Source organism: Cyprinus carpio, chromosome A10 (genome assembly GCF_018340385.1).
Source record: "Cyprinus carpio isolate SPL01 chromosome A10, ASM1834038v1, whole genome shotgun sequence".
Lineage (NCBI taxonomy): Eukaryota > Metazoa > Chordata > Actinopteri > Cypriniformes > Cyprinidae > Cyprinus > Cyprinus carpio.
In genome coordinates this window covers 15,591,349-15,651,718 of record NC_056581.1, presented here as the reverse complement: position 1 = coordinate 15,651,718, position 60,370 = coordinate 15,591,349, and the positions used below count along the sequence as shown (strand labels likewise).

Sequence of the window (60,370 nt, the reverse complement as noted above, 5' to 3'; positions counted from 1 at the left end):
TAACACACTTATCAGTGCACCAGCACATGCAGGAAGTCAAGCTGCTGAGAGACACATTGGAACAATGAAACATCCAGTGCTGATTCATCTGATGCTGCCTTCACTTCCCGTCAGGGCACAGTTGTTGTTGAGGGTCTTTGAGGGTGAAACAGATGAGTTTGTCAAGAACTTTGCTTATTAAAGTCTTTTTTATCTTACCCAACACTTTCTACAAATAGGGTACAAAATAGGGCATGAAAGTCATTTTTCCCTTCATGCAGTGAATGGTCAATAAATAGAGGCATTTAAGCAGACTTTTTAATAATAATAAAAAAAATAGCTGATTTTCATGTTAGGGTAATATTTTGTAGATAATAGCTTAACATCTCAAACCAGGCAACACCCTGTTGCAACTTCCCTCCTCTGACCAGAACTGCAATGCAACTTCTGAATGACATCACAGCAGAAGCTGCTTGTTTGCATCAGTGCATTTCTATGGGTTTGAGGTGTTGTCCGAACATGTCATGTCAAATGAGCACCTACCGTATGTGCAGAGCCATTTCTCTCGTCATTGTGTAATTAGCATTAAAAAAATGTGGTTTAACAGCTTTTAGTGTTGAAGGGCATAATTGTGATCGCTTATGGTTCAATCCTTCCAGGATTTGATTCAGGGAACTTTCTGGTTACCAGCCCTTTAACCACTTCTGTTTTACAGCCTGATTGCAGTTATTCAGACTAATAGATAGTAAAGTCTAAAAACTCTACCATGTCGAACTGTAGATTGTTTGAATGGGGTAAAGCAACACATTCAAAGCATGGTGATAAAATATTTACAGAATAATCAATATTATTCTTTTGGCTACTATATATATAGTTGTGATCAAAGTTTTACATGCACTTTGCAGTAACTGCAAAACATTTAATTATTTTACCAAAATAAGAGGTATCGTACAAAATGCATGTTATTTTTTATTTAATAAGCTGAATAAGATATTTCACATACTGTAAAAGACGTTCCACATATAGTTTTTTTTTTTTTTTGTGATAGTTGTTCATGATTCCCTTGTTATTTAGATCAAATAATTAAGTTTTTATATGTTTACATATGCATTTTGCAGATTTTGTAAAGTATTTTTGGTGTTTATAGTTTATATATTTTATGTTGGTGCATAAAAACCATTAGGTTCTTTGTGTTCATTTAGTGCAGAACAAGATTTGATTGATGTACTGTAGGTCTTTTTTTGCTTCTTGTTTCACTTCTGCTTAGCATCATTAACGGTCTATGTTATGATCTCTCTCTGAAATAAAAAAAAGTTTTTTAAGCCATTTCAGAGAAAATAAATATGACAAACAAAATTTAGTTTCTTTTTGCTGTATTGTTTATCTCAACTAATTTGTTATTCTCTGACGTAGATATGTGCTTTGTAATGGTGCTAAATGTTATTGAGATGTAGGCGGGCAGCAGGAATCATGCGCTAATTGTCTCAGGGTGTGTTGCTATATTTAGCTTTAGACTCATTGCTGTATTATTTAGCAGTTAGCCACAAAGTCATTTAAACACACGCCCATCATGTCATTTTCTCTGTAGCATTAGCACTGCATTACTCACTGTGTCTAGTGTCCAAACACTAAAGTAGCAGCTGCTGTTGAAGGGACTGGTTGAGAAACAAGACAGTTAATAGTTACTGTTTTGAGATTTTATACGTTCTGAGATGTAAAGCTTCAGAAGGAATCAAGACAATTATATCTCAGCCTTTATGATACTCAAATATATCTCTCTAATATTTTTTTGCTATGCCTCACATTTTATAAAGCTTTTTCCCTATTTTTGAGTTTCAGGATTTTAATTTCTCCTGGTACTCATTCAAGACTTTTGTGCTTCTACACAGTAGATGTTTGTTTTAGACCCTGAAGTTGTTGTTCTTCTGTAGTGTCCTTGAGACGAGACTGTCTCTTGGTCATTGAATTGCAGGGTGTTCTGGTTTGTAGCCTTTGAGTAATGTCTACAATCACATGAAACTGTTTACACAGACTAAGAATTTAGTTTTAATTTTTTTTTTTTTTTTTTTTTTTTTTTTTTATCTCCAAGCCATAATGTCAGGCACTGTCATATTTTATTAGTTTTTTTCCCCCTGCAATTCTTAAAGCTGATTTGGAAACAAGTTTGACTTTTATTAGGTTTTAGTGAATTTCCATTTTTTACTCTCAAACCTGACCCTAATCTGCCAATGTGTGTTTTCTGCCCCGAGTGTCAGTATTGTGGCATTCTCAAAATTGCCTTTCTAAGCCACCCACTCCATTCTCACTGCCAAACGCTACTGCAAACATAAGTTTCCATGAAATGAGTCCTGCATGCAGTTACCGCACCCTTGTGTCCTCATCTTATTCCTCTTCCGTTTTTCATGGATCTAAGTTTGTTGTTCCTTAAAGGCATGTTAGCCCGCCAGCTCAGACATTCATTTCCTACAACATTTAGCTGGAAAACAACACGATACATCTCTCTCTGTAGCTAAGAAACAGCTTGCTGAAGGCTGCAAGTTGTATTTGGCCCTTTAAGATTTCAAGACCTATTTTATCGATTTCTAAAGGGGAAATGTGGGTTTTTCGCTCAGTCATTAAAGACTTTTTTTTTTCCCCAGACAGTGGATGTTTGTTTTAGAACATGAAGTCGTTGTTCTACACTAGTGTCCCTGAGTTATGATAAGACCGTGTCTCAGTCATTGAACCATAATGTGCTGTTCTGGTTTATAGCCGTTGAGGAATGTCAACAATCCCGTGAAACTATTTACTTGGACTTTGGGATCCCTTAGCTTTGAGTGCACAACAACCTTGTCATTTTTGCAGTTCTGACAAATTTTGCAAAGTGTAACTACATGTCACAACATAATCTCAAATCTTTTATCTCGGTTTTGCCTCTAGCTTTCTTTTCTTTGATGAGGGAGGTGCTTAAGGGAAACGCAAAATGCTTGAAACTAAACATCCTGTGCTATTTGCTTTCATACAGATGGTTCAAATTGATGGACAAGACGGGGAAGGCTGATAAAGACAGGGGTGAGGTGTTACTAGACATTCAGTTTATGAAGAACAACATGACGGCCAGCATGTACGACCTCTCCGGGCAGGACAAGTCACGTTCACGGCTTGGGAAGCTTAAAGATAAGCTGAAAGGGAAAAAGAAAGATGGGATGTCGGATTCTGCTTCTGCCATTGTGCCTTCAGTCAGCCAGGTACTGACTGACAGCGAGGGAGAAGAAGAACCTGACTCCACACCTGGAGTCAAAAAGAAGAATAAACTCAAATCTCTTTTCAAACCCAAGCCGGGTTTGCACCGTAACATTTCCCAATCCATGTCCACGCTCACCACCCTGCCTGAAAAAGACTCAGCCATCAGTCTGAGCAGATCGTCTGGCCTAAATGTAGAGTCTCCTGAAGGTATCACAACACTATTTATTGCTGTAATATTTTCAGTATTAGGGATAGCTGATATGCTGGCTACCATATTGTTCCTGTAGGTCAATCAATACACTATGATGCTAGCGATGCCAAAGTCCTGGGTTTGATCACCAGAGAAATCATGAGATAATAAATATATGCAAATCCCTTGCATCTGCTAAATGCAATGTAAATATTGAAATCTTCTGATATTAATTATACTGGTTTAGTATGATTTGGCTGAAGTTGGAATCATTTATTTAAAATTTAAAACACAAACATTTTGCCCACGACATTTGAGATGCACCAGAATTAAAAAATAAAAGGCCGGTCCTAGTAAGCTGAGAATTTATTTTCATGTTATGGCTGATAACTGATAAATATTTAATTTTTAATAATTAAAAATGAAGCACTAATACTTAAAATTAATATTTAAAGTGAATTTTAGCATCACAACATTATAAAGTATAATATGAGAAATGGATATTTATTTTGAGCTAAATTGTAATATTATATATAACAATGTTATTAAATTATTTGTGTTTTCAAAGATTCATTTTAAACAGGGTTATTATAGTAAACTTAAACCATTAAAAAAAAATCATTGTTTAAAATAAAACAAACTTTACCTGAAATAAAATATAAATTATTTTTATATATAGAAAATATAAAAGGCCAGTTGCCAAGGCAATATTTCTAATTTTTGGATAGTTTAACTTGATGGCTGAAATAACTGAACTGAAATAAAAAAAATAAATAAATAAAAACTATGTAGACATAAAAAAATATATAAATGACAAAAACTCAATTACTAAATTACAAAATTGCTAAAACTTTAAAATAAAATAAAATAAACTAATTTAAAACCTAATAGTATCTCAGTGATACTAAAATAACACTGATTTTAAGTTAGCATTAGATGATGATGAAGGTATTCTATACTGTAAGTAAAAACATGGAAAATGAACTTAATTAAATATCCTATACCGACTTACAAATTGCTAAAAAACGACACAAATCTCCAGTATAATGTATACAGATAATCACTATAGTACCGATATATTGTGCATCCCTACATAATTAAAAACACAATTAGCAGAAGGTAGGATCTGCCAAAACTGATAAAGTGGTGCAAAATTTCAATAGTGTAGTATTATTGTAATTTCCTCTCTTTTTTTATCTTCAAAGGTAAAAAGAAATTTAAATTTCTGAAACACAAGCGGACCGAAAGCTCTGATAGCAAGGTTTCCCAGGGCACCGGCTCTCCTGGACTGGGCATGGTGCAGAGCAACGTGTGCATCAACGGCGGTCACGTCTACACAGAAGAACCAGAGAGCAGAGGATCCAGGGCTGGTTCCACCTTCAGCCTGAACAGCTCAGGCCACGGATCCATGGAGGACCTGCGCAGAGGTCATGACAGGAAAACCTCCAGCACCTCAGTGGACTCTCTTAAAACCTCTGACCTACAAACTCAAGAGAATGCTGTGGAAGAGATGCGAAGAAGACAAGAGGAACAGAGGAAACAGGAAGAGGAAGTCAGGAAAAGACTAGAGGAGGAACGGAGACGGGAAGAGGAAAGGAAACAGATTGAGGAAAAAATGAGACTGGAGAGGGAAGAGGAAAGGAAACGGTTAGAAAGAGCAGAAGAGGAGAGGAAAAGGATTGAGAGAGAGGAAGAAAGAAAGAGGATAGAGAAGGAAGAGGAACGGAAACTGATTGAAAAAGAGGAGGAAAGAAAGAGGATAGAAAGGGAAGAGGAGAGGAAACAGATTGAGGAAAAAAAGAGATTGGAGAAGGAAGAGGAGAGGAAACGGTTGGAAAGAGAGGAAGAGGAGAAGAAAAGGATTGAGAGAGAAGAAGAAAGAAAGAGGATAGCGAGGGAAGAGGAGAGGAAACAGATGGAGAGAGAGGAGGAAAGAAAGAGGATAGAAAGGGAAGAGGAGAGGAAATGGATTGAGGAAAAAAGGAAATTGGAGAAGGAAGAGGAGAGAAAACGATTGGAAAGAGAGGAAGAGGAGAGGAAAAGGATTGAGAGAGAAGAAGAAAGAAAGAGGATAGAAAAGGAAGAGGAACGGAAACTGATTGAAAGAGAGGAGGAAAGAAAGAGGATAGCGAGGGAAGAGGAGAGGAAACGGTTGGAAACAGAGGAAGAGGAGAGGAAAAGGATTGAGAGAGAGGAGGAAAGAAAGAGGATAGCGAGGGAAGAGGAGAGGAAGCAGATGGAGAGAGAAGAAGAGAAGAGGAAGCTAGAGAAACAGGAAGAGGAAAGGAGAAGAATTGAGGCAGAGGATAGAGAAAGAAAAAGGATTCAGCAGGAGGAAATGATCAGAATAAAGAACAAACAGGAAGAGGAAAGAAGGAAAGCTGAGGAGGAGAGGATCAAAGAGGAGAAAAGGAATAGAATGGAGGAAGAGGAAAAGGCTAGGAAGGAAGAAAATAAACGGAGGAGAATGGAGGAAGAGGAGAGAACGAGACTTGAGAATGAAAAGTTGCGAAAAGAAGAGACAAGAATGATCGAGATGGAAAGACAACGCGCTGAAGAAGAGGAAAGACTACAAAAGGAAAAAGAAAAGGTGGAAGCAGAGGAAAAGAGGAAAAGGATAGAGGAAGAAGAGAGAAGACTGTCTGAGCAGAAAGAAAGAAAAGAACAAGAAAGGTTACGTTTGGAAAAAGAGAAGTTGGAGCTTGAGAACAAGAAAATGGAAGAAAGGATGAGAGAGGAACAGGCACGCAAAAAGGCTGAGGAAGAGGAGGAGAAGAGGAAGCTGAAAGAGAAAGCAGACCAGGAGAGAATCAGGCAAGATAAAGTAGAAATGGAGAGACAGAAGGAAGAGAAAGAACAGCGGCCTCAGGTGAAACCCAGGAGTGCTCGACTGAATACGAGTAAAAAAGCACCTGACGAGACTAAATCAGCCTACATCCCATCTGCCAATCCCTTTGAAGACCTGCTCTCATTCGATGAGAGCTCCACCAATCCCACCGTTTCTCAACCTGAAGCCCTCAGTCAGTCCACCAAAGTCTCTGCAGTCAAGCCAAGGTCAGTCTCTTTCCTGAAAGCTCAGAAGTTTGTGTTTTTAAAATCCATTTGGCCTTATTCATAAAACATAAACACTTTTTTAATGTAAATTGTTAGTGAAGCTAGCTGTTGTCTAAGAATGAAAAACTGCGTGTGTTACATGAATTAGGCCCAAAAACACAACATGGCAACTTAAACTTTATCTGTTCTCAATGAAAGCCAAATGCTGTGTGAGGTGTTAAAATCAGCCACTCAGAACATCTTTGATATTTAATATACAGCAGGGCTACGTGGGGCAGATTTTGGACGATTGGGATGTCACTGTGGGCCACTTTTCAAAAATAAATTTCTATATATAAACAAGCAACCAGTCATTTGAATGCATTTAGCTTCAGTGTACCACTCAGTACCAAAAGGAAACACTCCTTTTTCATGAAGTTTGTGGCTTGACAGACATTCGGCTGACTAAACCTCTTTGCAACTCTTAAGAACTCTCAATGTTCTTCATTCTGTAACTCATACTTTCATCATTTCTCAGAGCTGTTTCAAATCATTCTCCAAACGTCTGCTTTTTACCAACTTTGCTGGAAGGCAAATCCATGCCTCATGATCACAGCTTGAATATTAAAGGCATGGAAGTGTCTCAGTGTTTCTGTAGCATGCTTAGACTAACTCTGTTTCAGTGCGGTAGTGCCCATAACACAACACTTTCATGATTAACACCATTATGTAAGAGCATTTGGCACTATAATGAAATATGCAGTAGACTGTGTGTGTGTTGGTATGAGTGCGTGTCTGTACAAGTCCAAAAAAGCATCTGGCATAAAATGCAGTTCTTTTGAAACTTTTTCAAGGACTCAGAGTAAGGATACTTGTTTTTCTCATCATATTTTCTAAAGATGATTATCATGCCGACTAAACTGAGTAACTCTTAACCAAATGAAATAACCAAATATGAATAAAGTCTTTCTTACCATGGTTTTATCTGTTTATTTCTGCTGAGCATTATGCATTAATGCTGACAGTTATTTCTAAGGTCTCTAACCCTCATTGTGTTAGCGCTTGTGTGGCACTCGATTGAGCTCTCACCCAGAGGAAACTGGAGAAATCTGTTTCCCTGGAAAACAGCTGATCAGGCAGTTCCTTTTCTCTGACACGTGCAATTGATGGCTTCATGAAACAGTTCTGGAATGTGTAGGAGACTGGAGAGCAAATAGCATGATTTGTGGGTAGCTCTTTAAATCTAAACCAGTTATCTCTTCAAGGCTGCAGTTAGGAAGTTTTTTGCGAATTTCTCTCATAAATCTTTATTGCTCAAATGTAATAACTATCCATCAACTTATTCCAGACAGCTTGGAATGACATAAAGATGAGTAAAAGATGAAAAAATTGAAATTTTGATGTTAACTATCTCTTTAAAAAGTTTATGGATAATGATAACATTTGTTCAATAACACAGGAGCATCTTTTATGAGAGTAAATGGGGTCAATTTTAATGACTTAAAAGTGCACTTTCAGTGGTTATCATGGTTGTTGACCGAAGCAAACTGGCTTTAACTTGCTTGCCAATGTATTTCGATATTTAGCAGATGTGTTTGATTGAGTTTAATGTTCCCTTTCATTATCCTGCTTCTTCAGTTCTTCTGTTTCTGGAATCTTCTTTTCGCAAGCATCTATGCCAAACACCAATCCATTCTTAGATGACTCTGATGTTGACAGTGGAAACACTGAGAAAGTTGTCCATCTCGGAGACACTGCAGAAAGGTCAGATAAAAAACGACGTGCACCAATGCCTCCCCTGAACAAGACGCAGATGGGAAAAACAGACATCCCTCCCAGAGCACCAGCAATTCCTGAAGCCACACAAGCTTTTCTGTCTAGAGGAAGAAGTGCACAGCTTTTCTGTCTAAAGCAAGAAGTGCACAACGGACATGCAGACCAATCTACCACACCTCTTCATACCGGAGGACAGAGAACTACTAGATTCCAGGAAAAAGACCAGACTAATAAAGTGAGCCCAGTTTTGCAAGATGAGTCTAGGATCTCTGATGCAGTCAATTCTGGGAACACCAGTTTATCAAATCTTAGGCAGGTTCATCCCAGTAACAGACCAGAAACCAACCCTTTTATATTTACTGAGGTCAAAACAACTAAACACAACAAGGGTCCAGCTCCAAAGCCTTTTTTACAGTCAAAATGTTGCAAGACATCTGCATCTGAAACTGAACCCAACAACCTAACAATTAGTAATGTCCATTTGACTGGACATGAAACCAGTGCTGCCTCAAACTCTTGCATTGAGTCGACTGACAAGCTTGATGATCTTCTTGCATCTGAAGAGCCTTCTACCAAACCAGAGCCTGTGTACTCTGATGACCTTTCTTCGATAGATTTACCAGCAAAGACTAAACTAGACTCTCTTCGAGAAGATGTACCTTCAAGGTCTGATCCAGTCCTTGTAAAGGTTCTCTGCAATGTGAATGATCCCAAGAATACTGAAAATGTCTTGTTTGAGAGTGGTGTTTTCAAAAAGAAGAGTCGGGCCCCATTGCCTCCTGCCAAATCAGCATCCGGCCAGCAACCAGAAGCTGCTTTGAACTCAACCAGTCAACCCAACATACAAGATCAAGACAAGTCATTAACTATTAATAGTAGCAAGTCAACTTCTTGTTTTACCGAATCCCTGGTGAACTCATCTTCAACCTCCAGTCAAGTTCTCACTCCTCTAAGAATGGAAGCAAGTCATGGGTCAGGGCACCGGCCTCTCTCGCCTGTCAGAGTGTCACCTATTGATGTTCAGAAAAATGGGAGTGAAAGTGAGAGAACAGGTGATCCTGCCTTCAAACCCTGCAGGTGAGGCCATGCATTGAACTTCTACAGACCCTTAAATGTAGTTGCAGAAGTTGACGGTAGGTTGCTGTTAGCTATCCAGTGGTAGTCCTTGAAATTTCAAAAGGTTGTAAAGTTTTAAGTAATCCTCGTTGAAGAATCTATTACTCAAACTTTTTACCAATTCTGCTGAAAAGCGAATCCATGACCTGTATCCACAGCTTAAATAATAAAGGCATGGAAGTGTCTCTCAGTGTTTCTGTAGTATTCTAAAGCCAAAGTATACTTCGGACATGGAAGGTGAAATGTTGAGACAGAAGAGCCCACTATGTAGTACTGTGCATATTTTGAACTCATTCATCTGTGGTAGCGAAGTAGCAGATGTTGCCTGTAGGTTCCTGTTAGAATAACTGTGAAGTGTTCCAGCTGATCTTGTCATTTTGAATCACTCATTTTCAGTGGACAGTAGTGTAAGAATGATCTGAAAAGTAGGAAAATTTTATTAAACTTTGCTCATGAATATTAATTACACGACATGATGTTCATCTAGTTCTACAACCTCAGTGGTGTTCAATCCTGCTCCTGGAAGGTTACTGTCCTGCAGAGTTTGGCTTAAACTTGCCCCTACACACCGTTTCTCAAAAGCATTGTAGGATAAAGTTAATTGTAGAAACCACTGGTACCAATGGTCAGTGCAATCTAATTGCTTTTGGGAACCACAGGCCTGGACGTTTCTATCAATATTGGACACCTTAATTATCTGGTTAGGTGTTTTAATTAGGTTTGGAGGTAAACTCTGCAGAAAGAATTGGACACCGCTGCTTAATTATTACTTACTGCTTATGAGATTGATTACCCACAAAACGTTTTGCTTTGTTTTAAAATTGTCATTTGTTTTAGCCAAATACAATGATTATTTCACAAAAAGGTAGGGAGGTATAAGTTAAAGTGGTTGTTATGCCACAACTTGTGACCACCAGTTCATGTTGTGGTTATTCATGTAACACTACGTTCATATCCGTTTACGTTGTATTACACTCTGGACCCTAGATTACTCATCGTTGGGACTTTCCACATATCTGATCTTTCTGAAGAACATGGTTTGCAAAGGTTTAAACTTTGTCTTTTTTTAGAGTTTCAGATCATATGGATGGGGTGTTTAATTTCCCAGTGTGAACTTTGTATTTTTCCATTAATTCTAAAACAGATAATTGAAAACCACAGATATGAACACTTTCATCTTTGAAAATAAAGGCATACATTTTCACATTTAACAGTTCCCTCCAATGTTCTCCAGTGCTCTTTGAAGTCCAAAAATTTAGGGCAGGATGTATTCGTCACCCTTTCTCTCTCTCTCTCTCTCTCTCTCTCTCTCTCTCTCTCTCTCTCTCTCTCTCTCTTTCTCTCTTTTTTTTCTAACAAAGGATTATATCAAAATGATGTCTTCTGGCAGAGTTCTGCAAATGAACGCTTTGTATTCCACCTCTGCAATCTCAGATCTGCCTGTAAGTCTTATACAGCTCTTTCTCTTTTCAGGTCCCATGCAGTGAAACCCCTGAGCACCACTGACAAGCAATCAGACCTCAGAGAGACCCAGGACGCTTCCAGATCTGCTAAAATTACAGATGACCTACAAGTCAAGATGAAGGTAGCGTGAGCTTTTTTTTCTCTCTTCTACTATTGTGTAGCCATTTACTATGTTTTGAATCAACATATGGCTCTTTAAGATGTTATTCCTCTCAGCTGACTTTTAAGCATGCTTTTTGTGTTCAACTGTATCTTTCAGGCCCCACAGGCTAAAGGGACGGGACCTTACTCCCAGCTAACCCATGAAGAACTCATTAACTTGTTGGAAAAGCAGAAGCAGCAGCTTTCTCAGAAAGATGCTAAGATTGGGGAACTGGAACTTTATATAGACAATCTTCTGGTGCGTGTCATGGAGGATAACCCCAACATCTTAATGTCCTTGAGCTCGATGAATAAGTCAGTTTGAGTAATTTTGTAGCAGACGGTTTTGTATTTAATGTGCACTGCAATCACAAATATGGGGTGAACAACAGTACAAGGTTGTGGGTAAATCACAGAAGCTTTCACTAAAGCCAGTAGCTATAACTGCGCACACACACTAATGTGCTGAAGATCAGGGTGTATACCTGACGTCTCGGACTAAATGGTGATGACATGAATGTTTGTTGTTTGGCACATGTACATGTTGAAATAAATCATATGTTAAGTATTTTCTCCAAAGGTTTTTACTATCCATTTTTTCTATTTGAATTGCTAATATTCTTTGATTAGAGTTATATATATCATATATCATCTATTCAGTATACTCTAATATCATGTATTCAATGTTTTGGTAAAAGTGTTCAATGGACGCAACACACGTGTTATATAAGTGAACAAAATAGCACTACATATATTCTTAAAAAAGGTTTTATATGAATTACAAAGCTGTATATTTTGTAGACAGATCTTTGTATTAACACATATTTTCCTTTTCAATAAAGCACTTTTAAAGAATCAGTTCATCTATAAATAATGAATATGTGATCATTTGTATGTTATGCCTTTTGTCATGTAAGCTGAAAGCTTTATTATTCTCTGCTTTTGAAATAAAGAATGTCACAGGTGTGGCTCTGCAAAGGGCAGCGTCACAACATTGTGTCTGTGTGCATTTTTAAGAATACAAGTTAAGGATTATTATTTAAAAAAGCATTGAGGGAATGTCAGAGATGCTATGTATGCAGGCGGTCTTCTCAGTACTCCTGATAATGTTTACAAGCTTCTGTCCTTGTGGGATTAAGGAAGGCTTGAAAAATTATAGCATTGTCATAGCCTCCACTGTCATACATAATGAAAGGATTACATGTGTGCAAGCTACACGGTTCGAAGGAGACCCCATATTAATTGTTTTTGGTTATACACAATAACTAGTCTTATGATATTTCAGGGGTGGAAGATACCATGGTAACTGTAGTTTCCACTAATATACACAGTTTTATTGTGTTGTTTATCTCCGTTATTTTATAAAACTAATTTTTGCAGACACAGGTTCACGTGGGAACTTGTCTTTAACGAACGATAAAATATTTCCAACTACAAAAATATTTATAAACATTAAGTCAGAAATTTCAAGAAAAGAATATTGTCATAAGACATCTGTATTACGCTATCTGCCGCCTTCTAGAGCCTACAGCTGAATCTAATTCGAGAATTTTGCAACATCGAACTGAATTCGAATCTACACTGAGCCGACTCGTGCTGAATAACGACACGGCTGTCTTCTGTAGAGCTATTTCCAGCTGAATTGAACTTGTTTTATAATTGATGAATTTTAAAGTTATTGAACCTAATCCGATTCACCAACACTGTTGTCTTTTAGAGCTGCTTTACAGGAAATTTTGAATGTGTCTCATATTTGAATATGTTTGCATCATTAACTTTGTTATAGTCACTTGATTTGACAATTAATAATTAATGACGGCACATATTGGACATTTCTGTTTTCATTTATTCACCGTACTAGGAACATATTGTTATGGAACTTTTACTGATGGTCACGTTTCCGCCCGGACCAAAAACGTCATCAGGAAGCGCGGCGGCGGCGGCGTTAAAAACAAACGTACACATGTCGCAAGAAGAGATGAGAGAAGCCGTTTCAGCCGTCTGTGCGGAACGGAAACAACGCGTTTTGATTGCCTATCATAGTAATATTCCACCGACCATTTGAGGAGCAACTGCCAACTGTAAGATCCCCAGATATTTTAGTACTATACACTGTCTGTTTGTGTTGACACTTGCTCAACAGTGTGATCCTCTCTTTCATTAATTCCATATTGCATATTGAGAGTCTGATGGTGGCCTGTAGTTGCAGGTATGCCGAGCAGCTGTCCCGAGTGTGGCTCATCTAATGTGGTGGAGGATGATCTGTACTCTCAGAGGCAGTGGGTGTGTGTGGACTGTGGGTCGGTGGTCTCTGAGGGACATCTGACCACCACAGTGAGCGATGAGACCCAGGGCAGAGGTAGCCAAGCACGGGACACTTCTCTTTAAACTGATCTTAATTCAGTCTGCTTGAAAACTGTTGGTTTGACATCTGTTTCTTTTGTTTTGTCCAGCTGTGCCCTATCATGCTTCCACAGAGGTGTTAAAGAAACCATGCAGAAATCTGATTGCTGGTAAGATCAACAGCTGATAATATTAAAAAACTAGTCAACAGTTCTTAAAATGTTTGAAGCTTGCGGTGAGGTCCAGCGAGTGGATTTTTGTTATGAAAACGTCTCTTTCAGGTATTCTAGTGTATGTCACAGTGCTATTGGTGTGTTATTTATGTACTATTATATTATCAATATTTTGAATTAGCCTTTGATTTTTATATTTTTAAGGTTTAGTTTCATTTTTAGTGTGAGTTTTAAGTTTATGTACTTCTGTAATTTGTAATTATATATATATATATATATATATATATATATATATATATATATATATATACATATATATATATATATATATACACACTTTTCAGTATTTCCTTTTAGATTAAATTTAATTTCAGTTTTAGTCTTGGTAATTGTATTACAAGTTAGCTGCCTATTATTTGTTAGCTGAAATAATGTTAGTTCTAATTGAGGTTAATGGAATAGTTCACCCGAAAAAATAAATTTAGCTTTAAATGTATTCACCCTCAGGCCATCCAAGATGCAGATGAATTTGTTTCTTCATCTGAACAGATTTGGAGAAATGATGCATTCCATCACTCACTCACCAGTGGATCCTCTGCAGTGAATGGGTGCAGTCAGGATCTAAAGCGTCCAAACAGCTGATAAAAACATCACAATAATCCACAAGTGATCCACACCACACCAGTCCATCAATTAATGTCTTGTGAAATGGAAAACTGCTTTTTTGTAAGAAACAAACTAATTAAGATGTTTAAATTTTAAACCATCACTTCAGTCCATAATCCATAATGATGCTTCCTCCAGTGAAAAAGTCCATCTTCTGTTGTCCTCTCACATCATATCCACCACAACATATTTGTTTAGACGTGTTTTGAACCGTTTTTACTTGCAACTTTGCATGTGCATATTTCTCTCCTAATTCAGGTGATATAACTTTTTCAATAGAGAAAGCAATATTATAGGTTGAGGACTGTATTTTAGTCTGAAGCAATAGTTTGAAGTTAAAAACATGTTAATGATGAATTCTGACTTGTATTTTCATTCTGACGGCACCCATTCACTGCAGAGGATCCATTGGTGAGGAAGTGATGCAATGCTAAATTTCTCAAACTCCTCTAAATCTTGGATGGCCTGAGGTCACATACATTTTCAGCTAATTTTCTTTTTTAGGATGAAACTATTCCTTTAAACGCACACAGTAAATAAAATTAGAAAAGTTGAAATCCAGACAGTTTTTATATTTGATTTTATTTCAGCTTTATTTAAATAATGAAAATGACCAAAAAAAATTGTCAGATTAAAATTTTCCTCTCTCTCTCCAGGCTTTTCTCGGGTCCGCGCGCTGTGCCGTATCCTCCGATTATCCAGTGACATGGAGTCGGCAGTAGTAAGTCTCTTTGAGCGTGCTTACAACCACCCGAACTTCATCTTTGTGACCTTAACCAAGAAAGAGATCTTGGGAGGCTGTTGCGTACTCTCTGTCTGTCGCCAATGCAACTGGCCTGTTGCCATGGGAACCATTGGTTACCTGTTAGGGGTGGACAATGCGACACTGGGCACTGTTTATCGGGAGTTTACAAAGGCTCTGAACATTGAGATCAGCACTATTGGCATCATGGACATGCTGGAAAGCTTCTGCTATGAGTATGTCTAACGCTTTTATGACTTGCACAATATTTTAGTTGATGTAAAAATCAGATTGTTCACTTGCGGTGTTTTTGTAGTTTCAAGCTGGGTCCTCAACAGGTGGAAGAGGTGTTTGCTGAACCCCCCCAACGGCTGGTGGACAGGACGTCTGCTTTGATTGAACTAGCCGCTGATGCCTGGATAGTGACGGGCCGTCAGCCTTTGCCCCTCCTCTTTGCAGCAGTGTATTTGGCCTGGCAGTCACTAAATCCTACGGTGAGAGACCTAGCCTGATATTCTAATAAATGTCACTTCAGTGATTAACACTGAAAGTGAGAGGTTTCTGGTCAAAGATAATGAAATCTGCAATTTTGCAGTTTGCAAAAGTTAGTTTTTTTTATTTTATTTTATTTTTTTAATAAATGCTGTTCTTTTGAGCTTTCTGATCATAGAATAGACTGCACAACTGCTTTCAATATTGATAATGATAATAAATGTTTCTTGAGCAGCCAATAATCATTAGAATGATTTCTGATGGAACATGTGACATGGAAGACTGGAGTAATGATGCTGAAAATTCAGCTTTGCATCACAGGAATAAATTAAATTTTTAAAGATATTCAAAAAACAGTTATCTTGAATTGTAATAATATTTCACAATATTACTGTGTTTGCTGTAATTTTGATCAAATATATGCATCCTTTGGTGAGCAGAAGAGACTTCTTTCAAAAACATTAAAATATCTTACTGACACCAAACTTTGAACAATAATTGTCAGATGTTAAAAGTATCAAACAAGTATTGAGTTGAGTTGTTCTATCAAATTTACAATAATTCCATCAAAAACAGCATAACTGAAAACAATATTTGCACTGTCTGCAATTCTTTTTTGCATAAATAGTTTTGGTGTGTACATTCTTGCATCTGATTAACCTATAGCTTCCTTTACACTGCTAATTGTTTTTAATCATGTACAGCTGACAAAAAATAAGACACGAGTGTCATGACAAATAGAAAGTGAACATTTTATTTTACACAAACCAGAAACATTTATTTAAGAGTCATTTTTAATTTCACAACAGGAAAAAAAGTGTAAAAGCAATGTGCTTTCTCATTAAAACAACTTCTGGTTTCTTTTTTTTATTATTATTTTATTTTGTCAGTGTACCTTATCTGCTATTTGCCAAGCTTAATGAATACACATTATTTTGATATTGTAAGGGAAAATGTTTGCCAAATATGTTACGTATTGATTGTATGGATTGACAGGTAACATAGCTGACAATTTCACCATTTTGACTTAATTTCAGTGGCAGGCTTTGTCTGGCTAACCTAATGTTATTTTCTTGACCAGATTTTGTTTTCTTCAACCTTGAATTGTAATATCTTTTTGAATTAAAATCATTCAAATATTGCCAACCATATAGTTGATGGGTCTTGTATATACTCCTTGACAGTAAGCCATTGGAGATAAAATATAGGACATTTTACCATAGTGTGTTCACAGTTGTCCACCGCAGAATAAAACCAGTATCACATGATGCTTGTTTTTTTTTTTTTAAATCAATTGACATTAAATGTACCCTGTATTATGGAATGCATCATCTTTTTCAGGTCCGCATGAAATACACCTTCGTTAAGTTCTGCAAGATCGGAAAAGCGCCTGAACAGTCATGGCACAGGAGCAGAGATTCGGTCGTGAAGCGGCTGAAAGAGCTGCGGGACGTGCTGTGTAAACTGGGCCGAGAGCTGCCGTGGCTGAGGGGCGGCACGGTGGAGCCCAACACTGTGGTCCCGCTGGTGGATGACATCCTGAAGAACCACAGAGCTTTGCTCTTGAGGGCCGTTAGAAACTACGAACAACAGCTGCAAAATGAGTCCCAAACTGCACAAACAACAGAGTGTGACAATGAGCTATCAGATTCAAACCGCTCCGAATCACATTCTTCAACGACACCTGAGCTCATGGATCCTGATCAGGCCGGGTGTGAGAATCCTGCTGATAAACAAGCCACGGATTGTCAACTGCCACCAGACCACTGGAGTAAAAGGCACTTGTTTTTACCCCCCTGTGTGAAGAATCGCAAGCGGCAGAGGGTTGACGCTCCGCAGCTGGAAGTGACCGGAGATGAAGAGATATCAGACAGTGAAATTGAGTCATACATTCGCTCTCAGGATGAAATTGAAATGTATCTAAAGGTTCAGAAGGAGCTAAAAAAAATGGCATAATTTTGTGCTTTTGTTTACATATAATCAATTACTGCTGATTTCCTGATACAGTCAGTTTTTCGTTACATTGATTTTATTTAATGGTTTTCATGGATTAGTTCTGTTCATTGTTAATAAAAAGTGTTTTGCTTGAACTGGTACATTTTTCAATTATTTCAATTTTATTTTCTGTTTTGTTTGTTCTTATTTGAATTAGTTATTACACCACCCTGCATCATATTTGCTTAATGATATCCAGTACTTATTTAATGTTGGTGTGCTGATTACACATATTACCTGTTGTCACTTTCTCACAAAAAACGTGCGCTTGATGTTTTTTTTTTTTTTTTGCTTTCGACAACCATTTGTAAGTCTTGTATTACCCCTTCATTACCAGAAGAATTGCCACCAAGACACGATTCCTATAATCTGTTCAATTCTTATGACATTATTTTATGCCTTATCCTGATTTCAAGGTTAGAATTATGGCTAGAGATGATTGCAGATGTTTTCTGCTACATCAGTGGGTGTTTTACTAAATTTAAATCTAGATTTATACATTTAAAAAACACAAATGAGACAAATGCTCCATTTATAAAAGATTTCGGAACACTTTATGATAAAATTTAACATTATTTTAGTTAATGTAAACTAAGAATGGACAACACTTCTACATAATTTATTAATTTTAGTTCATGTTAATTTCAACATTTAATTATGCAGCATTAAAATCAAAAGTTGTGCTTGTTAACATTAGTTAATGCACTGTGAATTAACATGAACTAATGATGAACAACTGTATTTTTATTAAATAACATTAACAAAGATGAATAAATACTGTAATAAATGAATTGAACCTTATTGTAAAGTGTTACCAAGATTTCTTTCAAATGAACTTTGTTAATTTTTAACTTTTTATTCACCACAGAATCCTGAAACAACTGTATTACTCAAAACTATTAAGCAGAACATTGATAATACATGTTTCTTGCACATCAAATCAGCATATTAGAATTATCTCTGAAGGATCACGTGACACAGAATACTAGCATAATGATGCTGAAAATTCAGCTTTGCATCAGGAATACTGAAATGTTAAAATATATGAAAATATAAAAACAGCTATTTTAAATTGTATTATTTTTTCATATTTTTACTGTATTTTTGATCAAACAAAAGACTTGAGAATAAGAGACTTTTTCAAAATCATTAAAAAAAGATCATACTGACCCCAAACTTTTGAACAGTGTACATTGAATAAAAAAATCACCAAAACACCAATTGATTGAATTTAAATCTTTTTTTAATGAATAGCATGCAATAATTTAAACAATTTACAGAAGCTTTCTCCTCAAAGCACAGATGACTTTCTTCTCTTTGTTCTCTCTCTTTCTCTCTCTCTGTGTGTGTGTGTGTGTGTGTGTGACTCAAATGCCTGTACCTAGGCTCTTCCCTTCATTATGAATCAGACTTTAACATCTTTGATTATCACGTGAGTGTTCACATATTGCACTACACATTCATAAAGCTCTAGTGTACTGAATGATCACAAAATCCTCTTGATCCATCAATCATAAGCAGGAAACTGCTAATGGAAAAAGTAAATGCCAAAAAACAGTCATTAATGGAGTTAACATGAAATCAAAACTCACCCTATTTAGTTCTTTAATGCAAGTTTCTGGATTTATTCTGCATGATTCCAAGTAAAACATATTCTTTTGTAATAACTTTCATCAAAATAGAATATCTTGCACAGACTCTTACATTTCCTTTTTAAATTGAGGTCACCAATATCTCCACTTTTCATATAGAGACTATTTTCACCATTCAGTCAGTCCTGATGGATAAAATACTCATAAAACATCACATCCTGGAAGCAAAATGGGTTGCGAATGCCACTTGATGTATCCCTTGTGGGATTCTTTGAGCGCTCTGAGAAAAGCCCAACATGAAGGTTACAATGATCTGTTTTATTTCAACAAATAGCAATGAATCATTTCAATAAATTACACATAATGAATCATTCAAGTTAGCATTTGCAGTCCTTCAATTACACACGTGTTTCATCAGTTTATGTACATTTTGTGGGCCATTTATAGATCTTAAATAGCACTTCATATGTTTTCAGCCTTCCTGAAGCTAACAGTTGCATCATAGTACGACGCTCGCCATGGCGCAGTGGTTGGCCGGTATACCGATGCGACGGTGGCAGGTGAACATCTTGCGCAGCTCTGCCCGGAAACGGTCGTGAAGCCACGCGTACAGGAACGGGTTGCAGCAGGACGAGCTCATGGCGCACAGATGACACAGCAGCTGGATCAGCAGAAAATGACGCTTGTTGATGAGGCGGATGTCGATGTCTCGCAGGATGTTGAACATGTGGATGGGCAGCCAGCAGACTCCGAACACCGCCACAACTAGAGACACCAGCCTGAAGATCTTCCGCTTGCGCGCCCGCTGGGCCTCGGCCTGGTCACGTGTTCGGTGTCCGGGGGCCACGCAGTTGCGGAGTTTAACGGAGATGCAGAGGTAAGAGAGGCAGACTGCAGATAAAGGCAGGATGTAGGTCAGTAGCAGCGTGCTGTAGGCGTACACCAGTCGCTGGGTCTCCTGGCCCAACCAGAACTCCTCACAGATGGTCAGACCCTCCTCTCTGAACTCCACATGATACGTGTGGGCCACAGCGGGAGCGACCAGCACACACGACAGCAGCCAGATCCCAGACAGCACGTAAGCGCAGGCCGCCATTGAGATTCGCTTCTTCAAAGGGTGCACAGTAGCATAGTACCTGTTACAACACACAAAGATTTCAGCATTGTTATATTATTAAATGATTTTTCGTTGCAATATTAGCCTAAAATCAAGATATTTTACTACATTTTAATTATTCTTTTTTTAATTCTCAAAATTTACATTAACAGTATAATGTGGAATAAATAATTTCTCATTCATATTAAAATATTTGAATTCTCAACAGAATTAATAGTTAGATTTTTACTGTAGTAAAAAATGCAGTAATATTTTTCTTTTTCTTTCAAATATTACCCCCATATCAAATCAAATAATAAAGAAAACATATTTTGTATAAAGAAAATTAAGCCTATTTTTGAACCATTACCATTTTTAGAACTATTCTTATTTTTTGTACCATTAAGCTTTTTCCCTCAAATTCTTATTACTGTAGTTCATCTAGACGTTTTACTTTTTTGATTGTTAGGGTTTTTAAAAATCATATTCTCATTAATAGACTAATGCATAAATAATTTTCATAATTTACTCATTATTTATTTTAAAATCAAAATCATTAAAATCTTCAATGGAATTAATAAGTATTTTACACTATAGTAAAAATTTTGAATTATTTAAAATTTGGTTGGTACACTTTTTGTATTTTTATTTTATTTTTATGTAATTATATATATATATATATATATATATATATATATATATATATATATATATATATATATACACCTCATTTTACTTTTTAGTTTCAGTAATAGAATAATTAAATGCATAAATATTTCTCATTGTTTATATTAAAATTATGTTAATTCTCAATAGAATCAACATAGTTGTATTTTCACGGCACTTAAAATCATTGCAATGTTTTTTTTTACTTATTAAATCAACAAATCAATTCAATATAACACAAAAAAGAAAATTTAATATATTTTTAGTATTATTTCTGACATTATAGCAAAAATGAAATAAATTGTAGTAATAAGAAAATCAGCCTAATTGACATGGAAAAAAAATTCACAATTCAAAAAAAGCTAAAATAGGCTTGATTTTTCTACAATGTAATATAATTATTTCTTTCTATATGCGATTTTTGGGTGAAATATAACACAGACATGTTCTTAATAGATTTTTTTGAGTTAAGAAAGCAATAAAAAATATTTTGTCAACACAAAATCAAAGCGATTGGAAATAGAGTGATAGTACAGTTTCAAACTGCATTCTTCACTTCCTAAGGCAAACCTCTAATGATCTCCAAAGACCTTCAATATAAAAAAAGACCAGAACCTTTTTGAAAAGCATCATTCAGTACACATCCTTTGGACAGCCTTTCATCTCAAGTGATCTGACCCACTTCAAGCACACTTAGCTTTGATATCTGTGTCTCATAACGGCGTGAGCCATTAGCGAGATCATTAGAAGGTCAGGTGCTTGCACTCGCCTGTCAACCGCAATAGCTGTGAGGGTGAAAACGGACACGTATACAGTGACGGGCTGGATCAGGAACACCAGATAGCACATGAAGCGCCCAAACGTCCACCCGTGAGGGTTGAAGGCGTAGGCCAGCGTGAAGGGAACGCAGGTCACGCACATCAGCATGTCCGAGAAGGCCAGATTGCCGATGAAGAAGTTGGTGACGTTGTGCATCTTCCTCGAGCGGCAGATGACGTAGATCAGAAGGTAGTTGCCAAAGACGCCCACCAGCAGCACAAGAACATAACAGGGGATGATAAGCGGCTTGAAGGTCTGCAGCAGGGCGACATCTGCAAAGGGATAGTTGTGAGGGGCCGTGGTGTTTTGGACCACCATCACCTCATACACTTGGCTTCCAGGAGGCTCTTCTCCACCTTGCAAGCCAGAGCCCTCCATACTTTGATCAAAACTCTCCTGCCTCCCCCTGCTGGACAAAAAAACAAAGGTCATTGCTGGTTGATGTGTTATTTTCAGATTAACAGTTGATCAGTGTGGGCTTTTCAGTGGTAACTTCTTAAACTTTTAAATTTTTTCTGGCTCAGTCTTGAATACTTTTTTACAGAACTGTTCAGTTGTGAGTTGAAATGCTTTAATGTACCTGTATGAAAGCCACTTCAGAAAACGAAGATCTTAAAATAGCTGCTCTTTGTTGACTTTTTCCCAGCATCCAGGGATTTTAAAACACAGCAGTCTTTGCCTGCAGTGATGTATTTTTCCACAGAGCCTGTGTACTTTCACTGTCAAACAAGAATTATGAATGTCAAACCTTAAACACTGATTAAACTCAAACATTGTACTCATGCAATTTGTGTAAATACAAAAAGACATTTTTATTTACCTTAAATGCCACTCATTTGATGATTTGGCATTATATTCATGGGTCTTGCTGAGTTCAGTTTTGCAAACATGAAACTTTGCAATTTCATAAAATGCCCCCCCTTTTAAGCATTGTATGGTAAGAATTATGAATTTTGTCTTTGGAAGTTGCACTATATCATTTGGAATTCCTCAGTAGAAGCTACTACTGTGTATTTTTGGGTGCTGAAATATTCATTTTTAAGTTTATGTACTTTCGCTGTCAGACAAATAAGAACGATAAATGTCAAATCTTAGCAGGTAAACGCTGCATAAATTCAATCATGTAATCTGTGCAAATGCAAAAAGACATTTTTATTCAATTTAAATGCCAGTCATTTGATGAATTGCCATTATAATCTCTTGTCTTGCTGAGTTCCGTTTTGCAAAGGTGAAATTTTGCAGTTTCATAAAATGCCCTCTTTCAAACATCATATGGAAAGAATTATGAAATGTAGACTATCTACAGAAGTTACACTATGAAATGTGGAATTCTTCAGTAGAAGCTACTGAATTCAATATTAATGGCTGCTGAAATTAATAAAATAAAATAATGATGAGTAGTTGACAGTGAAACATGCTAAACTGTTTTAAACTGCATTCTCTTATTAATATTCCTTTTCACGCAGGTTTTAAGACCTTTTAATGTATAAGATCTGTATTTTTTTTTTTTATTCATACATTTCATACATCTGGAGTTCATTAACATTTCTAAAGACTGAACACAAGTTTGTAATGTCATCATATTCATAAGGGCAGCATCTCATCGGATATAATCTGCTAATGGGGACAGTAGATAAAAAGCCCCTTGACAAAATACATCAGAATAAAGGTCATGCCTTATCTATCTGAAAAGGTCCAGACGGTAATTGTTCTTTGTGGAAGTGAGTATGCAGTACCATAAATAAACCCATTTATTCTCTAAACCATAAGTGTTAATTAACTGGAAGAGCAGAATATTATACTGATAATGGAAAATTATTCTCCATTCAGAAATAAAACTTCCTTTCTTCGGTTACATCCTTAGAGCTTCCCAAATGACCTCTCAACACAGAGAAGGTAAGCTGGGACTGAGGCGTTACCCTAAGGCACAAAACCTAAATTGCTACATATTTGTACCTGATTTATCTCCAAATGGTACATATTAGTATTTTGAAGACCCAAGTACTTTAAAAGAACATAATAGTACCTTGCTTGTATATATTTTTAAAGAGTACCACCCCAGTGTCAGTTTTGTACTTTTTTTTTTCTGAGCATGAAGTAACTGCTGCGTAAAGGCAGGCTATGAAAAAACGATTTAGCCTAATCATTATAACTCTCATTAACAGAACACACAAGCTGCAAAATTAAACAGGTGCTTAGTTTTCGTCACCCTGGATAGCATGTTGCCTAAATGCAGAACTCATAATAAATGCATACTGTTATATATCCTTTGACTAAATTGTAGAAATATGAAAATCTGATGTATAGTAAAATGATCAGTACCAGGATATTTAGTTTGGAATATAAAATTATTACATTACCTATGATAAAGCGTTACTCCTGCTTCTGAGAAGTGTGTGAATGCACCTTTTTCTCCGGTGAGGTGCTCCGAGTGTTTCCAAACGACGCGCCGGTGCGCATCTGACGCACAGCGCTCCGTCTCCGGCAAGCAAACCTCATACATCAGCGGGAGACAGAACGTGCTGCAGTAACAAGGGTTTCACAACTGTCCCTCGCTTACTCATGCAAACTGAAGCTCAACTTCTGTCACCCTGAGTCAGTGAAAACCGTTCGAATGGGAGGGTTGGGTGGGGTCTAAGGCGCGAATTCCCTATCTATGTCTATCTATCTATCTGTCTGTCTGTCTATCTGTCTATCTATCTATCTATCTATCTATCTATCTATCTATCTATCTATCTATCTATCTATCTATCTATCTATCTATCTATCTATCTATCTATCTATCTACATGTAGGCTACTCAGGGACGTGCAGAGAGTTCCTCAGGGGCAGGGGCTCAAATGTAAAAAAAAATAAAAAAATTGTCAAAGGTTTGGATACATTACTATTTTATATTTTTGCAAGAAGTCACTTATGGTCATCTAGTCTACATTTATTTGATCAAAATTTTAATATACTTTAAAATACATTTTATGCAATGCTGATTTAGGCTACAATTTTGGAAACCTGTTATACTTTTTCAGGATTCTTTGATAAATACAAAAATGAAAAAAGAACAGCATTTATTTAAAATATAAATTTGTAACAATATACACTACCGTTCAAAAGCTTGAGGTCAGTATTTTTTGTTTTTGTTTTTTTGAAGAAATTAGTTTTTATTCAGCAAGGATTTGTTAAATTGATAGAACAGTGATAGAAAAACAATGCCATTGTTAGAAAACATCTCTATTTTGAATAAGGGCTGTTCTTTTTAACTTTTCATTTATCAATATATGAACCCCAAAAAAGTATCACAGGTTACAAAAAAAAAATAAATAAAAATAAATAAATAAATAAAGCAGCAAAACTCTTTCCAACATTGATAATAAATCAGCATATCATTTGACACGGAAGACTTGAGTAATGATGCTGAAAATTCAGCTTTGCATCACAGAAATAAATGATATTTTAAAATATATTAAAATAGAAAAACATTATTTTCATTACATTACATTTTCATTACATTTCAAACATTATTGTAATGATATTTCACAATATTACATTTTTTTTTTTTTGTATTTTTGATTAAATAAATGCAGGCTTGATGAGCATAAGACACTTTCATGCTGCATAATTATCAAAAATGGTAATATAATAAAGTCTTTTCACGTTACCATTTCGCTAGCCTACATCATAACAGCGTTCACATAATAGGCCTCAAGACGCTCTTGGGCTTTATTAACTGTGATAGTTTCATTAAATAGTAAATGGTGTGCCATACAAACAAGTCAGTTGAATACCGATTACTATTATTGCGACTTTTGGCGCTGCACGGTTTTATGCAGTACTTTGTAGTCATTAAGCATCCTTTTTTTTTAGCGATTTGATTTATAAAATGAGACAAACCGCAGATCCAGATCGCTCCACAAATGTAAGCTCTCAGTCCATGTAATTTTCAACTGATTTATGAATAAGAACGGAAAATGACCGCTACTTCACATTATTGTCCAATGAAATTTGAACCTCTTGAGCGAGATCATGCTTGGTTGGTGTATTATAGCTACATGACAAACAGGCATTGATGAATTATGTAGGCTAATATTCTAAAATAATTAATTCGACACACTAGCTTTGATTATAGATGAAAAAAAGTTTTAAATATTGTTTAGTTTATTTTTCCTAGACCCATAGGCACTCACTCAAAGAAGTGCCTTGTCCAAATACCCACACTTGCTGTCTTTGTACTTGCTCACTTGACTACTTCTATGACGTATTTCCTGTATTTGGCCCAAGTGTTCAAGTGAGGATGAAGACCACAAGTGTGTGTACAACTTTTCATTACCTGATGGGACACACTTATAGTGTTGTAAAAACACAAGTGTTTACAGGGTTTTAATTTTTATTTTCAATACTTTGCATTTTAAAATAAACTTTTAATTGTCTGTTCAGTAGGTTAGTCCTTTTAACAGATGGCACAATTTAATTTCTGGTGCTTCTAATTAAGTGATAAAATGCAGTTGTAAATCATGTACAAAATAAATACAGTCTACTCACCTTTGCACCAATAAAATGTGTAGCATTTTGTTTTACTACCAAATTATATGGAATATCTAATTATTATTAATATTTAACTTACATGGGAATCGTTTCCGTGGCATCTTGGCAAAAAGTCTCGCGATTTATTTCCAGAACATGATGCATGATGGGATACACTAAGCCTGGAATACCTCTCTGGAGCGATATTCAAGATAGTGTGGGTTTAGTGTGTGTTAAGGGCGCTGCGCTTTGGCGTTTTTAAGAACTGGGACAGTCGCGCGCACGCGCTCTCAAGTGGCCAAGACCGCAAGTGTGGGTATTTGGACAAGGCAAAAGTTTGCGCATAGGGCATGTGTGGGCATTCGGCCAAGGGAAATGTATTCTTAAATTGTGAGTATTTGGATTGACAGATATGTAAAAATAAGAATTTTCAGACCTTTGAGCGATTAATTACTGTTTTGTACACATTGTCATGTTAATTTGAATTCAAATGTATTTTGTTTTATTGACCACAATATCATTGCTATTTGTCTGACAGAGGCAATTTTGAATAATTTTGAAAAAGGGCAGGGGCTTGAGCTCCCAAATCCCCCAGTTCTGTACGTGCCTGAGGCTACTCAATAGGCTTGTTTGAGATGAGCAAAATCTGCGCAGAACCGATCACCGGTGATCACCGCGAGATGCATGCCGGTTAGAAAAGTGTCCGAGTTACGTCCGCCTTGCTCTGATGTCATGCTGACGTGTGTCAAAAAAAACTCTCGCGACGGCGAGGCGGCTGTGTCGGATTGAGCAGTCGAGCGCAGTTGCTCTCCACCGACTGCGCTATTCAAAAGCATGATGGGAAACGACTGACTGACGACACAGCTTCATGCTCAATTGGCTGAGAATGTCAACTGATACATTTTCTCTTTATTTGTAAGAATTAGTTTACCCATTTATTTATATATTACTTGCAAACTAAACAAAAACAAAAACACGCCTAGTGAAGTTAAGAATTAGGAAATGCGTTTATTTTATTTTTCTCTTAATTAGAATTCTTCCTTGTAATTTTCACTTTATTCTATTGTATGTTTGTGTGAATTAATAAATCAATCCATTAAAAATATACATGCACACATACATATCTAAATGGACTGTTTCGCCATTATGCCTCATCTTTGTGTGGTTTCATCAAGTGTCAGGGTCTGGCTTTAAAACAAGGGAAGAAATTCTGAAGAATGTTTGCTACAAAACAGCTTTGACTTGCATAGTATGGAAAAATACTATGGACGTGAAATGGTGGCAGAAACCTGCTTGTTTGCGAACATTCTTCTAAATTTCCTCCTTTGTGTTCAGCAGAACAAAGGATTGATGCACATGATGACAAAACAGTGGTATTTCGATTACATTCACTTCGTCTGCGATAAAAAACGCGAACGCGAACGCGATCTCCTCCATTGCTGACGTTTGCAGGCGACAAAACAGCGAGTTTTGTGAGTTTTCGGAGTTCAGGGGTTCTTTTTTGACCCCTCCCCTTACTGCAGCCGCCGACTCTCGCCTACATTTCAGGCGAGGCAAGGTGCATCTCAAACAAGCCTAATAATTAGTCAGAGAGCGTTACGCTAGTGAGGAAGTAACGTACCATAGACCGCGCTGCATTAAGCCTTTCCGGGACCCTGGGCTAACGTAGCTTTACTTGGAGCTTTGGGGGCAATCGAACACTGTATAAAGATGCGCACGATATACTCGTGAAATAAAAACAAACTCAGTGCGCACGTCATAATCCCATAGGAGGCAAAAATTATGTACATAAATTAAACAATATTATCGAGTAATAATCTTACAAATCAGCAACAGTCCAGCAAATAAAAATAAATATCACTCACCACTAAAAAAAACTTATGAATGATAATAGTTTAAGTAACGTAACTCTGTAAAGTAGTGGCGCCACTACGGTTGCGCGAGACGAACCTGAATCACCTGCCTACATATCTGTCTGTTGTCCATATGAAGAAATGGCTTTTATCGCAAAATGTTCAGGGCTAGTTCAATTCGTATTACGAAATGTTACTTTTTAGCAGAGCCGCTGAAAAGTAAAGAAAGAAAGAACAACAACAACAAAAAACCCGTTTTTTGTAGTTTTCAAATAGTCTATGTCATCGAGCTGCAGTCGCTTCACTTTCTTATGAAGCTGTCTTAACACTGATTGATATTGATCAATATGGATAGAGTACCGACTACCGAGGCTAACCTCATCATCTATTTTTAGCCAGTGTGAAGAAAGAAAACATCAGCGTTTGGAACGACATTAGGGTGAGTAAACGATGTGTAAATTTTAACTCTGGGGTAAAGTTGAACTATTCCTTTGGGACAGAGAAGCATTAAATAGTAAGCAGTGACACAAAACACCATCCAAATAAAGTAAAATTGGAAAAATGCTAATTTGATACAAGCCCAGAGGTCAACATAATAAGGCAAACTAATGAGCTTGCATTAATTCTTTGTTACTTTTGTGGTTAGTTTTAAATGATGAGCTTTCATGGCCTGAGGATCAGAAATCAGCTCTTTTGTGCTGCCAATAACAAGCACCTGTCAGGCAAACACCTGCTCTGATGAATAATAATGACCTATAAAAAACACTGAATCTAATTTACACCACCATACTATTTTAATTTGCTTGGCTTTTGGGACTTGATTTGTCGCAAGTGTTTTTATCACATTTTATTCTTTGCTGGGATTGTTTTTTGGTCCACTATGTTTTAATGAGTTCTCTTAATGATCTACACAGAGCATCTTCTCTGATCTGAGGTTTCCGATTCATCATTTTTAACAGTAAATTTTCCCCTGCTGCAGTGCATGCTGGTAATGAAGAGGTAAACAAAACAATTGAAGAGAGCTGCACAGCTCTGACATTCAGAGAAATGCTCTTTTGTGCATCTTTGTCTTTGGACATTTCATATATCAGAACTGGAAGGGCTTGAGGGGAAAACATAATGTGGCACCTGACGTCATCAGCGAGTGGCGTTAGTGCAAGCTGAGTTAATATCATATTGGTCTGCATATTATTATAATAAACAAGGGACAAGCAAGGGACACGCAAGTGAATTTTATATAAGCACACCATTTACAGCCTCCATCCCATTCAGAATAGATACACATTCTTTGATTTATATTAGGCTACTTATGTGTTTATTTGAGAGTTGTGCATATGGCACTTATGGGTGCAAAATTGTCTATTGAAGGATTCTGGTCTCTTTCTGCACATATTATTTATGACTTGACTAATTTTCTGCAATATGCTTTTTTTTTTTTTTTTTTTTTTTTTTTGAAGCTGTTAGCTTTTTATTTTTCATAACTTTATACAAAATATACTCCACTCAAATGTGATTTGCATGTATTTAAAAGGCAATACATGTACAGCTTCCAAACATGTTCCCAGAAGAGGATTCATAGGCTGCGATGTAGAATGCAGAAATATATTTCCATAATACACATTCTTAGCTGCAGTGCTACATCTGCGGACCAGACTGAAAGAAGCCCTTTATTTGCATTAGCAGTTTCTGCTTGAACTTCTTTGTATATAGCCTTTTTAAAATACATGTAGAATTATGTGTTATTTTTTTGGATGGATGGATGGACGGACAGTCAGATGGAAAGATAGATAGATAGATAGATAGATAGATAGATAGATAGATAGATAGATAGATAGATAGATAGATAGACAAAAAAGCTGATCACCGAGTCTGAGGGGACTCATGATTATTTCTGCAATTTAAATTAAATATGTGCAGTAAAAATCAATTGACATTTATCATTGTTATTGAATCAATGTGACTTTGGCTTTTCATTTATATTTATTTGATCAGGGCTCGATGGCTTCCACATGCTCAAGCCAATTACGGTCCTGCTGTCCAAGAACTGTTTGCCTGGCAATAGCAGATGTGTCTTCTCTGGTTGTTAATGGCTTTTATTTGCTTTGTTATGTAGCAGAACACTTTCTTGAGAAGGTGCCAAAGGATGATAAATCATTTAGGATACATAAAACCGTGGCGTCATCTCTGTTGTAAGAAGGTACATTTAAATCATGCTTTTTAACTCTCCTCCTCACAAAACGTCCATCCATTTTGCTTTTTAGTGACCACAGCTCCCAGCTTCTCTCTACATCACAACGTAATTCCCTTTCTCATGACGGCCATCTCTATTTTCACTCCACTTCATTCTTATATTCCGCCTTTTGCTTTCCTCCCTTCTCTGTTTGTAAGATCGTTGTCACAGTTGAGAATCCGATTAAAGGTCTCTAAAAAAAATGTGAAAGCATCTCTGTGGATCCTGAAATCTTTTTAATGATATTCACTAATCTGCCTTTTGCATGTTGCTATGGGAAATGATAACATTCTAGTATGAGCAGAGAACAAAATGAATGTCCGTATTTTATGCACTCTGAATGCTGCATGGGTTTCATTATGTGTCATGCGCTCAGCTTGCATGGATAGAGCATCAAAACAGGTTCATTTATTTGTGATTTTTGTACAGAGCATGTGGAGTGTTTTTTCTGTGAAAGCAAAATCTGTCATCTTTTATTCACCCTCTACACGAAATTTGTACAACCTGCAAGTCTTTTGTTCAGGTTTGTAACAACATGAAGGTGAGTAAATGATGCCAGAAATTTGGATTTTTTGAGTGAACCATCCCTTCAAGGGAAGATTTTCCTTCACTGTCAATTTGTCCAAACAAAAATGAGTGTGAATGAAACTTATCATCCTGCAAAGCCCCCTTGGTAACATGTGTTTGTCAAGATCTACAAGACATGATGCTCTACATCCAGCAAACCACGAACATTGCTGCACCGGGTGTACATGCATTCATGCACATTTTCAGATGCTGTTTTGTTGAAAAGATACTTTGACCACTGGTAGACTTTGACATTCTGAAAGAGTTAGTTTTTCTCAGTATGAAGCCCCATTTCTGTTTGCTGTCCCATAAACGCAAGGGCTTTCAGTCGTATTCATGGTTTTGAAAGACAAACTGTTTTGAGGTTAGCCTGTTTAAGCCTCTACTCTCAGCTATTCTAAGCTGTTTTGAAGATGTAAAAAGCATGTAAATGGAGTGGAACATGATGAAATTGACTAAGTACTTTTTAAATGCATGTCCCTGATGTTTTTATGAACAGATCATCCATGCATGTAATGTCTTCAATCATAATGAGCGGGCTCTCATATATAGCCCACTTACTGTGATTCAGTCAGTTCCTAATGAATAAAATCAAGTCCTGCCTTCATTTTTCCCCTGTTGTATATCCTTTTCAATCTGAGAGATGTCACAATATAAAAATAAATGAAAAACAAAAAGGAATAGGTCACCCGAAAATGAAAAATTGCTTAAAATTTACTCAAGATGATGATTTATTTATTTAATTTAGCATTACATAACTTGCTCACCAGTGGATCCATCCTATGCAGTGAATGTGTGCTGTCAGAATGAGAGTCCAAACTGATAAAGACGTCACAAAAATCCACAAGTAATCCACATGACTGCTATCCATCAGTTAATGTCTTGTAAAGCAAAAACACTGCATGTTTATCCAATAATTGCTTGTGGCTAAAATACGAGTCTCCTAGCCATCTTACTGAAAAAGTCATTTCGTCTGAAGCAGGAGAGATATGAATATGAACAAATCAAGCACCGCTTACAAGTGAAAACATCCCAAAAGAGTTCTAAACAAATATGTTGGTGAATTTTGATGTGAGCGGACAAGAGGGGATGGACTTTTTCATTGGAGGAAGTGTTATTGTGGATTATGGACGGTTTAAAGTTAAAATGCCTTAATGGTGGATTTTTATTCATTACAAACACACAGCTTTTAGCTTCACAAGACATTAATTGATGGACTGGTGTGGTATGGATCACTTGTGGATTATTTTAATGTTTTTATCAGCTGTTTGGACTCTCATTCTGATGGCACCCATTCACTACAGAGGATCCATTGGTGAGCAAGTGATGTAATGCTACATTTTTCCAAATCTGAAGCAGAAACAGACCCATCTACAACTTGGATAGCCTGAGGGTGAGTAAGCTTTAAGAAAATCTTCATTTTTAGGGTAAACCCTTCCCCTCTCACATACAATGACAGATTTGCCTCATATCTGGTATATTTAGATGAAAGATTATGAAACATTCTTAAAGGGATACTCCACCCCAAAATGAAAATTTTGTCATTAATCACTTACCCCCATGTCATTCCAAACCCGTAAAAGCTTTGTTTGTCTTTGGAACACAATTTAAGATATTTTGGATGAAAACCGGGAGGCCTGTGACTGTCCCATAGACTGCAAAGTAAGTTACACTGTCAAGGTCCAGAAAAGTATGAAAGACATCATAAGAATAGTCCATCTGGTTCAACCGTAACATTATGAAGTGACGAAAATACTTTTTGTAAGCGAAGAAAACAAAAATAACGACTTTATTCAACAATTCCTTTGTCAGCAGTCTCCTCTGTGTCTCTCCATATCACTGTATGCTGCTTATGTTCTTCTGTATCAGCCGCACCACAAGGATGGGATTTGAAAGTACTGGCGAGAATATGTTTGAAGGTTTGAGCACTGTCCCCTGGCTAATATGGGTTCACACTCCAGCCTTAAAATACACTATTTTTAAGTCTAGGAAGGAGTCTAGAATATCTGCAGTCCATTAAAGCTGCTGTAAAACATAACTTTTCCCTTTAAGCACTGTCAGGCCAAATTGATATGCTTCAGCAAAGTATTTACGAAACTTTAAATATATATATATTGCACTGTTGATTCAAAAGTCTTTTATCAACTGAAATGTACTTCTTTTCTTTGTTCTGAAATTCATTTCTGAATAATATACTTCTATGGTTTAGTGTATATATTATTTAGAGGTAAAGAAAGCAGTAATAATTGACAAGTGGTCATGATGTTTTGCTGCTTGTGCCTGTCATGACAACAGATTATACCTGGAGGCAAACAGTGTCTTCCTCTATTGTTTCACATACATAATTTACCTCAGCTCCTGCTTCCGTAATTCCTGAGGAGTCTGAATGGATGATCTCAAGGTTTTTGCATTGAAGTGACAATGAGACAAGTCTTTTAAACTACTATGAGGGCTCTTCATTCGAACTCTCTCATCTGTTGTCCTGATGAATCTGCACTACTTTTGCAGCAGCTGTGCTTGTTATCCTCCCATGTCTTTGTAGTGCAGTAGGCATGTGTGCCATTTGAAGAACACACACGTCAGTAAAACAGGCACACATATGTAAAAATAGCAAATGAAGAAGTATTGTTTTGACATTGACTGAATTCAAGGCATATTTAGAGAAGGATGTGCAATCTGTGCTCTGTATCTATTGCTGCAGAAGATGTAGAAGTATTGAGGGTTTTTAAAGTGGTTGTTGTTGGTTATGAATTTACAGGAATTGTTCACTTTTTTTTTTTCTTTATATATCTCTCTCTCTCTCTCTCTCTCTGTATGCATATACAGATGTGGTCATAGGTTCACATTGCAGAACCTGCAAAAATGTTAAGAATAATAATTTAAATAATAATAATAATTGAAATTCAAATTGAAATTCTGAAGTTTTCACCCCTGGCTATTAATGCATCATGTTTCCTTCTTGATAACCAGTGAATGTTTGATCTTTTTATAATAGTTATGGTAGAAACCCTCAGTGTGAAAAGATGGATCTCACAATCATACAGGCACTGTTGGAAAGGGTTAAAATATGGAAAATATGCTGGTAAACCAAAGAATTTGCAGGACCTGGAAAATTTTTCTGAAGAACCGTGGGCACTGTTCAGGAAAATCAAGGGACTCAACAGAACAATATCACAATATATCACAAAATATAAAAACAGTCGTGGATCATTCAGGTAATGACACAAAATATTAAGAATTAAGTATGTATTGAACAGGGTTGTTTTTATAAATGTAGTTATTATTTTGTCTTGGAGTACATCTTTTATTTGAAAGCTTATTAAGGACAACACTAAATAAAAAATAACATGCAATTTTTATGATCCCTCTTATTTTGTTAAAATTACTAACAGTTTGCAGATTCTGCAAGGGGTATGTAAACTTGTAACCACAAAAGTATACATACATATATACACACACACACACACCCACACACACACACACACATATATATATATATATATAGTGGGGGAAATATTTATTTGATCCCCTGCTAATTTTGTAAGTTTGCCCATTTACAAAGAAATGAAGGGTCCGTAATTTTTATGGTAGGTTTATTTTAACGGATAGAGACAGAATTTCAACCAAAAAATCCAAAAAAAATACATAATATAAAGGTTAGAAATTGATTTGCATTTCAATGAGTGAAATAAGAATCGATCCCCTACCAACCAGCAAGAATTCTGGCACCCACAGACTGGTTATGTGCCCATGTGGAACACAGATTAGTCCTGTCACTTTAAGAAGTTACTCCTAATCTCAGCTCGTTAGGTGTAGAAGACATCTGTCCAGACAGTCTGTATCTTCCATTCCCACCTCTCCTACCACCATGGGCAAGACCAAAGAGCCGTCAAAGGATGTCAGAGACAAGATTGTAGATCTGCTTGAATGGACTACAAGACCATCAGCAAGAAGCTTGGTGAGAAGGAGACAACTGGTTGATTATTTGGAAATGGAAGAAATACAAAACATCCATCAGTCAGCCTTGGTCTGGAGCTCCGTGCAAGATCTCGCCTCATGGGGTAAGGATGATCGTGAGAAAGGAGAGGGATGGTCATGGGAATGTAAGGGTGGTGCTTGTTAATGATCTTAAGGCAGTTGGGACTACAGTCATCAAGCGAAACATTGGTAACATACTACACTGCAATGGACTGAAATCCTGCAGCGCCCGCAAGGTCCCCCTGCTTAAGAAGGCGCATGTACAGGCCCATTTAAAGTAGGCCAAAGAACATCTAAATGATTTAGAGAAGGCTTCGGAGAAAGTGCTGTGGTCAGATGAGACCAAAATTGAGCTTCTTGGCATTAACTCGACTCGCTGTGTTTGGAGGGAGAGAAATGCTGACTATGACCCCAAGAACACCATCTCTACAGTCATGGCCAAAAGTTTTGGCAGTGACATAAATTTTGTGTTTTGCAAAGTTTGCTGTTTCATTATTTGTAGATTATTTTTCCACATGTTTCTATGGTATACTGAAAAACAATGATAAGCATATAAGTTTTAAAGGGTTTTATTGGCCAAAAAATGAACTTTTCACAAAAAAAAACAAATTTCACTGTTTTTTGATCCTGACACAAAATGACCAGCTAACATTAATTGACTAATCATATCAGCAGCACACTTGAAAGTATGAATGAGTACTAGTTCGGTAAAATCACTATTATATTAAATAGATTGTAAGAGCAGATGGAGGGAAGAAGCGCTTCCAATCATTGTGTTTTTGTTAGCAATAGTTACCTCCAAAGAAACACGTGCAGCCATCATCGCTTTGCATCAAAATGGCCTCACATGCAAGGAAATTGCAACAAATACTAATGCACCTGAAAGAACCATTTACCGGATCATCAAGAACTTCAAGGAGAGAGCCTCGACTGCAGTGAAGAAGTCTTCAGGCTGTCCCAGAGTGTCCAGCAAGCGCCAGGATGTCTCCTCCTGAGGAGTCAGCTACAGAATCGTGTCACTAGCAGTGCAGAGCTTGCTCAGGAATGAAAGCAGGTTGGTGTGAGAGCATCTGCATGCACGGTGAGGCCAAGACTTTTGGACAATGGCCTGGTGTCAAGAAAGGCAGCAAAGAAGCCACTTCTCTCCAAGAAAAACATCAAGGACAGACTGAAATTATGCAGGAAGTACAAGGATTGGACAGCAGAAGACTGGTGCAAAGTTATTTTCTCTGATGAAGCTCCCTTCTGACTGTTTGGGACATCTGGAAAATTGATTGTTGAGAGAAGAAAAGGTGAACGCTGCCTGAGCCAACAGTGAAGCATCCTGAGACCATCCATGTGTGGGTTTGCTTTTCAACCAAGGAAGTGGGCTCTCTCATAATTCTGCCAAAAAACACTGCCATGAATAAGGAATGGTATCAAAACATTCTGCAAGAGCGATTTCTTCCAACGATCCATGAGCAATTTGGTGATGATCCGTGCATTTTCCAGCATGATGGAGCAGCATGTCACAAAGCAAGAGTGATAAAGAAGTAGCTCGAAGATCATTACATTGAAATTTTGGATCTGTGGCCAGCAAATTCCCCAGATCTCAATCCCACAGAGAACCTGTGGTAAGTCCTCAAAAGGCAAGTGGACAAGCAAAATCCCACAAATTATGATGAACTCGAGAACTAATAAGGCAAGAATGGATTGCCATCAGTCAGGATTTGGCCCAGAAGCTAAAATCCAGCATGCCAGAGAGAATTGCAGAGGTTATAAAGAACAAGGGTCAACCCTGTAAATACTGACTCATTATATTTTTTGCCAATCAAAGCCTTTAAAACTTATGATATGCTTATCATTGTTTTTCAGTATACCATAGAAACGTGGAAAAATAAACTACAAATACTGAAGCAGCAAACTTTGCAAAACACAAAATTTATGTCACTGACAAAACTTTTGGCCATGACGGAGCACGGAGGTGGAAACATTATGCCTTGGGGCTGTTTTTCTGCTAAGGGTACAGGACGACTTCACTGCATTGACCGCAAAATCTTTGACAAGAATCTCCTTCCCTCAGCCAGAACACTGAAGATGGGTCATCGATAAGTCTTCAAGGATTACACTGACCCAAAACATACCACCAAGGCAACAAAGCAGTGGCACAAGAAGAAGCACATTAAGGTAATGGAGTGGTCTAGTCAGTATCCAGACCTCAATCCTATAGAAAATCTGTGGAGGGAGCTGAAACTTTGAATTGCCAAACGACAGCCAAGAAACCTTAAGGATTTAGAGAGAATCTGTAAATAGGAGTGGACCAAAATCTCTCCCAAGATGTGTGCAAACCTAGTGACCAACTACAAAAAACATCTTACCTATGTGCCTGCCAACAAGGATTTCTGCACCAAGTAGTAAGTCATGATTTGCTTTCGAATTAAATACTTATTTCACTCACTGAAATGCAATTCTGGATTATTTTGGTTGGTGTTCTGTCTCTCTCTCTATATATATAATATATCATTTTACAACAACTGATTAATTTTATTAAAATTATTTATGTAATTACATCCTGAAGCATTAATGAACCATGAATTAATTAAACTTGACATATCTATATTTGTATTTCTCTCGATGTGATTAGACAGACTAAGATTTAGCCTAGTTTTTCTAAAGCTGTTGACTACATTCTCTTCAGTATATTCATGTGTGCATATTGTGTGCGTGCAGAGCGGCTCCACATGCTGTTACATCAGCAGTATGAATCACTGATGAAGAAAGCCTTACTTTACTCTGATGAGGGAGCATTGTGCTGGAGCGGCCAGACTGGTTCCCATGAGCAATCAGACCTGCATGCTTTTAGGCCTGGGATATATATATATATATATATATATATATATATATATATATATATATATATATATTACAGAAAGCCAGAGGTAGAGTAATTTTCTGGAAGCTTTTTCCTCTCTAAAGCAAACATTAGCTACATAACTAAAGTGATGAGAAAGAAAGAGAAGCAGTTTCACTTTTTTTTTTTTTTCTGTTAAAAATTCAGCTCCGTTTATGTGGCTGCGAAAGAACTTAGAGAAAGCTAAGACTCGAAAGGAAACCTGCACCGAGATTTTTCTATCTATACATGTACTGTATCTGTAATCATAATGGAACTTTTGGGAAAGCTGTAGTTTGAAGGTGAAATGTGTAATTTTTGTGGCAGTACAAAAGGTTGGTACCTTTTAAAAAGGTACACATTTGTACCTAAAGGGTACATTGATACCTTAAAGTGTATGTATTTGTATCTTAAAGGTTCAAAAGGTGCCACTCAGTAACAGTTGTAAGTTTTTTCTGAGTGTAATGTCAAAAAAAAAAACGGCTAAACGAATGCTCTTATCAGTCATCTGATAATCACTTCCTCTGCCTCTGTCAACGGTTTCTCAACTTACTGTAACATGAAACCAATCACACTGTTATGATGCAAAAGAGCCTTCGTCGCTTTTATGTGGTGTGATGGTTTTAGAAGTGTTGAAAACAATAATCGCTTACAATAATTAACAGTTCTCAAAATAATAAAATAATAGCAGTGTAATTTCGACCTCATCGAGAGGTCGCATTTATCAGCCGCATACATCTCATTTCAAATCATTTCAAGCAAATCAACAATTATAAAAATTACCATTACCTGTATATCTAATTACATTTACATTTAGTCATTTAGCAGATGCTTTTATCCAAAGCGACTTACAAATGAGGACAATGGAAGCAATCAAAATCAACAAGAGAACAATGATATGCAAGTGCTATAACATTAGGTTAAAATCACTTTATTTATTTATGTTTGTTTGTTATGGTTGGTTTTATGAAATGAGACAGCCTCGATGATGTATGCGGCTGACAAATACGACCTCCGGACAGTGCAGCCTTTGAAATGAGACACAAGCAAATGTGGAACATCAACTAAAGGTTGTAATGCGAGCCTGTTACAAGGTGAGGATTAAACAACTCCAGACCAAATGGCATAAACAAAAGCTTTCAGTTAATTTGCGTTGTCTCTCCACATTCATGCTCGAGCATGTTTGAAGCTCCAGTTAGAGTACCAAATATGAATCTATAGCGCCATGGCACAAGAAATCATATTTTACCCGAGTTGTGGGTTTGCAGTCTGAATTGGGATTAGACACAAGAGCTCACATCAAACTGACCAAATCACCTGATGCTTCGAAACGTTGTGAGATTTCAGTTATTGGATGATAAATGGGGTTAGCCTCAAACAGATTTATTTAAATCTCAAGTGTTTTATCATTTAAGTTCAAATTTTGAGTTTTGAGAGCTTTGAAAGTTTAAAAAAAAGCCTCCTTTCTCCAGTTGCTAGCAAATTAAACATGCAATGCAAACAATATAGTCTGATTCACGACAAATGACTCTAATGGGTTGCTCTTTTAATGAATCGTTAAAAATAAAAAACGTTTGAATCTGATAGGTCCTTCACAGAACAAACTCACTAAATGTCAAATCAGGTTATGATTTTTTTGAGGTTTCGTGTACTTATTATGAAACTTTATTTCATATTTATACATTTTTAATTTAATATAAAACATGACAGATGACAATGAATAACAATGAATGAGAATTAATGAATACATTTAAACAACTGTCACATTAAGTCTAATTTAATTTAAAGTGAAAAAGTGACCTGGGCCACGGGCTCTATTTAATGTCATTTTACATTATTAAACTATTTCCTCTTAGCTTATGTATCCTAAAAGCTGAGCAACTGCTGGAAAAAACAGTGTAAGCTGGTTTGCTGGGCTGCGGGTTGATTTTAGAGAGTTTTTGACCACTTCTTTGGCCGGTCAGGCTAGGAGACCAGCTTGACCAGCTTAAACCAGCTGATCAGCATAGGCTAACATTAACATTTCTAACATACGTATGTTAGTATGTCTGTAGCATAACAACTTCTAGTTAGCTAGTCAAGCGGGTTACCACAAGTGTGTTTTCTGAATTTTTGACCTCATTCAATCTTTTGAGTGTTATTCAGTTGCTGCTCAACACTAATCCAGAGGGAATGGTGTTACGGACTGTGCAAGTTTTGAAAGCTGTCACTATCTATTATGCTGTTTGTATTTTCTTATGATTTAACACTTGGCCTATTTTAATAGCAGTCATGTCAGGGAATGTCGTATGATGCTGGAGGAGTAGCATATGCTAGCTCATGATTAATGCTAAAACTACATTTTTGACATTCTTTGTAGAGTGCATTCGTAATAAACTATTTTGCTTTGAAATCTCAAGGATGTAAACATTTTTATGCATGAGCATGACACAGATTAATTCAAGACAACCTGGAGAAAGTTATGGAAGTTTCTCACGGAAACACACTGGATGTCAGTGTTTCTTCTCATGCATTTTCAGATGAGGAAAGATCCCAGTGGCTGCGGTGTTGAGAATGGAATACCAGCATTACTGCTTTCTACATAATGAGCAGCATGTAAAATAGTATGTGAAATGGTTGCATAGTTCTTCTAAACCCTTTTATGTGATATTTTGATTGTTTTTTTGCATTTTAATCAAATTAGCAAAGCAAACTCACTTAATCAAATCAATCAAATAATGAGCTAAGCAAAAGATGTTGAAAATCATAGATTTTACTTACAGTTCATTCATCACACATGAAATGCAAAGTCATATCAAGCACATCGTATTGTGTATTTTGCTCAGTACTGCATATTTTGCATACAGAAAATGTGCACAGTGCACACAGTATAAATATAGTATAAAAGTAGTATACCGCTTCAAACTTAACACACATTACACGATCTTTAAGAAATCATTCTAACATAATCTTAATTGCTGCTCAAGAAACATTTCTAAAATATTATCAAGGTTGAAAACAGTTAATATTTTTGTAGAAACCATGATGCATTTTTTTTTCAGGATTCTTTAGTGAATAGAAAGTTAAAAAAGAATAGCATTTGTTGAAAATAGAAATCTTTTGTAAATATACATGTATAGTAACATTCCATAAATGTATGAAATAATACATAGCTTAAGTAAAATGGTCGTACACCATTTCATACTCAACAAATATCAAATCCTGTGTTCCTCCAGAAGGTGATTTGTTCATAATAAATAACAAGAGCATAATAGCCTCCTCTGCATGAACCTCCTGTGGAAGGTAAAAAGGGATTTGCAGCTAAAATATGATTTTTTTTTTATATCAGGTCCTCATACTGATTGACACTGTAGGGATCAAGCTTGTATTCGTCTCCAAATTGTCAGGTTCTTGCATCTCATTTTGGAATGAAACCTCCGGATGCTCATTTCAGACTGATGCAGTGGTTTCACACAATGTTCTGACCTTTTGTGAGATTGCAGTTAATAATAACGCTTCCACTATTTGAATAGTTGTGATAGTTGATGTTTTCCATGACATGATGATGACAAGAGAGAACAGACCAATTAAAATGACTCAGTTCCCCTGTAAAAGGCATTGATTTGAATTCATAAAGTATGAAGATACAGCATATGTTAGTTTAATTCCTCAGAATCAAATATTTCCACGTAGCCCTGCAAGATTTCACCATGAAAAAAGACTACTTTGAACATGTAGTAGCTGAATTTTTGTAAATATATTACGAAGTGCAAGCATTTATTCATTTTGTTTCAATTTTCTGGACAAGGTTTTTTTTTTTCTCAATTTTTTTTTCACAAGGATAAAAGTTACAGACAGTCAGGATCAAAGAAGCAAGTAAAGTCGACTCAGTGCTCTGATCAGAAGATGAATAGGAGGTTGTCCTAACCACCAAGCGCACTGATGCCACGATGCATTAACATTTAATCAATATCCTAAACCAAACACTCAGACATGCAACTGTTCAATGTCATGATTTGTTTTGCAAGAGTTGCATATTTATAAGCCATAGACTTTGGCACTGTGTTAATCTGGGCTGTATGCTTGATGTTGAAGTGTTGAAATCTAACAGATGCTCAGATATGTGACACAAGACAGCCAGCGAAATATCAAGTTGACCCACATTTCAGAGTTGTGTACTGTCCAAAAATTAATGCTTTGTCACACCTGCTGATGGTGGGTGAATTAAGAAATATTATACCATGATTATTTCCTTTCAGTCACGAATTGCAATTTGGATTTAAAAAAAATAAATAATTTTTTTTGGTGGTTTATTACAATATTTGAGGTGTTTACTTGAGTAGACAGTTTGAATTCAGTGAATTTATTTATTTATTTATTTTTAGCTTGTTTCTGCCATGGGATAGGAAAGATAATTGCGAGTTTTTGATCTCACAATTCTGACTATTTTTCTTGCAGTTCTGATATTACATCTCAAAATTTCAGACTTTTATCTCAGAATTGTGAGATATAAAGTCAAAATTGTGAGATGTAAACTCACTATTGCGAATTCTAAGAAAAGATGGAATTGTAAGATGTAAACATGCAATTGTGAAAAAAAAGTTCAGAATTGTGAGAAAAAGTTGCAATTATTATTGTTTTTTTTTTTATTCTGTGACAAAAAAAAAACAGCATTGTGAGATATAAACCCAGAATTCTTAGAAAAATTTACTTGTGAGATGTAAACTCAGAATTCTGAGAAAAATTTAATTGAGATGTAAACTCAGAATTCTGAGAAATAAAGTCAGAATTGCAAGATATAAAGTAATTGATGCTTAATGTGAAATGGGTGTTGTAAAAAAAAGTCTGTGATTCTGACTATTTTTTATCACAATTCTGATATTACATCATAAATGTTTTCTCAGAATTGCGAGAATAAAGTCAGAATTGTGAGAAATAAACTTGAAATTCTGAGAAGAATCGATGGAATAGTAAGATGTAAAGGAATAATAAGATGTCAATTTTTCTTTTTTTTTTTTTAATCCCATGTCAGAAACAAGATTCTGTACTTTTTGGAGCGATTTGCATTGATGAAGAAAATACCTGAACTAACTAGATGTAGTACAAACACTACTGTTGTGCATGTGCTATTGCATAATTATTTTTCTAATAATGTTTCCGAGACTTTCTCATTTATTTAATCACCAAAGGAAATTTTTGCTCACATTTTGGACATTGATCACACGCATTATGCATTCCAATTCATCTCTGGGTAGTGACTGAAATGGAAACATGGAAAAAAACATCCACACACAGATTTGTTTTTGATGGTTTGTGAGGTAAAGAGATGACAGTTTAGGACTTCAGTTTCCAGTTTCATTCTGTTTAAAGTTCAAAAAACTGTCAGTACGTGATCATTTTTATGTCACGGTTTGTTCTCGATTATCATTTTTCCGCTTTGCTGCTCTTTACCTAAGGATTTGGCTGTTTTGCCTGTGCACATGGTTTAAATGAAATACAATCAAGGTCCAGTTGAAAAGCATGACGTTCGGGTACAGTTAATTCTCTTGAAAAGCAAAGGATCTGTTTCCCATCTTCAGTGGCCCTGTGGGAGGAAAATGATTATGAAATCATTAGACATTTGAACTGGAAGAGAACAGACAGCTAGTGTTTGTGTTTCTGTGTGCTCTGGTACATGTATCAGTGCGTTGTTTTTGCACAATATGTATTTTTCTCTCATCGCACGTCTTGAGTGACATCAGAGGGATTATGCTGAAATGTTTCTCAGATGTGTTTGCGTCTGCAGTGTCTCAAAAGTGTTCTTTTCAATCATCATTAGTACAGGTGATTCACGTACACTAGAGTGTCTAATCCCCTGTGGCATAAGATGTATGTTCTTGATTAAAACAACCACAAACTGAACCAGAATTCTGATCCAGACCTGAAGTATTATGACAGATTCTGTTTACTGTACTGCTCACTTAGTTTTTCACTTGTTTTAATTAATAGTGCTAAGCCATTCCCAGTGTTAGGGATTTAAAGAGACTTGTTTGATAGATATGAATGATATCTAAAATTATGCAGCATGTTGGAGGTGTGATATTTCTTTTCTACGTGATTGGACTTTTTGCTTGGTGGATGAAAAAATGTTAACAAATATCCATAGATTTTTATATACTTATACATACAGTATGCTCACCAGGGCTTCATTTATTTGAACAAAAATACAGTAAAACAGCAGAATTTTAAATGTATTATTCATGTGATGGAAAAGCTGAATTTCCAGCATCATTACTTCAGTCTTCAGTGTCACATGATCCTTCAGAAATCATTCTAATACGCTGATTTACTGCTCAAGAAACATTTCTTATGATCAATGTTGAAACCAGTTTTGCTGCTTCATATTTTTGTGGAATATATTATTGAAATAATACAACAATATAAAAATATTTTTTTCAAGATTCTTTCAGATTCAGATTTGGTTTATATTTGATTGGGGATTTGATTCGATTTGGTAACTCGGTAACTGTCCAGTCATCTCTATACGATCAACTAGGATCATGATAATTTTGCAAAATGCAGCCCGGAATGATTGCCCTGACTCACGAGCGAGGCTGGTTTGTGGATCTTGACTGACTCATTAAAAGAGTCATTTGTTTGCGAATCGTGCATCATAGTTCACACTTGCTGTTGCATATAGGAAACACTTGTACAGGCTCTAAAGAGATGTCATCTGAGGAAACAAAAAAGATTTTTTAACATTGTTTATCATTTTTATTGTTGGATATTTCAGTCGCAGTAATCACTACCCCCTTTTTTTCCCTTTTTTTTATTTATAAATTTTGTTTATTTTTTTTGTTTTTTTTGTTTTTATAATGTGATGATATTTAAATTTTTCCTTTTTTTTTTTAGTGTTACAAGGTCTTGGTGCATAACGAAGATCTGTAAAGTTGCAAAGGCTAAAGTCTCAAATCCAAAGAGATATTCTTTATAAAAGTTAAGAGTCAACCACACCCCCCTAAAACGGCTCTTTTTTAACACGCCCCCACGTCTACGTCACTATGTGGGAATTTGCATGACGCCACCCAAATGTTCACGCAAAGAAAGAAGGCGTAACTTTTATTCTCTCTGTTGCCGCTGCTGCCATGTTGTGGAATCGCTGTGTGTTTTGTTGTGAAAGTAATACTACTTTGTTTGGTCTTCCAAACACTTAGATGAGCACATGATGAAAATGGTTAATCAAATACAACACGTATCCATTATTAGCTCATCACCATAAACCTGAACTCAAGGCCCCTCTAACATCATAAACCACTGTCATGGTGCACCTTTCCCCTCCTATAATTATCCCTCCACTAATGAGGTAATGAACTAATAAGACCCCTGGGTTTCCCACCATTAAATATTCATACACACACTATACACACATGCTCACAAAACACACTAAAGAGCATCTCTGCTGACTCATTACAATCACAATTCACTGGTTGTGCAATGCTAATCAGTTATGATGGTCTGATATCACCTTAAAGTATAAGAGGTTTAATCTCGCTCAGTAGCTCTCACGTCTATCAATACAGAAATAAAATGTAAAATGAATGGTACATGGAAACAATGCTAAAATTTAGATTTTTTTTTAAAAAAATTTATTTTTTTATTTTATTGAACTAATTACACTTATTTGTTTGAGTCACAGGTAATAGTTCCTGTGTTGGGTCAATGCCATTCATTGAACAGGAAAAAATGCTTCAAAGAGAATGTGATTTTGATAAGCTGACTAACCACATTCACCACCCACAAGGAAATGGTAGGCGTGGGAGTTTCTCAAATGTGGCTTTCTCAAAGATAATCCTGATTGTTTTTTGAGAGTTTTTCTTTGTCTTTAGTATCATCTAATTACTTTTAAAAATTAAAGACCATATACTGATTTGTTTAGGTGATCTAAAGGAAATGCAAGCACTTAACCACAACCACTAATGAATGTACTTCATTTAAGTCGTCCTCTCTAGTAAACAATTTCTCTCTTTTTTCTGCTTTTAATTTTTGCTCTAGCTTGAAATGTGGTATTATGTACTGCATATATTGTTGGATCTTATGATAAATTCCTTGCAGTGTTCTGCACTTTGGATAAAAGTATCTGTTAAGTCAACTTTATTTAAAATGCGCTTTATACAATACAGATAGTTTCAAAGCAGCTTAACAGGGATAAACAGGAAAATAATGATTTAAAGATGCAAGCAAAGGTCAACTCTGCTATAAAGCACCTCTAAAAGATAACAGTGTCAAAAAATTATTATCTGGAAAAATTAAATCAGAGGTTTATCTGGACTTATCTGGAAAAATTAATTAAAAAATGTTTTTTTTTTTTTTTTAAAGTTTTCAAACTGTGGTCCGTGGACCCCAAAGGACCAATGATTAGTGTGAGGTTAGTGTAAAAATCATACTTTCCAGATCAATTGTTGCTTTTGGCTTTAGTACAGTGAAAATGTAAATGCCAACTAAATAAGTGCTAAATAAATTGCTAAATAAGTAAATGTGAAGGTTTTTCTGATGACAATTTCAGTGATGTTTCATAGTTCAATGCCATTATGCTAGCTATGTGTATTCTAAGGTGTTTGGAGTAGTTTTTAGCATGTTGCTATACAGTTGCTAGGACTTATTGGTGGTTTCAATGTTAATGGTATTTTTTTTGAACCATTTGATCATCCTTTAGGTGAAAGTCCAATCACTTAGATAAATAATAGCACACCACACCTCAACAGCTTGCACGGTTTGAGACATCATTCACATTAAATACTCTCTTACCTTTGACATCTCTGCTACATTGATCTGTGCCACGTTTGAGTCATTGTGAGGCTGAGTTTCCATCTCTTCTTCTTTGAAAACTGTACACGTGTCTGCGCAAACGTTCCCACCCATTGCAGATGTATCTTCATGACCTAAGCAATCCATATTTACAGAACCGTTGCTTTGGATGCGCGAGCTGAGGGACCATAGATGTTTGTGCACGTAATTGTCGTAATTTAACCGCTTGAGTTTTTTGTACCCTAGAAGATTGAGGAATGCGGTGCGGTACTCGGGACTGTGGCAGTAGATGATTGGGTTCAGGCCTGAATTGGTGTAACCGAGCCAGTTCAACAGGAGGAACACATCCTTCGACAGCACTTCGGGATTAAAAACCTTGATGATTTGGAAGAAAAAGAAGGGCAGCCAACAGAGAATGAAGGTGCCCATAATAATCCCCAGCGTCTTGAGTGCCTTGTGTTCTTTCACGACATGCCTCGTTGACCTCCGGCTCAAATTACGCACCGTTTCACCTGGACTTTCACAAGAGACTTCTGTGCATGTGCTCAGAAAGCGGAGTCTATTCTTGTCAATGAGTTTCAACTGTCTGGTCGCGATGCCAAACACCTTCCCGTACACAAACACCATAATAACGAGGGGCACGTAGAAGGACACCACTGAGGAGAAGATGGTGTAGGTCTCGTTAGTATGGAAATCACAGCATTCTGATTTATCGTAACAATTTTTTGCTGCCACATATTCTGCACGAGAAAAATGGTTCATGATTGGCACGAAGGAAACTAGGGACGCCACTATCCACACCGTGGAGACGATATAGCCAGCTCTGCGTTTCCCGAGGAGGACCTGATGCTCAAAAGGTCTCATGATCGCAAAATAGCGCTCAACGGCAATGACACACAATGTCTCTATGCTGGCAGTGACGCAAAGCACGTCCACGGACGTCCACAAGTCACAGAACTTGTCACTTAAAAGCCATTTCCCGCTCACCACCATGCTGGCGCCCAAAGGCTGGACCACACAACCCATGATGAGATCCGCAAAGGCCAGGGAGATGATGAAGACGTTGGTGGTGGTGTGGAGGAGAGGGGTGCGAACGATAGCCAAGATGACCAACAGGTTTCCAATCACTGTGAGGAAGATGACCAGTGCCAGAGGAAGAATGAACAGGGGCTGTGCATCATCAACCAGGCTGGAGTTGTTGGCGCTCATCCTGGGAGGAATCTTTCAGGGAAAAAGAGAAATGGACACAGGATTGGTCAATCACAAAGTACAGCTAAATAACTCTGCATGCTGGGTTAATGTCCTGCAAGAAACAGGTTCCAGGTGACTTCACGTTGAAGAACAATGACGGAACCTTTCCACCAGCGAGAAGGAGATATCAGCGACTCATTCATTTCGAAAGTTCATAGGCTTTTCAGACATAATAGATAATTGCATGCAAACTTGCAGTCTGTAAGTTAACTAGCTGGGCGAGACTTTATTTGTTTTCATGCACTAGGAGGAGGAGCATGCGGTGGGTAAGACAACTGTTTTTTTGACTTATAGCTATGAGAGACTTTTTAATGTCACACAACTTCTCCTAAGATTGCATAGCTCCTTCTGACCCATTATACTTTTTATGTAGCATGGTTTTATTGTACTATTTCATTGATATTTACAACTGTTTGCTGATGTTGCTAATTGTTAATGGACTAATCTGCATATATAACTTCACAAAAATAAAGCTGTTGCTGGGTACTCATAAATATTTATTTACGTGCTGAAATAATAAAGACCGATGCGGAAAGTTTGATGCCTTTGTGGTGTGAAAAGCGAATATATATATATAACTTTTTAATGATTTTATTAAAGGATTTGATTGATATGCAGCTTGTTGTTGTCTGCATTTTATGCAACATGACTAAAACAAAGCTGCAGCCACTACAAACTTATTTCAAAACGCATATGGAAATTGGAAACTTTGATGGAAATTTTGATGCCTTTATGAAGTAACAAAGCAATTTCAGCCCACTTACCCACAATTCTTATCATTTGAGATGATCACATACCACTTTCTGACCCTTACAGCATTATTTGTGCCATTGTTTTATTGTATTATTTTCTTGATTTACAGCTATTTTATGCAATATAGCTTCACACACACACACACACACACAAAGCTGCTGCGTACAGAGTATTTTAAAAGAATATTTTGCTAAAATGAAACCACCCAATGTGGAATGTTTGATGCCTTTATGAAGTAATAAAACTATTTCATCCAGCTTACTCAGATTTCTTGCCATTTGAGATGACCTCAAACCTCCACCTCACCCATAATGCATTATTTTTTGCTAAAGTCGTTTAATTGTTACATACTTCCATGTTGAAATGAAACAAACCGACATGAAAAATTTGATAACTTTATGCAGTAATAAAGCAATTTCAGACAGCTTACCCAGAAAGGCACTTCCTCTCTCAAATCATCTTCAATAATTTATGCTTGTCAGCAAGGTAACCTATTTCTAAATTCTTATCTTCCATCATCGTGCAGTCGTTCTCTGTGCACCTTCCCACGCCTCTAAATATCAATGTGAACAGAATGTTCAGAAGGATGCAGGACGTGTGGTTTGTGGTGGGCACCATATTGTCAGCTTCCTGTGGTAGAACGTCTGGCCTTTACAGAAGAACTTCTACAGAATGGGCCCTTTCAAACTGACATACTAATGTACTGAATAATTGTTCACCAGATAATTAGGTTAGTGATTATGTAAAATGATGTCCTTTTGTGGAAGTTGTTTTGTATTTCTGAAATGTTTCATGCTCTTGGATCAGCCAACACATTGCCCTGACTCCATTTACACTTAATTCTAGAACGTTGATTGTTTCCTTTGTTGTTGCATCTTAGTTCTGGCTTTGTTTACACTGAATTCACAGCGTATAGACGGTCATGCTACAATGCAGTTCTGTTTGTCAAACAGATTAGCCATCATTCATTTGCTTCCCTCTGGCAGCTCAAGCAAAGCTTGACAAAGTTTCACAAGATTTCATGACGTTCAGCTTGCTGCTGAAAATGACAGACTGTTTAATAGGAAAAATATTAGAATGACAGATGGTTTGTCAGGATGTCCATGTTAATAAAGCTACTGAAATTGTCTTGATTGTTCACGGTGAGTAAATCGTACAAAAAAACTGATGGGGAAAGTGTTAAAGGTTTCTGGGACCATCATTTGCTGTTTTCTTTGATTTTGGTGTGTGTTTAATTTATATGATGGCTGTACAGCACTCTAGCTTGACACTGATGGACTGTAGCCTCAGGGGAAGTACATTGCTTACAATTTTAGACACATAAACAGAAAGCGTATTAGTTTCTCTGGTTCTCCGATGATAACAATAAAAAAGCAGCATCTTTTAAACTTAAACTTAACTTTCTTGCAAACTGACACGCATGAGGGAAAAACTACTAAATCTTGGGTGAACATTGCATCGCCTCAAGTGGCAGAGATTTATTTATGCTGTGGGCCACCATTAGCTCAGGAAAGAGAGAGCGCTTTCTGTCATAGTTGCTGTGTACCCGTGATCCCAGAGTGCTCCGGGCCGCTTGCTGAATATTGAGATTTACAAGCCGTTTCTGTCTGGATTTTTTGTTTCTGGAATTTAAACCATTGCTGTCAGACAGTTCAGTGGGTCGACAGAGATATTGTGTTTCACTGCACAGGCGATAAACAAAGGCTTTCATTTGTCTAAGACCTTGCTGCACATGTTGGCCCATCTGTGATAATACAAAAACCTTCAAACTTGGATTGAACATCAGTGCAGGTCCAGACAATCTGCTGTAGAACACAAAGCTGACTCTTAGTTTTGAGATAACAGTTTGACCAAACACACTGCATTTCCAAGATTATTGACTCAATTCATTTCAGAGAATTTGTTTCAAGACTAACACAGAGAGAGAGAGAGAGATTTGCTTGCTCTCTATCAGACTATTTTTTTTTCATGAATACGATACAAAATGGTATAAAAAAAAAAGTGGTCTTGAGATTCTCGATGTATTGGAACATGTAAGTTATACAACAAGCAAAAAATTTTATTAATATTTTCCATTTTTATTTAGTCATTTTGTTGTGTTTTTGTCATTTTAGTAGTTTTTAAAATGTTTATATAGTATTTGTCTATATTTTTATTTTTAGTAGTTTTATTGTAAACTACCAAAGCAAGAAAAATTATATGTCCTCAAATAAATAAATCTGTTTTCAAGTCATTAAAATTTCACTCCTATGTTTTATTATTTAGTGTTTATTGCCAGAAAAAATGGCAAATCAGTGTTTAAAACTGTATTCAAATATGTGCCAAAATAAATTATTTAGTTTGTAGACAGTCAACATTTACTGAAGGTTAAGCACCTCCTTTAACTCACTGTTTATTGAAAAAAAAAAAAAAAAAAATTATATACATATATATGCACCCTATTCGTGGATTTTTTTTTTCATTTCTGTTTCTAATAGACATACAAGGTATGATAACTCAAGCCACAAAAGTAATAGTCTATGTGACTTCTACAGGAGTGCACATGAATATGTGCATAGCGCCACTTAGTGGTAAAAGTTTAAATACACTTTTTTTCCATTTTCCCCATAATTCTGACAGATGCCATATTCACTCATATGATTAATATGTTGCACTTGATTAAATTGAGGCACGTGGTCTGTGAAACCTGTAATCTAGAAAAACAGAGAAACTATGATGACAACCAAACAACCATGAGCAATTAGTAAAATTGGACAGAGTACACATAGATGTTGTACATTAAACAAATTATACTCAAGAGTAATTACAAAAATGGACCTCAATGAGTGTGCCGAGATTAAAAAAATTAAACGAGAAAAGACAATAACAGATAGATTGAGTGAGTGTGTTCTTTTCTTTTTTTATTTTTTTTATTTGAGCTAAGATGTGCCAATCTATAAAGGACTCCCATAAATTCCAAGGCAATAAACAAAAAAACAAAAATAAAACATGAATCTATTTTAAAATATCACTGTTTGGTTTTAATTGGTATTACAAACAGGGAATGTGTTTGAAATGCAGTAGACTTTGTGTGAGAGAAAGCGTTTTACGCTAATGAACACGGCAAACATGTTACTTTTCTCCTCCGCACAGCTCCAACAGGATCTTACGGTAATCGCCCGACGTGTCACCCTAATAAACAACCAGAACAGAGTTTCATGATGGGTTAAATGTTAGTATTGTCTTTGTGCTTGTCTGCAAAATTAGTTGAAGTTAATGGAATTATTCACCCAAAAATGAACTTTTCAAAAAATGTATTTACCCCCATGCCATCCAAGATGTAGATGAGTTTGTTTCTGTTCATCAGAACAGATTTGGAGAAATTTATCATTACATCACCAATGGATCCTTTGCAGTGAATGGGTGCCGTCAGACTGAGAATCCAAACAGCTGATAGAAACAATCTACAAGTAACCCATGACTCCAGTACGTCAGTTAACATCTTGTGAAGCGAAAAGCTGCGTGTTTGTAAGAAACGTATACATCAAGATGTTTTTAACTCTAAACCATTGCTTCCAGCTAAAATACGAGTTCTCTAATGCATAAAACGGCTTTCTCCAGTGAAAAAGTAATCTGGTCTGAATCAGGAGAAAAATATGCACAGATCAAGCAACGTTTACAAGTGAAAACGGTCTAAAACAGTTCTAAACACTTATCTTGGTGGATTTTGATGTGAGAGAACAAGAGACAATGGACTCTTTCACTGGTTGAAGTGTTATTATGGATTATGGACTCGTATATTGGCTAGAAAAATTGGTTTAAAGGTTAAACGTCTTGATGGATTTGTAAAAACACAATTTTTCACTTCTCAAGGCATTAATTGATGGACTGCAGGGGTGTGGATTACTTGTTGATTATTGTGTTTTTATCAGCCGTTTGGACTCTTATTCTGACGGCACCCATTCACTGCAGAGGATCCACTGGTGAGCAAGTGATGGAACGCTAAATGATGAAACAAACAAACTAATTTACATATTGAATAAGTAAATGAGTCAATTTTCAGCAAATTTTCATTTTTGGGTGAACTATTCCTTTAAAAGTTTGGCTCTGCTTCATCCCTGAGCTATTGTGTTAGAATATTTGTAATATGTTTTGAATGGTTTTTGAATATTGTGTTTAGTCACATATTCTCAGTGAAACAGCTGTGTCCCACCTTTATGAAGGATTCCAGGGTCTTTCCATACATCTTCAGGAACTCTGCTTTGATGTCGAGCATATCGATCTCGGCGCGAGCCACCATGATCCTGATCAGCACGCTATCTGTGGTGCCTAAACCCTAAGAGCCGAGAAACCAGAGAAATTATGACTTATATACTTGTTATATCCCTAATGTGTGCAAATATTAGATCAGTTGGTGTTTCCATTTACCTTCATTGACTTGTAGAGCCTTTCAGCAAAAAATGCTGGCTTGTTTTTCAAGCATTTCACTGCAAAGGTTAAGAGAAGCTTTTTAGATCCCAGTATGGGTATATTAAAATATTGCAATACTCATGACAGACCTATTGCCAGAAATACATCCTCCAGGCAGCCAGACATCTCTCTCTTTATGCTGTCTTCAATGTCCCTTCCAGAAATCTTCTGATACTCCTGAAACACTGGGAAAAGAAAAACGGTTGAGAATGGGCTTGATGTAATACTACTTGAAACAGCATGCAATATGCAAAGTTTCAAGCACTATAGCTGTCACATGATCTCACATTGCTGCATGTTTAATTCAATTAGCACCATCTAGTTAAAATAAATGAATAATAAAATGAGTGAAGGAGACAAAGTAAAAAAAAAAAAAAAACTATAGTAGTATATAAATAATAGTAAAATAACACTGTACTACATGTTAAATTTAAATGTACAGTATGAGACTACTAAACAACTTTATTTACATCCAGTGACCACAAGGTGGAAGTCATGAGCCTAATTCATTGTCCTATAAGGTCATTTTCTCACAGTGCTGCTTTCTAGAAGGAACACAGGACTGGGAAGGAGTATTTCAGTTATTATCTGGCATGCACAGATACCTCGGAGTAAGTGATTTCTGTTCCTCACACACAGCACAGTGAGGAACTTGACCTCATCTGTTCCCCAGCGAGCTTCACCTGCCTCATAGATGTCCTGTTGAATGAGAAACAATTTCCTTTTATACTGTAAATGATTAATAAGATCAGCAGTTAATCGGATTCCATAGAGAATGACTCTTACGAGCCGGTTCTTTTTAATGAATCAAAAAAATTCAGAGCGGCCAGTCGGATCACATAGCGAACAACTCTTATGAGATGGTTATTTTCAAAAAATAAACACATTAATCAAAGATACAGTGTGACCAGTGTAGTACGATTCTCAAATAAATAACTCTTATGTGCTGGTTATTTTCAATGAATCAAAAAATGCAGCACAAAGAAAATAGTCTGATTCCTGAATGAATAACTCTTGTTATTCGAGACGTAAAGTCATACAGCACGACCACTTTAGTTTGAATACTCAATGAATGACTCTCATGAGCCGATTCTTTTCGATGAATCAGAAACATGCAGCACAACCATTGTAGTCCGAATCGCGAGAAAGGGATATTTAAGTGAATGAAACACTTCCAGTGTGATCCACCAGTGTGGTCCGAGTCGACCAATTCCCAAACAAATTACTTGAATTAATCCATTTTAAATAATATAAACTTATATTTTATAAGTGAATCAGCTACAATGTTCTGCATTATTTTGTACTTAATGCTCTTAAGACTTCACTTAAGTAACTAGCTAGTTGTACAATGATGAATACTATAGGTTTTTATCATTAAGTATTTTATAAAAATAACTTAAAATGAAATTGGGGGTCGCAGTACACTGAAGCTCTATTACCAAACCACACTGGATATGCTTAGCAAGTGATGTCAAAGTAACACCCAGTTTAAGGTAATCGGAACCCATTCCACCACAAAATTTTAACATGTGCTGCTGAAAAGCTGCTGCCAACCATGCCGAAATCCTCACCTTTGCATCCTGAACAGCCTGAGCCTCGTCCACCTTGGTGCTCTGGTCACGCCCAGCCTATAAGCAAAGCAAAAAAACAATATCAATCCATCCCGTACACCAAACTATCAGGGGTCACACCTGCCCCGCTGGACACTGTGGATGGTGAAGGTTTGCATGGCAAACAAAAGAGGTGATGAGTAAAGGCATCAAATAATCTTCTTCGCAAATAACAAGTGATTTGTTTATTTACCGTGAGTAAAGACACCAAAACTCTCTGGAACATTCCAGACGTGTCTCCGCAGACATCGTCCTCAAGACTCTTATCATTTTCTGTGATAATGACGTTATCAGCACAAGAAAAGGGAATGAAAATAGTATAATATGGGTAGACCTGTATATTTTTTCACAATGCAAAAGTGCATATCCATAAGAAGTGTGAGCTGTAGCACATCTGTACCTTTCTTGTAAGTAGCAATGATTTCCTTCATCTCAGCATTGCTTCTTGAGGCCAGGATGTCAATGAGACATGCTTCATCTGTCCCTGCACCCTGGAAAAAGGTTGAAGATGTTGTGATTAGTGACTAAAACAATATATATATATATATATATATATATATATATATATATATATATATATATATATATATATATATGTATGTGTGTGTGTGTGTGTGTGTGTGTGTGTGTGTGTGTTTTCTCTTTCAGTGTATGGCGCTTGGATTTATTGTGGGTGTGTTTAACAATGATAATTCCACTTTGTTATTTTAAGATTGGAAGTAAGCTATATAACTAGAAGAAGTAAACGGTAAAACTATTTGCGCTACAAACCAATGTGTTATTATGATAATAAATAAAAATAATATGATAACAAATACCAGTTTGCAACATCAAACAGCATGATGGGCTGTTTTTGTACAGCTAAAACAACTCAAAGTGGTTGGCACCAGAAGCTATGCACATTCAAGTAAAATGCTCTCATGTGAAACATACAGTTTGAAACGGCCATTACTTCACATTCTTCACTAACCTTGATGGCGTTTCTCAGCTCATACGCATCATACACTGGGGCGGGCATCATCAGGCCGACCACAACCTTCTCAAAGTTTCCAGTAAGCTCTGACTTCAAGTTATCAACCAGTTCCTGAATGGGAATTTTAAAATATAGTGTTATTCATGTGAAAGAACAGCACAGCATACAAACCCAGGCATATCAAGCTTAAAAGTAAAATATTTTTCTTAGATGTATACATTCATGCTTTATTAACACATCTCAAATCACAGAAGAAACAAATGGATTTTGTGTTGGAAAATAGTGTTTTGTTGCAGAGCAAAACTGTAATATCTGCTGTAAGTCTGGGTGGGGAAGGCATGTTGTGTCCACGAGACCGTCCCCCACAGTGACTTTGACTGATTCTGGTTTCCCTGACCGGCTTACACAGTTACAGAGGTTTACAGATTAATAGAGGGAAACAACAAGGAAGTGCAATAAAAGTCAATGCTGCATTCTTTATACTCTGTTATGATAACAGACAGTCATAAAGCAGCGACGTGTCCCGAAAGACACCGTTTGTAGATGGACTCTGTTCCCTCACTGTGTACACTGACATGAAGAGTTAATGATTGGAGTCTACAGCATCTCTTATCAGTGATACATACTCTGCTTTGTCTATCTTCATGCCGACTACAGAATCATCAAGAATGGTCAACATTGTTATCTAATCACCTTGCAAACCGTATGTTTTAGGCAAATACAACCCGACTGTTGCTTATACTGTCCCTGCCATTAGGTCCTTCCACAAAGATAAGAACACGACTACAAGCTTCCCTAATGTCGATCAAGAAGACGTGTTGTTTTGGTCCAAAATGAGATCTGTTAATGATAGGCTACAGGTCTGAGTTTTACAGAACTTATGGCAGAGAATGCCAACTGTTGGTTAAATGAAAGTACTGAGTGTGTTACCTTTCCCACGCTCTGTTTGTAAGCCTCCTTGATTTTCTGCCTTTGTGCAATAGTGCGATGGGCGAGGATCTCGATGATAGTCGCCTCATTGGTACCTGGAATTCATTCAGTTTTGGTTAAAGCATGTTCATGAAAAAATTAAAATTGTAGACAACCTTTAGTCAGCCTTATGTTATTTCATTTTTTATTTAATAATTTTGAGATTCCCAGCATCAGCCGATAACAGCATTCTCTTTTTTAATGTGCTACTAAATGTACACATATGGTATGGTATGGTATAATAAATATTACATATATAATAAATAATGTTTTAATGTTTTTGAAAGTCTCTTATGCTAACCAAAGCTGTATTTATTTGATTAAAAAAATACTAAAATTGTGAAAAAAATATATATAGATAATTTACTGTACAACTTCTGTATTTTAATGCATTTTAAAATGTAATTCTAGAAACATTTCTTATTATTATCAATGTTGAAAACACTTGTGCTGCTTAATATTTTTGTGGGAAAAAAAAGCAGTTATTTGAAATGGAAATCTGCATATACATTTTCGGAAATACAAACTTTTTGTTATTTAAAGTATCAAATTACACATTTGTATGCTTGATCACATGCTTGATCGTAAAACGGCAAGAGATTGCTTCATTTTTTTGCACTGCATGGACAATTTTTGACACTTTCAGAATCACAAGCTCACTTTTATTTAAAGTATTAAACTGCATGTTACTCATAAGTCACTTAAGCCCAACAAGCAAGCCTGTGTCAAACAGCAACAGTCTGACTGCAAGACATGTTTCGTAATGCAACTCCCACTGAAATCAGCTGAACTCCATTTAACTAGAAATCTGCACTCAACATCATGCCAAGCTCTAGTCTACAACAACGAGGAAACACCTTTTCGGTTACAGGACAAATGCAAAAGAATCAACCTCTGCTTTGCATTGGACGAAAGCCCACAGGTGTCAGCGCTGAGCACAGCTTGCAGTTTTAACTGGATATGAAGAGATTTAGTTCTCTGATCTAACTGATAAAACACTTTCAAAATGCATCCAGGTGATGATTCTCATTTCATTCAAATGGGCAAAAAAATGGATCATGTAAACACGCTCATCTTGAAGCCCGGTTCTGATTTGTCGATCACTTACCAGTTCCTTTCATAGCATTGTAAAGTTTCTGGGCATCTTCCTCTGGGTTGAAGCCTGATGCTTCAGTCACGGTTCCACGGTTGCCCAACTACAGCAAAAGAAGACATAACACCACCTTAAACAGATCTAACAATTGCAAAATCTAAGTATAAACTGTTGAGTTGAGTTTGAAAATTCACATATTCAAAAAAAATTAATTTAAAGCATTTATGCAATAGCCTTTATATCAAAAGGTTTACAAAATCCAGACTTTTGACTGGCAAAGGAAAATGCTTTTGTTTGATTACAAATGTGTGATATTGATACAATTCATTTAAAATGAATTGCCTTTGAATCATCTAGAAGTGAGACTAAACGCATCAGTGTTTCAGACATGAAAAATATGACTAACATTGTGTCTCTTCACATTTGAAATACTTTTCTTACCGCTGCCATTGTGATGGAGGAAAGGTTTATGTCTTGAGATGAAGAGATGAGAACACTAAAAGCAAGAAAAAAAATAAATGTATTAAACATTTGGATGCAGTATAAGTAACCACTCCACAGGCAACTGTACATAATCCACAAACAAGCAAAAAAAGTTTTATTTTGACACATTTATAATAATGAAACAGACCAGGGATGCATTTTCTAGAAACATTTTAATCATAAATTGTATTTTTACTGGTGCCAATGGTTTCTTTTGATGTATGCTTTTAGGAAGTGCATCCCAGTTTGTTAGGGTTTTATTTAAGTGAAATTTAGGACTGAGATCTAATAACGGGGTTAATGACACTGTTAAATAAATAACGCCTTTGGATGCCACTAGCAAAATGGTTTACACTTTACTATTCAGCTCATTAAGCAGAAGAGGCTCAACCGGTAATTAACAGCCTAATGCTCAGTATCAGTTTCCCCTTTCAAACAATAAACTTACAACGTTTTCTAACCCCCAGAAGCCCTCATTTAACACACAGAGACATCTGGCTTTTAAAGCAGTCTCTCAATTTTCACTTCATCGTTGTCTAACACTGACAGCGGCCCCATGACTACAGTGCATCATTTAAGACCTTTTAATAATTTATTCTTTGCATACAATGTGTTATACGTTCAAAGAGCCTGCTGACATTATATTTGACACATTCCGTGTGACTTTAACACTGTTAACCTCATTTGATTTTGAGTGTCAGCACCACAGATGAATTCATTGACATTCAAAACGTATTGCAGTGTTTCATATGAAAGATTGATCTCAGCATCGGCCTAACAGTGGAACCCGCAAATTAGGACCCAAAGGAAGATGTTATTGCTCAGGAGGGTTCTCAGTTGTAAATTAGAATTTTAGTCTTCAACTTAATAAGATTCCTCTGAAGAAATTAAAACAGAAACAAGACTTTTGACATATGGCATAAAGTGAATAAAAATGCAGATAATAGCCTATAGAATTGTAAGAATTACATTGAAAATTGAATCCATATTCAAATCTCTGATGTTTGTTATATTAGTGAAATATGTTTAACATATATGTTAAATGTTATGTATTTATGTTTTCTAAAGACTAGTCAAAAGTCAAGATATTCATAATTTCTGTTAGTCAGAAACCTTTGCATATCTATTTTTTTTTTTTTTTTTTTTTTTTTTGCAGATTTTTAACTTAAAAAGAATTTTTTTTTTTAGATAATATTTTAACAATTCATTAATAAATTCATGACAATGCAAAAGCTAATTATTTAATTTAGGTGACAATTATTTGATTTAGTTGTCTTTATATTACATTTAATATTTTTCACACACAGTAGGCTACAGGCCTAAATAGATTGTCAAGGAAATCATCATATTTGGGGGTCCTTATCTAGCATAAAAAGTTTGAAGACTCCTGATCTAGAAGAAACAATGGATTGAGATATAATAAAGAGATTTAATTTGTATGTGTTTTTTTTCCCCCTCTTGTGGTTATATCCTTCCTTGCTGACTATACAAGATATAGGCCACTGCCTTGCATTTGTAAAGTGTGTGGTCTAATTAATTTGCCATGCAAACCAATATGACTCATTGTGTTTTAATGAAAGCCACATTTCAAAGGATCATGTTCAGCGGTATATAGTCACGTGACGGAATATGGGCGTTCAGTGCTGGCGCAAAACGTTAGCAGAAAACTTCATGATTCTACAAACAAGTATCAATACACGATTAAGTTCTATTTCCATGGCGTGATTTCTGTTCGCTTGTTGAATGAGTAAGTTGGTTTATATAAGCATTCGTTATAGAGCGGAAAGAGACGCGAATAACCTGAAAGCTAAGTTAAAGTTTATTTGGGAAGTGTTTGGGAGTTTTTAGCGTCTTACCTGCTGAAGCGCTGTTTGTAGAGATGCGCGACACCCGATACACTGAATGGACGTGGAGATTTAGGAGAATGTTTCTGAGTTTTGTTGCCAACTTTAATGGGTGTTGGCCTGTACGGACAGCAGTTCCTCAGTTATGGCCCCTCCTCTCTATATTACGTACAGATATAATGTTGGTTTGACGTTTGACATTTGTCAGAGATTCAGCCTCGGAAATAGTTCAATAGTTCTTTAACGATTTAGCACAATGACAAGAAATATACTGTGTTCTAATTGTTTTTAAATGTAGAAGAGAACACAAAATGTGTTTATTTGTTTTAATCTGCCTTAAGGTATTGTAACGGACAAACCTTAATGTAATAGTGCAGGATAAGGGACCGTCTACAAAGTGCAAAACCATGAGCAAAGAACACAATTATTCCATCTGAATGCTTCACTTGTGAAATGTATAAGAAATAAATCTCAAATCTAAGGGGTGTGTCTTATTACTAGTTCATAAAATAACACTTAGCTGTTGGTTTTATTCACAGAACTATAGCACGAAAAAGTTATTGAAATGGCATGATGGAGAAAAAGCTTGCAAAGCATTACAAAGATGCAGTTGCAAGATGCAGGTGCAGTTTACCACCCCCTAGAGGAAGATATTGCACTTGT

At 36.4% G+C, this 60,370-nt stretch overlaps 5 protein-coding genes across 9 annotated transcripts in view; 2 read left to right on the top strand and 3 right to left on the bottom strand.

Annotated features, from left to right (window-relative positions):
* Positions 1–11,916, top strand: part of rab11fip1b (RAB11 family interacting protein 1 (class I) b) — a 15,923-nt gene extending 4,007 nt beyond the window's left edge. The window contains exons 2-6 of one of the 2 annotated variants that reach the window (XM_042765375.1): positions 2,984–3,411; positions 4,600–6,448; positions 8,066–9,280; positions 10,793–10,904; positions 11,043–11,916. In XM_042765375.1, coding sequence (XP_042621309.1) covers positions 2,984–3,411; positions 4,600–6,448; positions 8,066–9,280; positions 10,793–10,904; positions 11,043–11,249 — 3,811 coding nt within the window. In that variant the 3' untranslated portion in view covers positions 11,250–11,916. The remainder of the gene's footprint in view (positions 1–2,983; positions 3,412–4,599; positions 6,449–8,065; positions 9,281–10,792; positions 10,905–11,042) is intronic. The other variant, XM_042765377.1, reaches the window with a different exon arrangement.
* Positions 11,917–12,843: 927 nt separating this feature from the next.
* On the top strand, positions 12,844–17,433 carry brf2 (BRF2 RNA polymerase III transcription initiation factor subunit). The gene is made up of 6 exons (XM_042765378.1): positions 12,844–13,005; positions 13,128–13,283; positions 13,378–13,437; positions 14,763–15,084; positions 15,165–15,342; positions 16,682–17,433. Exons 2-6 carry the CDS (start codon positions 13,136–13,138, stop codon positions 17,294–17,296), a joined length of 1,323 nt encoding a protein of 440 aa, XP_042621312.1. The 5' UTR covers positions 12,844–13,005; positions 13,128–13,135; the 3' UTR covers positions 17,297–17,433.
* Positions 17,434–18,560: 1,127 nt separating this feature from the next.
* On the bottom strand, positions 18,561–26,286 carry LOC109113459 (prolactin-releasing peptide receptor-like). 3 transcript variants are annotated; one of them, XM_042765374.1, is made up of 4 exons: positions 26,123–26,286; positions 22,089–22,227; positions 21,459–21,914; positions 18,561–20,063 (listed from the first exon to the last, which is right to left on the bottom strand). In XM_042765374.1, exons 3-4 carry the CDS (start codon positions 21,884–21,886, stop codon positions 19,427–19,429), a joined length of 1,065 nt encoding a protein of 354 aa, XP_042621308.1. In that variant the 5' UTR covers positions 21,887–21,914; positions 22,089–22,227; positions 26,123–26,286; the 3' UTR covers positions 18,561–19,426. The 3 variants fall into 3 exon arrangements, with proteins under 3 accessions (XP_042621308.1, XP_042621306.1, XP_042621307.1); XM_042765372.1 differs by having other exon boundaries at positions 21,459–21,917; positions 26,123–26,285; XM_042765373.1 differs by lacking the exon at positions 26,123–26,286 and adding an exon at positions 23,869–24,089 and having other exon boundaries at positions 21,459–21,917.
* A 16,054-nt stretch (positions 26,287–42,340) lies between these two features.
* Positions 42,341–50,163, bottom strand: LOC109113458 (beta-2 adrenergic receptor-like). Of its 2 annotated transcripts, XM_042765370.1 has the most exons (3): positions 48,717–50,163; positions 46,283–47,503; positions 42,341–43,082 (listed from the first exon to the last, which is right to left on the bottom strand). In XM_042765370.1, exons 2-3 carry the CDS (start codon positions 47,489–47,491, stop codon positions 43,074–43,076), a joined length of 1,218 nt encoding a protein of 405 aa, XP_042621304.1. In that variant the 5' UTR covers positions 47,492–47,503; positions 48,717–50,163; the 3' UTR covers positions 42,341–43,073. The 2 variants fall into 2 exon arrangements, with proteins under 2 accessions (XP_042621304.1, XP_042621305.1); XM_042765371.1 differs by lacking the exon at positions 48,717–50,163 and having other exon boundaries at positions 46,283–47,954.
* A 1,120-nt stretch (positions 50,164–51,283) lies between these two features.
* Positions 51,284–59,875, bottom strand: anxa4 (annexin A4). The gene is made up of 13 exons (XM_019126256.2): positions 59,720–59,875; positions 57,822–57,876; positions 57,396–57,483; positions 56,249–56,343; positions 55,316–55,429; positions 54,746–54,836; positions 54,539–54,618; positions 54,307–54,363; positions 53,341–53,434; positions 52,825–52,920; positions 52,694–52,752; positions 52,479–52,601; positions 51,284–51,457 (listed from the first exon to the last, which is right to left on the bottom strand). Exons 2-13 carry the CDS (start codon positions 57,828–57,830, stop codon positions 51,398–51,400), a joined length of 966 nt encoding a protein of 321 aa, XP_018981801.2. The 5' UTR covers positions 57,831–57,876; positions 59,720–59,875; the 3' UTR covers positions 51,284–51,397.
* Between the last annotated feature and the right edge of the window lie 495 nt (positions 59,876–60,370).

What these genes read in the sequence shown, in the direction of transcription:
- brf2 (XM_042765378.1), top strand. Translation starts at nt 13,136, where the DNA reads ATGCCGAGCAGCTGTCCCGAGTGTGGCTCATCTAATGTGGTGGAGGAT. An exon ending in ATGCAGAAATCTGATTGCTG is followed by an intron (nt 13,438 to 14,762) that starts GTAAGATCAACA and finishes CTCTCTCTCCAG; the next exon opens with GCTTTTCTCGGGTCCGCGCG. An exon ending in GGCAGTCACTAAATCCTACG is followed by an intron (nt 15,343 to 16,681) that starts GTGAGAGACCTA and finishes CATCTTTTTCAG; the next exon opens with GTCCGCATGAAATACACCTT.
- LOC109113459 (XM_042765374.1), bottom strand. Translation starts at nt 21,886, where the DNA reads ATGGAGGGCTCTGGCTTGCAAGGTGGAGAAGAGCCTCCTGGAAGCCAA. An exon ending in ACAGCTATTGCGGTTGACAG is followed by an intron (nt 20,064 to 21,458) that starts GCGAGTGCAAGC and finishes GTGTTGTAACAG; the next exon opens with GTACTATGCTACTGTGCACC.
- LOC109113458 (XM_042765370.1), bottom strand. Translation starts at nt 47,491, where the DNA reads ATGAGCGCCAACAACTCCAGCCTGGTTGATGATGCACAGCCCCTGTTC.
- anxa4 (XM_019126256.2), bottom strand. An exon ending in TTTTGGTGTCTTTACTCACG is followed by an intron (nt 54,364 to 54,538) that starts GTAAATAAACAA and finishes CTTTGCTTATAG; the next exon opens with GCTGGGCGTGACCAGAGCAC. An exon ending in CCCTGGAATCCTTCATAAAG is followed by an intron (nt 51,458 to 52,478) that starts GTGGGACACAGC and finishes GTTGTTTATTAG; the next exon opens with GGTGACACGTCGGGCGATTA.